Here is a 72089-nt window from a genome sequence, read left to right on the forward strand (position 1 = left end):
GATATGATACCTACACTGCACTCTAAGCGTAGATGGCTGGATAGATGACATAAGCAAGTGTGTTGGAGGAAAACAGAGTCCTCGACACGGTACGCATAGCCGGTAAGCCGCCATTAAGCGGCCGCGGGTAACGGCTTGAAGCCAACAGGGAAATTCTTGTTACTAGGTACTAGGCGGCAGCTGTTCCTTCATGGTGAAACCAACTCTATTAGCTAAGTGTTTAAAAATCTAAAATCCTTCAATAAATCTGGTTTATAACGTTTCCTGCTTTATGCAAAATTACTGTTTCTTCGTGTTTTCTTAGGGAGTGTTCAGTATTTAACAAACTCTCTGCGTAGGGGGAATTATATGTTATTGCCTCCTTTGATCAATGAGTGCTTTTTATACACATATTTCAATGCCAGTGTGTCCTATACGATATCTCGGAGCATGTGCACTAGATTTTTCTTTAAACTATTATGGATGAAGAATGTGACCTTATAGGCATATTTTTTACTTAAGAGGGATTAATCCTGTATGACACATTATCTGAAACAGGTATTTAAATAAATGTTTCGCTTTCCCCATTTTCATGACTTTTAGTTTTGCTTGGCGATGAAAAATTTGTGGCTGTTTTACCACTTAGCACCTGGCCGACCTTACCTGCCTCATACCAGTTATTACTCCAGTCGTTTTAATCAGGTTAATTTATTTCCATAGACACTGAGGGGATACTGGCATAATCAAAGCGCTTTACACCGAGACGACAAAAGTCATAGGACAGCGATATGCACATATACAGATGGCGGCAGTGTCGCGTACACAAGGCATAAAATGGCGGAGTGTTTGCGGCAGAGCTCTTATAGGTACTCAGGTGAAAAGGTTTCACACATGATTATGACCGCACGATGGGAATTAACAGACTTTTGACACGGAGCTAGATGCACAGGACATTCCATTTTGGAAATCGTTAGACAGTAGGCATAAGTTCGGTCACTCAGGCGCAGCATATGGCCGAGCAACAGTAGCAGCAGCGAAGTAACCGATTTAGTGATATTTTATGAGTTCCTAACCAGGAGCGAATTACACAGTTTCATCTGTATGCTTTCTCTGTGTTAATTTGTTATTTACTAGACATTGTTTATTCGTTTTCATTTGCGTCGGAAAGTACCCTTTTTGTGACAATATACAGGTTCCTAACAAGAATGGAATTATTTCGTCACACCTGTGTGATTTGGTATTTTAGATTTTGAATCCCTGCGTGCTAGTCTAATTCAACTGCGTTGTCGTCAGTGTCTACAGCAGAGTTCTGCAGGGCTTGTCGATAGAAGTTTGTTTGTTTGTGTAATATTCTACCGTCTTTAATGTGCACAGTGACCTTCTGTTTGCGTATGCGAGATGGGTTGGTGACACTTCGCTCTAAGGATCAGGCTGTATCTGCTTTGGTTACACAGCTTGAGGCTACAGTGGAAGGGCATCGCTGTTGTGGACCGACCATAGGCATCCAACGGACGTCCAGCACGACCCACGAGTCCGCCAGTCAGTCCGCACCAGTGGCCAGTTCAGTTACTGCTCACACTGACGTTGACCTCTCACCATTGGTCGAATGGCAGGTCGCCTTGGGGAGTGGCAGACTGCGAAGGACTTCCTAGACGGCCGAATGGAAGCCTCCTCGGATAGACTGACGAACAGGTTCCAGGTGCTGTCTGTGACTTATAATGTCCCTCAACCAGATGCTGTCACCTGTCCTGTTTCAGACAAAACCTCGCAGCATGCAAGATCCGAGCAATCACAGAAGGTGGGGTTACTGGTTGACGGGCGCGCTATGGGGCTCCCAAAAAGGGAAGGAAAACCAGTTTCAAATCCGTGTGCGTACTGTGTGGAGTCATTCCAGAAATGATCCTCCAGGATGCCATGAAGAGTGCAGGATGCAGCCGACTGCCGGAGGTGGCTCACGTCGGTACCAGTGGTGTGTGTCGCTTTCGACCGGAACAGATTCTCTTTGATTTCGAGCGGCTATCAGAAGCCGTAAAGGCTGCCAGTCGTGCTTTCGAGACTAAAGCAGAGCTCACCATTTGCAGCATAGTTGACAGGAACGATTGCCGACCTTTGCCAGAGAGCGGAGTAGAGGGTCTGAATCTGAGGCTCAGACGGTTTTGCGACCGTGTAGGGTGCAGATTCCTCGACTTGAGCCTCATGGTGGTGCAGTTTCAGGTTCTGCTAAATAGGGCAGGAGATCATTTCACTTAGGAAGTGGCTACTTCTGTACTGGGGGCAGTGTGGTGCGGATTGTGCGTTTTTTAGATTAGAGGGTCGCTGAGAAACACAGGAAGGGCTTCAGTATCAAAGGATGGAGGTCGAACACAGGAAGCACGTCGATCTAGGAAGAGTCGGCATAACGGCTGTAAATTTTAGCCGTATCAGGGAAGTACCAGAGCTCCAAGCGCTAACAGAAAGCACTGATGCTCAAATCGATATCGGCAGTGCAAGCTGGCTAAAGACGGAGATAAATTCAGCCGAAATTTATAAGAAGGACCGAACGGTCTTCAGAAAGGATAGGCTAAATATAATTGGCGGTGGCGTGTTTGTTGCTGTTAGAAGTAGTTTAACCTGTAACAAAATTGAAGTAGATACTTTCTGTGAGTTATAATGGGTGGAAGTCATTCTTGGCAACCGGAATAAATGAAAAACTGGATAGTTTTACCGATCTAGAAACTCAGGCGATAGAGTTGCTAAAGGTTCAAAGAAATCGTGAACCTAATTTCAAATACTTACCCAGCTCATAATCGTGTTATTGCAGTTCGTGGTGACTTCAATTTAATCTCAATATTTTGACGAAAATGCATGTTTAAATCAGGAGGTACGCAGAAAACGTCATACGACATTGTGCTAAAAGCAATTTTTGAATATTATTTCGAGCTATTAGTTCATAAGCCCACTCGAAGAGTAAACGATTGTGAAAAAGCATACATACAGTAAGTAGCGTTTGAAGACTTTATTCCTTCTTCTCTTAAAGAAATTTCCGGAGAACAGGATAAGGATAGTATACTAAAAAATATTAAGTAGATTTGGCATTACAAGACCAATTCAACAATCAGACTTCACTAGTTAGTATGTGACATTATTCTCTTTTGACATCCACATCCACACAGTGACAATTAACTCTTATCTATACTCAAAGATTTAGTAAAGAAATTAATTTGGCACACACACTTAGGTTGTGCACATTATGGTTCACAAAAGTGTTTGCTCATTCTCAGACAGAATAGTTACTTTGCATGTATGGAAAAATGTATATGCCATGTACGAGTAACATGCAAACTTTGTCAGCTAGTGAAATCATTGACGATTTTTTATCTCATATCATTATATCCCAATATAACAATTAAATAACGTCATATAGCCGCTGTGGATATCTATGGATCAATTCCCAGAAGCAAAAGAAGATTTTCTTACATTTTCGTTCCAGTAGAACTAATTTCTAAATTTGTAATTTTTGCACTGTTACGTAAAGCTACAGCCAAAACTGTTTCGACAGCTTTTAGAAAACATTTCTTACCGATTATTGGTCTTGAACAAAAAGTTATTTCTGATAATGGACCACAGTTCAGATCAGCTGTATGGGCACATACTCTGAAAGCTAGGAAAGTTACACCTATATAAACATTTAGTTACCACGCTTCTTCAAACCCATCTGTACGCGTTGTGAAAGAAATTGGTGAGCTTTGGCTTCTACACTGACATAAGAAATACACTGATTGGGATAAACGTATGTACCGTTTCGAGAAATTATTAAATCCATTCTAAATGATTCTACACTGTGGTCTCCATACATGACACTAAAGAATGTTGAACCACCAAACAAAATTAAGGAATTAGTAGCATCAAGTCATTGGCATTGCAATCAACAATATTAAGCGCTCAGCAGAACGAAGAAAGAAACCACAGAAACAGGTAAGTCATCTCTGCGAATTTAAAATCGGTCAAGAAGACATCTTTCCAACAAATGCAAAAAATGGGTGCAACAAGCTGTAGTTGTTGAGGAGTAGTCCGTACAGATTATGACATATCACGCATCCAAATGTTCATCTAGAAACTTAGTGTACGGAAAAGTCATAAGGAGACCATTATATTAGTAATGTAAAACATTTTACTGCATGAAACCATTTTCTTCCTCGTTGAGATGATACTTGATAGTAGACTGTCACCATGTGACAATAATTCCTTTTGAATTTTTCTCTAGTTTTAGCACTTTTATTATTTATCCTGTAACTTAGAAACATTTTATGCACTACTATGTATTTACAAATAGCCACCGGTTAAGTAGAGACAAGATAAATGTGTACCATATATTGTCATTACTACACTCCTGGAAATGGAAAAAAGAACACATTGACACCGGTGTGTCAGACCCACCATACTTGCTCCGGACACTGCGAGAGGGCTGTACAAGCAATGATCACACGCGCGGCACAGCGGACACACCAGGAACCGCGGTGTTGGCCGTCGAATGGCGCTAGCTGCGCAGCATTTGTGCACCGCCGCCGTCAGTGTCAGCCAGTTTGCCGTGGCATACGGAGCTCCATCGCAGTCTTTAACACTGGTAGCATGCCGCGACAGCGTGGACGTGAACCGTATGTGCAGTTGACGGACTTTGAGCGAGGGCGTATAGTGGACATGCGGGAGGCCGGGTGGACGTACCGCCGAATTGCTCAACACGTGGGGCGTGAGGTCTCCACAGTACATCGATGTTGTCGCCAGTGGTCGGCGGAAGGTGCACGTGCCCGTCGACCTGGGACCGGACCGCAGCGACGCACGGATGCATGCCAAGACCGTAGGATCCTACGCAGTGCCGTAGGGGACCGCACCGCCACTTCCCAGCAAATTAGGGACACTGTTGCTCCTGGGGTATCGGCGAGGACCATTCGCAACCGTCTCCATGAAGCTGGGCTACGGTCCCGCACACCGTTAGGCCGTCTTCCGCTCACGCCCCAACATCGTGCAGCCCGCCTCCAGTGGTGTCGCGACAGGCGTGAATGGAGGGACGAATGGAGACGTGTCGTCTTCAGCGATGAGAGTCGCTTTTGCCTTGGTGCCAATGATGGTCGTATGCGTGTTTGGCGCCGTGCAGGTGAGCGCCACAATCAGGACTGCATACGACCGAGGCACACAGGGCCAACACCCGGCATCATGGTGTGGGGAGCGATCTCCTACACTGGCCGTACACCACTGGTGATCGTCGAGGGGACACTGAATAGTGCACGGTACATCCAAACCGTCATCGAACCCATCGTTCTACCATTCCTAGACCGTCAAGGGAACTTGCTGTTCCAACAGGACAATGCACGTCCGCATGTATCCCGTGCCACCCAACGTGCTCTAGAAGGTGTAAGTCAACTACCCTGGCCAGCAAGATCTCCGGATCTGTCCCCCATTGAGCATGTTTGGGACTGGATGAAGCGTCGTCTCACGCGGTCTGCACGTCCAGCACGAACGCTGGTCCAACTGAGGCGCCAGGTGGAAACGGCATGGCAAGCCGTTCCACAGGACTACATCCAGCATCTCTACGATCGTCTCCATGGGAGAATAGCAGCCTGCATTGCTGCGAAAGGTGGATATACACTGTACTAGTGCCGACATTGTGCATGCTCTGTTGCCTGTGTCTATGTGCCTGTGGTTCTGTCAGTGTGATCATGTGATGTATCTGACCCCAGGAATGTGTCAATAAAGTTCCCCCTTCCTGGGACAATGAATTCACGGTGTTCTTATTTCAATTTCCAGGAGTGTATTTACTCATCATGCTCATTCACTGTTTCAGAACAATTGCTTACTGTGTAAAGTAAAATAAGAAGAAGTAAACGTATATACACCTTGAAACATCGAGGATATGCAACATGTTAATGGAAAATGAAAGAAACAAGTGCAACAAAGGTACCAACAATTTTTTTCTTGGATGTTTTACAGGAAACAACAAAGTAGAAACTTAAGGGTAACATGCATAAACTACAAATTCATTTATATGGTATCACTAATCAGTTCTTTTTCAGCATGCTAAATGAGTATTATACCAATACCAAGAGTGACATGTACCAACGATTTTTCTGTGTATGCTAGAAATAAGTTTCAGTCTGATTACGGTAATATTTTATGAAGTGACAATAATGAAGACACAATGATGTTCTACTAGTGATAATAATAATCATATGTGAATGATGAGCTAAGAGAAGTGATGACACAGAGGTCGCACTGTTATAATGAAAAATGGTTTACGATCATGTGAAGTTAATAAAAACGCAATAATGGAATTTTTTAACTATTTTAGAAGAACATGATATTACATGGTACACACATATATTACTCCTTGTATTAAAAAGAAAAGATTTGCCTCTGAATGATGGAGTACTCATGCATGTTCCGCTTGATTCATTGCATTTTTCTGAACTAATGATGCTTTTAGATGATATGTACATTGACATTTAGCACCTACTGATATTACTTCTGTTTGATTAGCTATTCCATTATCAATTCCAGCATAACAATTTCCTGACGCTTTACAGATACAACGAGCCATTTCACTTTACCCTGGTTTTTCTTTTGTAGGCTTTGCAATCTAAGCTTAACTATATGCTTCTAGTTGTTACGTCATTCTGATTTCTTTAACATTTTGATGTGTATGTTTAGAATAGTCTTGTGATCGCACATTTTTATCTTGCTTTATTTTAACTGATCAATTTGGCGACTATGGACGATAATTATTTTCTTTTGCAGCAAAAGTGCACTTCCTTTTGCCTTATTAGAAACTTTTCCCAGTAGTTATGCTTACATCTGCTACTATTATTTCACTTCTCTGAACGAGATATATTACTTAAGTATAGTCAGTATTTGCAACGAATACCATTTTAAAATCTCATGTTCTTTTTGAGATTCTGCTATACTGATTTTGCTTATGAGCTCTGAGAACATATAGACTGATTAATTATGAACTATGTATTTTGTCATTCATTACTGTCAATCTTGATGTACTGGTACCATTTGCTAAAATTATTGCCTGTATATATTAAGTTTTCAAGTCTACTTATTGGCTCAGCCACTGAGCCACTGTCATTCTACATGTACCCACTGCTGTTCTGCAGACAGTCACTACCGCTAACTGTATTTATCACTAGTTTACTACTATAATTGGTCAACTATGAGGCTAAAACATGCTGTATGTACGATATTGTTGGATAATGATGTATGGACAAAATTTCTCACTTATATATTGATAGCGCAGTCATAAATAATGCAGTTTTTACCTGCATAAGTTTACAATTTTGTATTAATATCCACTATTGTAATACTTTGCTATCTTCAAGGCATTTACTGCCTCTTTAGGTCCCAATTTCTCTTTATGCTATTGTCCTTCTCTACCTTATCCACTGAGATGGTCATGAAACATAGAGCTGTATGCTTGTCTGCAGTAATATAAATATATAAAACACTACAAATGAGACGGCTGCCATGACATCATTCATTACGCTCACGACTGTTCTTGGCAGATAATTGGCTGAGTTGTCACTGGGTACCATACCGACCGCTGCAACCATTGACTCTGCTAAGTGCCAAATCTCACTACATTGACATACCTAGTGATGTTCAAAAAAATATTCAAGATAACATGACTTAAAAATATAGTCCTCAGATGAAGAAATGTGAACCAATGTCTAAGGATCCTCGACTTGCAGGCCATCCAGACCATAACTTTACCTCAACTATGACTTTATCCCTGTCTTTTTCACTCTTTATATTTTATACTCATGACATAGCTGCACTATGCTTTGTGTAATTTTTGTCATACGTCACGTTTGATCACACAACTAAACAATTCGTAGTCACTGGGAATCCCCTGAAGAGGTTCAATGAACAGTTTTCTTCGATTATCCTTCAGCTTACTTTTGAGGTTTTTAGGCGCCATTTTAACACAAAATTCTCGCATTGCAAATCGTCAGTCAAAATTTGATTTAAGGTGAAAGTGTTCAACAGTTCACCCATGATTCTTACTGTTAAACGTAGGTCTTATCTCACAAGGTCGCAGGGCGACTCCGATACGGGTATATAAGCACTGAAATAGGGCCCGGTGATTACTTTCGAACGGAAACTTTTTGATGCTGCTAAACATTGACGCTACATTTTAGCAGTTGTTTTCCTTTCGCGTAGTGTTGTTTGGATTCTAGTTTCACATTGACCTTGACAGTGACGGAGATCTTTGCTTCTACATTATATAGGAAACAATCGGATAATATACATCTAAATGAATCGAAACTGTGACGTAACCAGAACCTCCAGCGGTCTACTGATCATTATTAAGCCACTGATTTTCCATGGCATCCATCCGTCAATATAGTCAGTACACATTGCAGCCTTAAAAAGAAAGAAACTAATAGGTTGAAATTCGTTGCTTTAGTTGGAATAATGAAATTGCATGTCGACTATAGGTAGAAATTCGTTGCTTTAGTTGGAATAATGAAATTGCATGTCGACTATTTTGTAAATAGTCACTATGTTTAGGGCACACGCACACGTTACTTCCGAACTTGAGAGTAAGGATGGGAGAAATGGCATGTTTCATGTGAACGCTTAATGTTGCTGGTATTCGTTTCCGTAACAGAAAAGTTAATCTCCAGTGTGTATTGCGGAGAGATGTGGGTTCTCACTGAGGCGTGGCCTGGTGATTAAAAACGGAACGCCATCGTTTCTCTTACCAGCGATCAGACCGCTGTCCATCATCGAGATTAGAACCAGACAATCTCCGGTCTGGCTGACACGTGCCACGTCGAGAAGGGGTCATGAAAGAGAGCTCGCTCGTAGGTCACGTAGAGAAAAGGAATTATTGTAAAGAGACTGCGCTGAATGCATGTGATAATACTTATAACGGCAATGGATTCAACTGCATAGCATCGATTCTTGTCGGTTTTGTGGGTAATTTTAATGAATTACTTTAGTTAAATTATGCTAATAATAATTTAGTAAATAATAATTATAATAATAACGACAAAAATAAAATAGAAAGAATGATTTGAAACCGGATTTGCAGATCAATTTCTTTAATTGGAATAAAAATAATAATACCAACACTAATGGACTATTACTAATGATAATAGCAGTAATTGTAATAATTATAATAATAACACTGCTAGAAAAAACAAACCTAATCACAAGTGAGTGTCAAAAGTGAAATGATATGACATAAAGAATGAAATACAAATAAATTCAGGAACATTGCTCCAGCTGGGACATTGGGAACCAAGAGAGTTTGTGTGTGACAGGACGGCATTTAGTTGTAATTGGGTGGATGGTGAGTTCATAAACAAAGAGACTTCTTTGTTTTGAAGGAAACGTTGTTAGCTATCTTCTTAAGGTATAGCTGGGCTTCTAATACGTTAATGTGGAGAGTACCGTCATCGGGTTCCCTGGTACCTCAAAGATTTTAGTAGGAGAGACAGGATTTTGTTCTGATGGCAATGTGTGTTTGTGCTCTGCTGTTCAGATTAATGCAAAGGTCAACGAGATAGAATAGAATGTATACGTTGATTATATGGTAAAGTAGTCAGTGTATGGACATCAAAGGATACCTATTCATAAGTTTGTGAAATACAATCATAAAGGCAGTCTTTATCAGTTTCAAGCGGTATGAGTTTTCCCCAAATGTCTTTTAAGGTAATGTCGATGTAATTAACGGGAAGTAAGATTCTGTTTCGGAAGGCAGGACAATGCCTTTTATAATCTTGTAGGGCATCGAGGGATGCTTATGTCTGGTTTTCTATCGTAGCTTTATGCTCAGACCACTTCATATTTCATATATATACACATAAATAACTTTTCTCCTAGGCTCTTTGCCAAGGAACGAGAGGTGCCTGAGATTTGAACTGTAAGTTCTGAATGGATTGAGCGTTCTGCTTTCTACACAGCAATTAACACAAATCAGCTTTGTCATTCCCAATCTGTTTATAATCCTATAATCACCACCGAGAAAGAAAAACTTGTATTACCCTCTTACAGAACTAAAAATGATCGGAACTCTACAAATTTCAGAGTTATGATTCTAGATGGACAAACCATGAAACACGTAAGTTTGAAATACGATTGAAATTACGTAAACATTACATAGGAGTAGACTGATAAAAGTTCGGGAGTGTATCATAAAAGAGATAATTAATAAATAAGTAAAGATTATTGTGAGCATCTGGCTCTTCGAATAGCAGAAAAGAATCATGGTTAATTTGTGAGTCATTTTCTTTCACCACCTAACATCTGGGTTAGTAATCATGAATGCAGAAATAGTTAGGTTTGAATGTGCAAACGGGCACTATAAAACTTTAAAATGTCGCCTAATATTCACGAAAAACACAATAGTATGAGCAATTCGTTCTTTACAAATAACATTGGAAATAAAACTACCTGAGTTACACAATACCGAGTTATACATACACAATAACACCACGTAACTTTTCTTACTATTCCTTATTTGCAGCCGGAAGAGCAACTTTACTTTGAGAATTAGCACTGGCAGTCGTAAGATATTTACCGTTTCACTAACCGGAGCCCCATCGTTCGTTACTTTCAATGCATTTTAAGAAACAATGTAAACAAAAACAAATTCTAAATAAGAATTTAAACTACAAATTTTTTTCTTGTATTTCCCGGCAGCTTTATTTCTTAGCAACGTTATTCATAAATATCTCAGGGGTTTCAGAAAATAGCGCAGAACAACAAGACGCACAGGAAACTGTCACGTATTAGTGAATAGAACATCTCTCCAACTCTCCACGCGTGTCAGAACATGCAGACCAAAGATCTGTTCGTGCTGTCGCGTAAACTTTGTAAGCACCTGTAGGTAGGCAACCCGAAGTACAGATTTCCAAAGCGGGATGCTACCTCGTCTCTCTGGTCAATCTGTGCCAATGACTTTAATGAACTGCATGCAAGTACTGACGTTTGCCACGTCAGAAATGGTGCCCTCAAATGTGGGTAAAATCTTCCAAATATACTCCATCCAGTTATATATCTCTATTTTCTCTATGTCTTATAATTTTCGCACAGTCGTCTTCTGACACCCCGGATGTACTTATGAAAACCTCTGTACAATTCTTCGCCGTGCGGGATTGGCCGAGCGGTCTGAGGCGCTGCAGTCATGGACTTTGCGGCTGGTTCCGGCGGAGGTTCGAGTCCTCCCTCGGGCATGGGTGTGTGTGTTTGTCCTTAGGATAATTTAGGTTAAGTAGTGTGTAAGCTTAGGAAGTGATGACCTTAGCAGTTAAATCCCATAAGATTTCACATACATTTGAAAATTTTTTTTGTACGATTCTTCCTTATGTTTTCCTTTACTTTATGCCTGCAGTGTAAACTGACTATACTGACACGCGTATGCAATAGGAAATCAATGACTTAATATTGTTCAGGCCCCCTCCCCTCCCGTGAACAATGGACTTTGGCACTGATGGGGAGGCTTGCGTGCCTCAGCGTGCCTCAGTGATAGCCGTACCGTTGTTGCAACCAATATGGAGGGCTATCTGCTGAGAGGCCAGACAAACGTGTGGTTCCTTAAGAGGAACAGCAGCCTTTTCAGTAGATTCAGGGGCAACAGTCTGGATTATTGAGTCACCTGGACTTGTAATCCCGCCAAAACGACATTGCTCTGCTAGTACTGCGAACGGCTCAAAGCAAGGGGAAACTACAGTCATAGTTTCTCCCGAGGGCATGCAGCTGTACTGCATGGTTAAATAATGAAGGCGTCCTCTTGGGTAAAATATTCCAGGGATAAAATAGTCCATTCGGATCTCTGGGTGGGGACTACACAAGAGAACGTCGTTATCAGGAGAAACAAAAGTAGTGTTTTACGGATGGGACCCTGGAATGTCAGATCCCTTAATCGGACAGGTAAGTTGGAAAATTTAAAAAGGGACTCGGAAAGGTTGAACTTAGATATAGTGTGAGTTATTGAAGTTCGATGGCACGGGGGGGCAGGATTTCTGCTCAGGTGAATACAGGGTTAAAAATACAATATCAAATAGTAGTAACTCAGGAATAGGTTTACTAATGGATAAAAAAGTAGGAATACGACTAAGCTTCTATGGTCAGCGTAGTGAACGCATTACTGTAGGCAAGATAGATACGAAGCCCACACCCATCACAGTACTGCAAGTTTATATGCCAACTAGCTCCGCAGATGATGAAGAGTGAAGAAATGTATGACGAGGTAAAATAAATTATACGAATAGTTAAGGGAGACGAAAATTTAATAGTCATGGAGTACTGGAAGATAATAGGAAAATGGAGAGAAGAAAAAGTAGAAGGTGAACACGAACTGAGGGGGGGTGGTGGGTGGGAGGGGGTAAGGAATGAAAGAGGAATGAGCCTGGTAGAATTTGCGCAGAGCACAACTTATTCATAGGTAACACTTGGTTTAAGACTCGTAAAAGAAGGTTGTATACGTGAAAGAGACCTGGAGACATTGGAACGTTCAGATTGATTAAATAACAGTATGATGGAGAGTTAGAAACCAGGTTTTAAATTGTAAGACATTTCCAAGGGCAGATGTAGACTCTGACCGTAATTTATTGGTTATGAGCAGTAGATTGAAGCTAAAGAAACTGCAAAAAGGTCGGAATTTAAGGAGATGGGACATGGATAAACTGAAAGAGCCAGGGGTTGCAGAGAGTTTCAGAGACATCATTATGGAACGATTAATTAGAATAGGGGGAAGGAATACAGCAGAAGGAAAATGAATAGGTTTGAATGATGAAATAATGAAGACATCAGAGGATCAAGAAGATAAAAAGACGAGAGCTAGTAGAAATCTTTGGATAACACAGAAATACTGATGAAAGGAAGAAAATATAAAAATGCAGTTAATGAAGCAAGCGAAAAGGAATATAAACGTCTCAAAAATGAGTTCGACAGGGAGAGTAAAATGGCTAAGTGGGAATGACTAGAAGACAAATGCAAGGATGTAGAGGCATATATCACTGGGGTAAGAAATATGATAATGATGTTTGGTTTGTGGGGCGCTCAACTGCACGGTTATCAGCGCCCGTACAAATTCCCAACCATTGCTCAGTCCAATATCGCCACTTTCATGAATGATGATGAAATGATGAGGACAACATAAACACCCAGTCATCTCGAGGCATGTGAAGGTAAGATACGTGCCACCTACAAGAAAATTAAAGAGATCTTTGGAGAAAATAAGAGCTTAGATAGGAAACCAGTCCTAAACAAAATAGGGAAAGCAGAAAGGTGGAAGGAGTATATGGAGGGTCTATACAAGGGCGATGTACTTGAGGGCAATATTATGGAAATGCAAGAGGACGTAGATGAAGATGAAATGGGAGTTATGATACTGCGTGAAGAGTTGGACAGAGCACTGAAAAACCTGAATCAAGACAAAGCCCCAGGGGTAGACAACTGTCATTTGGAACTACTGATTGCCTTGTGAGAGCCAGCCATGACAAAACAAAACTCTTCCATCTGGTGAGCAAGATGTACGAAACAGGCGAAATACCCTCAGACTTCAAGAATAATATAATAATTCCATTTCCAAAGAAAGCATGTGCTGACAGGTGTGAAAGTTATCGAGCTATCTGTTTAATAAGTCACGGTTGCAAATTAATAGCACGAATTGAAAAACTGGGAGAAGTCCACCTATTGTAGGATCAGTTTGGATTCCGGAGAAATGTAGGAACACGTGAAGCAATACTGGCCCTACAACTTTTCGTAGGAGATAGGTTACAGAAAGGAAAACCTACGTTTACAGGATTTGTAGACATAGAGAAAGCTTTTGACAATGCTGATTGAAATACTCTCTTTCAAGTTGTAAAGATGGCAGGGGTAAAATACAGGGAGTGAAAGGCTATTAACAATTTGTACAGAAACCGGAAGGCACTTATATGAGTCGAGGGGCTCGATATGAAAGCGACGTTTGAGAAGAAGGTGAGACAGGGTTGTAGCTTATCCCCGATGTTATTCAGTCTGTGCACTGAACAATCAGTAAAGGAAGCAAAAGAAAAATTTGGCTGAGGAATTAAAATCCAAGAAGAAAAAATGAAAACTCTGAGGTTTTCCGTTGAAATTGTAATTCTTTAAGAGACAGCAAAGGACTTGGAAGAGCAGTTGTACGGAATGTACAGTGTCTTGAAAGGAAGATACAAGATGAAAATCAACAAAAGCAAAAGACGATAAAGGAAGGCAGTCGAATTAAATCAGGTGATGCTGTGGGAACTAGATTAGGTAGTAATTGAGTTTTACCATTTGGGCAGCAAAATGACTGATGACGGTCGAAGCAGAGAGTATATAAAATGTAGACTGACAATGGGAAGAAAATCGTTTCTGAAGAAGAGAGATTTGTTAACATCGAGTATAGATTTAAGTGTTATGAAGTCTTTCCTGAACGTATTTGTGTGGAGAGTAGCCTTGTATGGGAGTGAAACATGGACGATAAAAAGTTTAGACAAGAAGAGAGAAGAAGCTCTTGAAATATGGTGCTACAGAAGAATGTTGAAAATTAGATGGGTAGATCACGTAACTAATGTGGAGGTACTGAATAAATTTGTGGCACAACCTGACTAGTAGAAGGGATCGGTATTTATTAGTACACATTCTGAGACATCAAGGCGTCATCAGTTTAGTACTTTAGTACTGGATGGAAGCGCGGGCGTGGGGGAGGGGGGGGGGTAAAAGTTAAAATCATAGAGAGAGGCAGGGAGGCCAAGAGACGAATACAGTTCGCAGATGAAAAAGGTATCAGTTGTGGTAGTTACTTGGATATGAAGAGGCTGGCACAGGACAGAGTAGCATGAAGAGCTGCATCAAACCAGTCTTCGGACTGAAGGCGACAACACAACAACAATATTGCTCAGTAATCCACCGGAATGTACCAGCACCGTCACAGTTTCCACTCACCCCTTCCCTAAAGTGGGTATCATTTTCTTGTACTCAGTTGTGAACATTTTGACTCTCGTATGTAATTCAGCTACATGACAGATGATCCAAACTGCGCTGTCGAGGCCGGCCGCGGTGGTCTCGCGGTTCTAGGCGCGCAGTCCGGAACCGTGCGACTGCTACGGTCGCAGGTTCGAATCCTGCCTCGGGAATGGATGTGTGTGATTTCCTTAGGTTAGTTAGGTTTAAGTAGTTCTAAGTTCTAGGGGACTGATGACCACAGCAGTTGAGTCCCATAGTGCTCAGAGCCATTTGAACCATTTTGCGCTGTCGAACTTGATTAGCACTTAAATGGGTAATCACTGGAATCTGCCGAGCGCTGTTGGCAACCAGGGTGCACTCATCCCTTGTAGCACCAGTTGATTAGGATCTATTTGACTGATAGGTAACGACTCCGGTCATGAAAACTGACAGCGGCCTGGGGAGTGGTGTGCTGAACCCATATTCATTCAGATCCGCATCCAGTGACGCCTATCGGATGAGGACGACACTGTGGTCTGTCGGTAATGTTGGGCCTTCCGAGACCTGTTGTGACGGAGATTAGTTTCTTTTTTTAGCGTGGAATAACATGAACCCACTCAATGATCAGTCATTCTGTATAGCTAAGTGCAATTTTGTGCTGATACCAGTGCAGCATCAATACAGTTCGCAGGGAAAGCATGATGTAGGTGAGAAGTCGGCAAATCGAGCCGTAGCCCTTGGGTGAAAGAATCAGTCAGTGAGAAGCAGTGACAAACTGAAGATAAGACTGTATAGGGCATCTAGAGAGAGAGTTTGGGGCGACCTCTTCCGTAATGGCTATGCCGTGATCTAAGATGCGGGGTAACAGAAAATCATCGTGATGACAATTATAAAATGAAGAGGACAGAAAGTAATTAAGTTCCACGTTTCTAAGCTATGGAATACTTGAATGTAGTAATCAATAAAGAGGGACGATTACTATTCTTAGCGTCCCGTCGACGATGAAGTCATTACCGACGGAGCACGAGCTCGCATTGAAGAAAGAATACAAGAGGAAATTTCAAAGGAGCGTGTTGAATCTATGCGACCCCTGACGAAAGTGTCTATCATAGCTACGGCCGCACTACTGAACGATTAGTAACCAGAAGAATTCAGTAATGAACTCGAATTCTCAGCGTTATATAATACGAACTAACTATTTCTGTAAATTGAAACTTTCGTTTCCCTCCTTGCTTTAATTTTATATTAATAAGTGAGTGACAATAATGTTCTCGGAGTGTGTCGTTATCAGCGTGGTAATAATTCAAGGAAGCATGACTTCGTACTTATAATCTTCTCTAAAATATGGTTGGTAACCTTTCCGAAGAGTTGAAGCTGGGTATCATTTGAGAGGTTGATTGTAAGGTCGCTGTACCAGCTTTGTAGTGACTCTGTAGTGTTAGTAACGGTTTGAAATAACCGCTATGAAAAAGTTTCCCAATTACACTAAATGACTTGTTGGTAATAATTTAGGACACATAATTCATTAATGAATAAAGAATCTGCTTGATTTTTCTGATCATATTTGGTTGTTGTCTCTAAAATATTACGCCTAAGCAATTGCCTGATAACGTACTGCGTGCTGTTAGTTGTCTAGTACCCAAATTACAAACTTTTATCCGTCCAATGCACAGAGACCACCAGCGAAAGTAATTTATCTTATGGCATTGAGTCGTGCGTCAGCTCTTATTGACACCTGATGAGAGCGCTCAAAGACTGTTGCTGCAACGCGGCGCGGTGGTCTCCGCCGCGGCCCGATAGGCGGCGCGCGAAGCGGAAAAATGAGAATTTAGCGCCACACGACGGAGGGACAGTTAGGTCTTGCTCGCCGGGTCTTGCGATATAGCTTTTGCTTCATACGTCACCTGGTGTGGAAGAGAGCAATGCCACGCATTACCTGGACAGAATGTACCGGCTGTTTATCAACGTGTGATGATCCGCGAGGAGCGGTGTTATCGAGCATTCTCATGTGACAACACGTTGCTTCGCTTTCGTTGGATGTTTATGCCACGCTTTATTTGTTAATTTGACCCAACGTGTCCTTCAGAAGAGGACCCGTTTTGGCGATATCAGAAGTATTTATGCTGAACATTGTTCTAAGTGGTTTTTCTTGTATTGAAAGCAGTGTGCATCCTCGTTTGCTTCCAGAAGTCTATCAACGTAAAGTACAAGCTAGTAAGACATTTCACATAAACTGTCAATATCTGTGCATTCGGATTATTAAGCCCATTGTACTACCAAGCACAGATTTTTTTGTGAATGTGTCATCAGTCTTCTGACTGGTTTAATGCGGCCCGCCACGTATTGTTCCTCTCTTGTGTCACCCTTTTCATCTCAGAGTATCAATTACTACATACATCCTGAATTATTAGCTGAATGTACTCCAATCCCTGTCTTCCTCCACGGGTTTTACCCTCTACAACTGTCTCCAGTACCATGGAAGTTGAATAGTGATGTCTTAAAACATGTCCTATCGTCCTGTCCCTTCTTCTTTTCAGTGTTTTCCAAATATTTCTTTCCTCGTCGATTCTACGGAGAACCTCCTGACTCCATACATTGTCAGTCCACCTAATTTTCAACATTCTTCTGTAACACTACATGTCGGATGCTTTGGTTTCCTTCTGCTGCCGTTTTCTGGCTGTCCATGTTTCAGTACAATACAATTCTTTGATCCAAACGTACATTTCCGGAAATTTCTTCCACAACTGAAGGACTATATTTGACACTAGTAGACTTCTCTTGACAAGGAATGCCCTTTTTTCCAGTGCTAATCCTCCTTTTTATATCATCTTGCTCTGGCCGTCCATGGTTATTTTGCAGCCTAATAGCAGAATTCCTTAACCTCAACTCCTTCGTGATCCCTAGTTCTCATATCAAGTTTCCCGCTCTTCGCATTTCAGCTATGCTCATTTCTTTCATCTTTCTTCGACTTACTGTCTGTGCCCATTACACTGTTCATTCCATTCCATAGATTCTGTAATTCTTCTTCATTATGAGGACAACAATGTCATAAAGGAACCTTATCATTGACATCTCTTCACTCTGAATTTTAATCCCTATCTTGAACCTATATTTCTTTTCCGTAATTCCTTCTTCGATGTATACAGTGAACATGAGGCAAAAAGCACCACATCTCTCTCTTAAACCCTTTACAATCCGAGAACTTCGTTCTTGATCTTCTAGCCTTTACCTTTCGGTTCTTCCACATATTTCATATTGCCCGTCCTCTTGACCCATTCTTTGCAGAATCTCTAACATCTTGCACTATTTTACATTTTCGAACGCTTTTTTCTTTGTAGTTAAATGCTATGAATGTGTCATTATTTTTATTCGTTCTTGCTCCATTATCAACCGTAACATTAGAAGTCCACCTCTGGTGCCTTTATCTTTCCTATAGCCAAACTTACCGTCAACTATCAGAGTCTCAATCTTCTTTTCCGTTCTTCCGCACTTTATTCTTGTCAGCATCTTGGATGCATGAGCTGTTAAGCTGATTGTGCGATAAGTCTCGCTCTTGTCAGCTCTTGCAGTCTTCGGAATTGTGTGGATGATATTTTTCCGAAAGTCAGATGGTATGTCGCCAGTTTCATACATTCTACACACCAACATGAATAGCCTTTTTTTGCCACTTCCTCAAATGATTTTATAAATTCTGATACAATGTTATCTATCCTTTCGCCTTATTTGATTTTAAGTCGTCCAAAGCTCTTTTAAATTCAGGTCCTAATACATAGTCTCCTATCTCTTCTTGTCGGCTTCTTCCTTCCATCTCGTCACCAGACAAGTCTTACCCTTCATAGGGGCCTTCAGTGTACTGTTTCCACCTATCCGCTATCTCTCCTGCATATAACAGTGGAATTACCATCGCACTCTTAATGTTACCGCTCTTGCTTTTAATTTCTCCAATGGCTGGTTTAATTTTTCTGTTTGCTGAGACAGTCCGTCCGACAATCATTTCTTTTTCGATTTATTCACATCTTTCACGTAGCCCTTTGGCCGTAGCTTCCCTGCACTTCCTGTTCATTTCATTTCTAAATAGCTTGTTTGTCAGATTTTTTCGATTTATTCACATCTTTCACGTAGCCCTTGGGCCTTAGCTTCCCTGCACTTCCCGTTCATTCAATTTCTAAATAACTTGTATTTCTGTGTTCCTGAATTTCCCTGAACATATCTGTACTTCCTTCTTTCGTCAATCAACTGAAGTATTTCTTCTGTTACCCATGGTTTTTCGCAGTTACCTTTTTTGTACGTACGCGTCTCTTTCCCACTTCGGTGATTCCCATTTTTAGAAATTCCCATTCCAGTTGAACTTCCAACTGAGCTTTTTCTGTATCGCGGTATCTATAGCCTGAGAGAAGTTCAAGAGCATATCTTCATTCCTAGTACTTCTGTATCCCTCTTCTTTCCAAATTATTTCTTCCTCACTGGTCTCTTAAACTTCAGCTTACTAGTCACCCTTACTAAATCGTTATCTGAGTCTGCATCTGTTCTGGTACACCTTGCCGTACAACATCTGATTTCGGAATCTCCGACTTACTATGATGTAACTGGAGTCTTCCCGTGTCTCCCGGCCTTTTCCAAGTATATCTCCTCATCTTGTAATTCTTCAATTGTGTATTCGCTAGTACTAGCTGAAATTTACTGTGGAACTCATTTAGTCTTTCTCACCTCTCATTCCAAGTATCAAGTCTATATTCTCCAGTTACCCTTTCTTCTATTCCTTCCCCTAAAACAGCATTCCAGTCTCCCATGACAGACTTTCATCTCTCTTTATGTACTAAATTACCCGTTCAGTATCCTCAATAGAGGTGAATACACTAAGCAGACCCAGAAGGATGTAGGTTGCAATAGCTACTCGGAAATGAAGAGGCTTGCACAGCTTGGAGAGCTTTATCAAATCAGTCTTTGGAGTGAATATCACAACAACAACGACACAGAAATTAGAGTATAGCTGTTTTCATCACACCTCTTTTAAAGACGTATTTGGCTTTTGAATATTCATTCTGTTCTACGTACTACGCCCTTCCATGTTTTCTAGTCCATTATCAGCATTACCTCCCATTTCTTTAGTTAAACCCTTTCACTGGAAGTAATAAACAAATGACTGTACCCCTCTCTTTCTTGGTCTTCCCCTTGCATCTTTTACCTTAGATAGTTCCCCTGTAACCATGCAAATCACGTAGCCACAAAGTGTAACATTGTTTCACACTACTGGATCAACTAGATTCGAACACAGTTTCCAGTACTGATGTTATAAATTATTACAAAATATCAAGTTTACCACTTTCACGTTCATTACATTAGTTTAGGACATTACGAAACAATTAGGTCTAGCTGCCTGATTCACAGGTAAATACAAAACCCTGCTACATTCGTTGTACTTTGCCGATGAATGTGGAAGAACTGCTAGCACACTCCCTCGTAGCTCTTGTAACTGGGGATGCAGCTATGCTGCGAATAGTTCAGCAAGCATGACACAGTAAGTAGCTAAAGATGTGGAGATACAGGTAAATCGCTTTGACAATCCGCTGTGAGGATCACGTATGTATTGTGAAAGACATGTTGAGACTAATAATTCATAAAATTACAACTAACCGTTCTTACTGAATGTGCTTTCAACATATTTACATTGCTATGTTTTGTAGTTATTTCCACCCTATGATGGATAATTTATTTTTAAATGATTATTACCTTTCATGAATATATCTGTCTTATTTTACAAGTTACTATCACACTCGCTCTTTTTTGTTTTAAAAGAAATTAAGTTTAGTTGTGGGATATGTATCGTTAAAGAAACGGTGTATATTGCAGCGTTACTGGGTAGATCAAAATTAGAGAATAAAGAAATAAAATTACACATGCACCTGGTTTCCAACTCAAGAAAGTCCAGTACTCTAATGAAAATTCTTCCCACTGTACTATCTTAACAGCACAGCTATAGTGTAATGAATCAAGACATTTGTTCTATATAAGATACCAGATTGCCTCCTTTAACGTCCGTTTTCTGAACATGCACAGGTCGAAATTTTGTCGCAGGCATTTTTCTGCTGTTAGTAAGCAAGGAATAACGCTATGAGATCAGTGTGTATATACACTCTGCATATACGCAAAGCCAGTTAACACCTCATCATCGTCTACTTACTCAGTCTATTACTATGTAGAGACCAGACTGCAAGACGAAGACTGAAATTCTGTGCACGAAAATTGTTTTAAACAGAACGCACGTAAGTTCCTCACTTCGGATATTGCGTGCGTACAGATATTGCAAATGTAGAAGCATGTGTGTCCACTACAACAACTTCAAGTCACTATAAAGTGGTATGACCTTGGACCCTTATATAAAGCCTTGAAATTCAATAGAAGTTGTGCAACAGAAATGGCTTACATCCTAGGATTCTAATAAAGTTAGCTGGGGCAACGGTGTGTTCCGTATGTTCAGGCAGCATCTGTGGTTTTTCGAAAAGGTCAGAGAAACCATGCGTAGTAGCACAGATCCAAATTGCCTTTTTTCTGATGGAATTGTGCTCGCTGCTGATGGTGTTTACGGGAACAGACTAACTTTCATACAGAATCTTTCATGGTTTCCACCTCCTGTGATGTCCTCACTTCAGCTCAACCCATGACTTCACAAGAATAATGCAGGTGAAAGTTATGACGGTGAGGTTTGTCTCGTGTTTCTTGATTACATCTTAAACTATTGCAAACTCTACTTTCGTAAACAAAATACGCTAATCTTAATAAAAGTCAACACTCTCAAGCAACAGTCTCAAGCAACAGATAAAGACGAAACAGGGTCAGAAAACTATGGTCAGAATGCTTTCAACAAGTATTTCAGTGTCTTGCATGGACTACTCTTGCTGCATACTCCTTAGGAAAATGCACTTAGATATGTTTCTGATTATGTAGCTGGAGCAGACGACGCTCTGTTGTGTTCTGAACGTGCCTAATGGGAAATAGGACGGATAATTCGACTGATTATTGTTGTATTTTGCTTTGTATAATATGACAATGTAGAAGGATATTACTGTACAGCTCCTTCACATTAAAAGAATGGAGGGAGAATAAGATCGACGATGTTCTTGACATACCTCGCACTGTTCCGTACAGAGAAGTACGGTCATTGTAGGCAATAGGTGCACACATCGTGATGGATTCGGCTTCTTTTCGTTAGCTGCTTCTCTCTTCGTCATTTTCACATTCGTAGATGTACACTATTAACCACAATATGTTGTCTTCTGTTTTCATTCTTTATATTGATCAAAAATGGCTCTGAGCACTATGCGACCCAACTTCTGAGGTCATCAGTCGCCTAGAACTTAGAACTAATTAAACCTAACTAACCTAAGGACATCACACACATCCATGCCCGAGGCAGGATTCGAACCTGCGACCGTAGCGGTCGCTCGGTGCCAGACTGTAGCGCCCAGAATCGCACGGCCACTCCGGCCGGCTTTTATATTGATCAAACCGCTCGAGTAATTGCCTATGTAGAGTCAGAAACTTGGCGCCCTATAACCAGGAAAACAGAAGGACGACAGAGCTGAAACCTGAACACACGATACAGATACTGTGTCATCATGAGCCGCCAGAAAGAGATTACTGGAAGCTATACTGAGAATTTGAGTTACTATGCGCTTTTACGGCTGAAACCCAACCACAGACATCAAAAACTGCATGGTGTCGAACCAGAGTCAACAAGGACATTGAGTGTCCTCTTACGTATTCAGCGAAGGGCTTCTCTTCGGTCTCTCCGACAGCCAGATCGACAAGAATGACTCCATGTCACAGTAAGCAGCGATTTTCGAGACCCGCAGCTCTCCGACTCCTGGCATTTTGGTGTAAGAAGCTACATGATACGGCAAAAGAAATGATTTCTTCATTTTCGAAGGGAGGCCCCTCTGTGTCCGTATCCTGCGTGTCAAGAGCTCCAAATGGCAGCGGGATAATGCAAGACTCACACTGTAGTCCACACTACAAACGACTTGAGGAATTTTCGGATCCCTAACAGACTTCACAGACCTCTCTAGTCCCCGTGGTTTGTCACCCACAGAACACGATTGGGATGCTATGATAAGACGTATACTTTCATATCACTTTCCAGACAGCTATTTCATGGACTAGTGCAGCGTATGTTTCATATATGGCAAGATTTTTCACAAGTTCACAATCGAAGCCTGTTTGTTTCCATGTCACAAGAAATACGACGGCGGATAGCATTACGTACTGATATTGATGACAGACTTCACTTCCTAGTGGAATGAAAACTTAATTACCTAACGCCCATTATCTAGCGAACATCTCCCTAATGTTTCTTACATATCAAACTGGTTCTTCATCTACGTCAACTTTCCGAAAGTCGCCATATGGCCTGTGACGGAGGATACTTCTGTTACAGCTGTCTGCTTGCTACTCCCCTACTCCATTTGAAAATGGCAAGTCGGATGAATGATTGTCGGTAAACCTCAGAAACAGCTTTAATTTCTCGGGCCGTCCCTTTGTCATTTCGCGAGTCGTATTTCTGAGGAAGTAATATGTTGCAGGCCTCTTCCCAGAAAGTACTCTTTAGGAACTTCAATAACAAACCTCACCATGATGCATTCAGCCTCTCTTGCGGTTTGCAGAGAACCGCCACGGCGCTCTCTCACCGCCTAACGTATCTAATGATCTATGGAGTAAATGTGCAGACCTCCGTCAAATCTTGTCTATCTCTTCTATTAACAAAACTCATAATGGTCCGAGACTGATGAACTCAAAAACAAATGTTTTATAAGCTACTTCTTTCCTTAAAATGTCTTCTGTGATCCTCAACTTGGCCTCCGCTTTCCCTCCACTTTAGATCGCTGTGAATAGTTACTCCTTTTACGATAGGTACTGTTTCCAGTGATTTTTCGCCTAGTTTAATCATACAGTAGTGCGGCTATTTATGCGCTATACTTTACATTTATTTACTTACAAGGTCAACTGCCAATCCGTTCACCAATCATCAATCCTGTGCAAGTCTTCTTGCAGTTCACTACACTCTCCTTGTGTCGCCATCTCCTTTATCGCATCGTCTGTTAATAGAGTGTTGTCCACTTAACCCACTATATCATTTACGCTGATGAGCCAATATATTATGACCACTTGCTTAATACCTAGTTTGTCCGTCTTTGGAACGAAAAACATTACTGATTCTACGTATCGTGGGTCTAACAGTTTGTTGGTAGGTTTCTGGAGGTATGTGGCACTAGATGTCTACCCACAGGTCATCTAATTGGCGTAAATAATGAGCAGCTGATTTGCCTGCACGGTGATGGCATCCGATAGCGACCCAGGTGCGTTGCATAGGATTTACATCAGGCAAATTTGGTCGCCGAAATATCAACGTGAGTTCGCTATAATGCTCCTAAAACCACTGTTGCACGGTCCTGTCTCCGAGACACTGACACTTTACTGCTGAAAGATGACATCGCCGTAGGGAAAGACATACAGATGGTTCGCAGCTGTCAGCGCACTTCAACTATTACCACAAGTGCCATGCAAGCATAGGAGAATGTCTTCTATAGCATAATGCTCTTCCCGCATGCCTGCGTCCGTGGCACGCTGCACGTTTCGAGCCGCCGCTCATCTCTGTGACGGCGTTTGTGGAGTCGACCGTCGACCTAGTGTAGTAAAACTGTGATTCACCCGAAGAGCCGACACGTTTCCATTGATCGACGGTCGAATCCCGATGGTCTCGTGCCCACTGTAATCGTAATTGACGATGTCGTTGGATCAACATGTGGGTTGTCTGGTGCGTAGCTTCATGTTCAACCATGCACGATGAACGGTGTGATCCGAACCACTTGTGGGTGGACCAGCTTTGTGCTCTTTTGGAAGAGATGCCACAGATCATCATCTATCCTACTTTACAGAGCAGACAAGCCTCCGAACCCCAGGTTCTGTGAAGTGTTATGGCCACCCAACCATTTTGCGCCTAATGGTAGTTTCAATGATTTTCTACCTCCTTCCGTAGGTGCAGACGAGAGTGGAAAGTGAACATTCCACCAGCTTCGCAGTTCTAGAGATACTCATTCACAGCCTCTGAGTGATAATAATGTGCCCTTTGTGAAAGACGCTTATCTCGATGGATTTCCACATTTATAGCCCATAGCTTCGCTAGGGTGATCCCCCCGTCCGTATGTGCTCCGCTTACATACTTTTGTAACTGCGTCACGTGCCCACAACGCCACCAGGCGGCATCCAATGTTGCGATGGGTAGTGGTCATAATGTTTTGGCTTATTAGTGTATATGGATTGTAAACAGCAACGTTCCCATCACATTTCCTTTGGGTACTGAAACTGTCTTTGCTGCTGTCGATTTCGTTTCATTAGCAACGACATGTTGAATTTTATACGGAAGAAGGTCCTGTATCCAGTCACTAATCTGATCTGATGATCGGTAAGCTCGTTTGCTTTTTCCATTGAACAACAGTGTGAAACTGTATAAAATGTTTCCTGAAGTCAAGGAATCCTGAAGTAATGGGACATCACACTAGATGCTGATATCTACGGCGCTCTGGATTTCATGAAGAAACTGAGTGATCCCAGTTTCTCAAGATCTCAGTTTACCAAGTCCTTGCGGATTTTTAGAGATGAAAGTTTTTGTCTGTATAGCTCTGTTGCACTGTAGTGTAGGTGCTCAACGACGAGATTATCAACGATGCCTTTCTTCAAAAGCATCATGGTACATTAGCATAGAATATTTTGTATAATTCTATAACCGAATGACCACAGCGAAATAGACTAGGTCCGTAGTTATGTTCATCTGTCCTACACTTCTGTAAAATGGCAGTGAAGTCCACATTTTTCCAGTGCTAGGTACCCAGTGTTGTTGCGGCGACCCGCTATAAGCTACTGCTGAAGGAAAGCAAATTCTTCATAGTGTAGCAGTTTTCTTTTCCGTGATTGTATTTACACTACTAATGTCATATTCGTTACTATATCAGTTCATATACATTGCGGACGTGAACAAGCCATTAAAGAGGTTTTATGTAGCAGATAAGCAACATTTCCATGACTTCTTACTAAAGTGTTTTGTAAACGTTTGGACAAATGGCATTTTTTTTACCGTCTGTAATTTATTGTTCTCTGGACGGAGTTGGTGCATTCGTGCATTACTTTCAATCTCGAGCTAGTCTTTTCGATCATCTTTTTATTTTCCTCTTTTCTACTTTGATACAAATGTTAAATGCATACGATGCTGCAAACTCTTCCATGTAAGTCTCGCTAAGTTTTATGTCTATATTTACGTCTTTGGAGCTCATTGGTGAAGACATTTTGGTCACTTTCACCTTTCTACTTCTCTGCCAGTCTTCAGGAATTGCATATAATATTTTCTAGAACGCTTTCTTTCACTTATTCTACTATAGCATTTTGCCAAATTTTGATGTTTGTGTTCTGTGCACCACTACTCATCATCATTTCACTGTTGAATTTCGTAAGCACGGTGTAAACAAAATTAAATCAAAAATCAGTTATTCTACGAGTGCTTTGGGTTACCAACCTACAATAGGAGACAGTTGAGTACACATTTAAAATCCGTCTGGTTTTTTCTGTGCATCGGTGGGAGACCCTAGTGGTTTGATCAGTGAGCCTGTCGTTGAGCCCCCAGCCTACCATGTTGACAGAGCAGGCCACGCGACCGCAGGAACGGATATGCTGCGCCTTCTTCTCCCGAGTTCGTCGGATAAAAGATGTGAGCCGGAGGAAGATACATTGAATTCTGCAGGAGAGATTCACTTAGGCTCGGCCGGGAGACGCCGTGAAGGGAGACGGGCGAAGAATGCAGGCAGGCGGCCGATAAAAGCCGGGATCGGCGAGCCTCTCCGCGCCGAAGCCGAGGCTGCATCTGGGTTCTGGGCTGGCGAGGCGGCCGAACTCCGCGGCGCGCCTGCTGCATATGCAACACGCGCCGCGTCCGCCGTCGTACGACTGCCGAACTGCAGGCTGCCTCAGCCACCTGTAGCCCTCTGTACGGCCTGACTTCGTGAATTTTTTAGAGCGGCTTTGCTATAAGACCCACAGAGGTTGAGACACAGCCTCACCACGGTGAAACTGACAGCAACTCAACCGTGCAAATTAAATAAAAAAACCATTAATTTTTGTTTTATTTCCAGCCATTTACATTTACTTTCCACCTGGTGACTAAGCCGGGTCTTGTTTCTACAGTTTTAAATTAAACATGTACTGAAATGTAGTTTATGTTGCTTATTAGTGATTTAACAACGTTGTGGTTTTACATACTTGAAAGCTTATAACCAACTATGAAATAGAAATGTTTAAAAAAGATTTGTATCGCGCCGTCACTGATGCTGTCCACGAAGGAGGACCCCAGACACACACCGAATCTTTTCAAGGCCAGTCATTATTTGATCTAAGACTTCTCGTCATCACTCAGCAATACTTCCTGTGTCTCGCCTCAGATGACACGGTCCTACAAAAATGGTTCAAATTGCTCTGAACACTATGGGACTTAACATCTGAGGTCATCAATGCCCTAGAACTTAGAAATACTTAAACCTAACTAAGGACATCACACACATCCGTGACCGAGGCAGGATTCGAACCTGCGACCGTAGCAATCGCGCGGTTCCGGACTGAAGCGCCTAGAACCGCTTGGCCGCCACGGCCGGCCACGGTCCTACATCTAGGTCCTATTTTATGATTTACTCGGCAGTGTGCAATGTCCAAAGTTTCTGTATTTGTCTTAAAATCTATTGTTGTTGCCGTATCTACAGCTTGTGTCGAGAGGGTTGGGTTGTTTGGGAGAGGAGACCGAACAGTGAGGTCATCGGTCTCATCGGATTAGGGAACAGCGGGGAAGGAAGTGGGCCGTGCCCTTTCAAAGGAACCATCCCAGCATTTGCCTAGAGTGATTTAGGGATTCCACAGAAAACTTAAATCAGGACGCGGGGTTGAACCGTCGTCCTCCCGAATGCGAATCGTTTTTCGTGACAGGTAGTTAGTTAGTTACTTACTTTCATGTTCCGTGATCATTTGCACGTTAAACGTTTACAGATGTGAAACGAGTCATTTTATATCCACATCACAAATTAATTTTAAATGTGGCTACATGCTGAACATTAATAACTGTTGCTCTTTTTCATTAAGCAGATGTAAAGTACTTCTACGAAATAGGAACTGTCAAGAAGAGACTTTTTGAGTTTGTCCTCAAATTTTATTTAGCTACCTGTCAGACACATTATATCACTGGGTAAGCGATCAAAAATTTTGGTTGCACCATTGTGCACCTCTGTTTCCGCTGAAGTCAACTCCAATTTCGAGTGATGAGAATGACCTCTGCCCATACCAACTCACAGGAATTATCTATTTCAATTTCGCATCAAGATCAACCACTTCTAACAGCACAAAACACACCACCGCCAACTAAGTTTAGCTTATCCTTTCCGTGCACCGTTAGGTCCTCAGCAAAAATTTTGGCTGAACTTATCTCCGGCTTTAGCCAGCTTACACTGCCTATAACAATTTGAGCATCAGTGCTTTCTAAAGTATTAGCGCTTGGAGCCCTGGTACTTTCCCAACATAGCTACGACAAATTACTACGTTATACTGTTGATTCCTCTATCTACGTTCTTCCTGTGTTCGACCTGCCCCTTTTGCGGTTCCCCGAGACCCGTTAATGTAACAAACCGACCGATCCACGCCACACAGCCCCTACTAACCGTGTAGCTACCTCATGCTTGTAGTCGATTCCTGGCCTATTCAGCGGAACCCAAAACCCAACCACCCTATGACGCAAGTCGAGGAATCAGCAACCTACACGGTAGCAAAACCGTCTGAGTCTGTGATTCGGATCCTCCACTTGGCTCTGTACCAGAGGTCCACAAACGGTCCTGCCGACTATGCTGCAAGTGGTGAGCTCTGGTTTCTTCTCGTAATAAGAATGGGGGACTTTACCACTTCTCGTAGCCGCTCGAAATCAGAAAGACTCTCTTCCTATCCAAAGCGATACTGCATCTGTCGAGAGTACTGCAGAGATCATTCGGAACTGTACGCCTGCAGCGACTTTCGGATAGCTGGACAACTACTTGCATTTATTGCTTATGATGATAACAAAATGGTAACAGTAATATGAATTTTGAACGTAGCATTTACAGTGAAAAGAACAGCACGACATAGCGCTTAATTTTCCAACGTTACAGGCTATGAAAAGAACAGTGTGAGATTGGCTGAACTTTTTTGCTAGCAGACCAGCAGTTCGTTTCGCAACAAGCGACTTATCGACAGGGCGGTTCGCTATCGACCGCGCGCTGCACGTGAAGCCTGTCAACGTGTCGTCAACCTGGGCCTCCGTGCGCATCGACCGACTGCACTGTAGCCATCAGCAGACAAGCAGTGAGAGGCTCCCGAACAGTACGATCTGTCACAAAGATACCACTCACTGAGGATAACATGTGCGGTATTTCTCTCAAATCTTGCGGTGTATCTGTGTACAAAAACGCTTGTCATTGCCATCAGTATAAATCTGACCAACTAAAAGCCATTGGCACCGTGAAATACAAAAACATATCTGTGTTTTATTTCAACCTTTCCCTGCATTATTCCATTAATTCGCTTAACCAAGATAAGGATGTCTCCTTTCTGTTACGCAGAGACGTATGCCACAGCTAATAAAACAACTAGAACAAAAGCTAAATTCACAAGAAGCAGGGCCTCGGTTGCTGTTCCACATGAGGCAGGAAAAAATTCTTGTTTTGATATACAACTGAAGTACTGGTTCTTTGGCAGTGCTATTCCATTCTTCTCTACCTTATAAATTTTGTTCAGCGACGAAGTTTACTACTTCCACGTAATCTAATTTAAGGCGACAATCTTTCCAAGAAACAGGGAATTGTGTGGCTATATTACCAAGCCTAGATATACGTTCACATATTTAAAAGCAGTACTGTGTTGCAAATGGAATGATTCGGTGATAAAAATATAACAGTGAAAGACCCCAAAATTAAACCAGCAATCTAGGAACGATATGTAACGCCTAAACGTCCTAACTCTCGCAGACGATATTACAATAACTTCATAAAATCTAGAAGAAACAGTTGCTCAAATAAATCTTCCATAAAAAACTGTCACTGGAACAGATCCCAGAATTCCAGCCCGAAAAAAATCATGGATACAAAAGGGGCCCTCAATAAACAAAAATAAATAGTTAGTAAACGTAAATACCTTGAAGAAACAACACAAAGTGAAGGACTACAAAAAATTGCGTTCTAAATACGTAATATATACGAACGAAAGACCAATTTATGCATCTCTTAGTTTGTTGGCTGAAATATTTGTCACTCTGAGGACGATGTCATAAATAGCATCTGAAGCTGTTCGTTAAGTAAAAGGAAATAAACAGCTAACGTCTTCGTAATAAATCAGTGCACTGTGGTAATGAGCTCTCAACTCACGACATTTATTCGCTGAGTAGATAATCGTACTCAGTAAATTCTTTCAATATATCGACCGGCATGATTTCTTTTTTCAAATTTTTTCTGTTGTGTGATGTAAAAGAAAACTGTTCTCTACGTCAATGCCAGACGTTGAAAGCGAATGATACAGGACGTACCAAATCTTCAAAATGATCAGACTACTAATAAATGTATTTGTGTGATTCAGAGTAATGTAACTTAGTTTTCCCATGGTCTCGTTTATTTATTTTCTTATGAAATGTAAAAAAGTCGTTGCAAAAGGACGACCGGCTTTACAGTTGATTTAACTATGAGCGGTTGGTGAAACATTGACAAAATTTTTTATCGCGCAGCTATTTACGTAGGTAACGATGACTTTAGATCATGTGAAGAACAAAATCATCTATTGCAATGTAGGGTAACTGGCAATGTAAAGCAAAGCAATTTCTTTACGTTAAGGAGTTTTAAAATTCACAAACGGACAGAAATATATTTCGAAAGATTGAACACAGGTTTTGACTGAAAAAGAAACTCTACCCTTAGACGACGAGACGACAACAACTATGAAGGCTACCTACCATCATCAAATAAGGCTGTTTGGCAATTTCCATGATGCAACTGACCCTATGTTATGTGACAGTTCGTGCGAACTATATTATCACGATATTTCACACATAGATCTTGTCTTACTGTACGATCAGAACTGAGTTTCATCAGAAAAAAGCTACCAAACCTGAAACAAATCCATAACTATACAAACTGATTCTGCGCTGTGATAACTCATTGAACCACTTGATAAACTGCATCAGTGGAGTTCATCACAGCTTTAACACATTTGTTTCGTATCGCCGGCCGCTGTGGCCTAGCAGTTATAGTCCCTTCAGTCCGGAACCACGCGACTGCTACAGTCGCACGTCCGAATCCTGCCTCGGGCATGGGTGTGTGTGATGTCCTTAGGTTAGTTAGGTTTAAGTAGTTCTAAGTTCTAGGGGACTGATGACCTTAGATGTTAAGGCCCATAGTGCTCAGAGCCATTTGAACCTGCCACCGCTACGGTCGCAGATTCGAATCCTGTCTCGGGCATTGATGTGTGTGATGTTCTTAGGTTAGTTAGGTTTAAGTAGTTCTAAGTTCTAGGAGACTGATGACCTCATCAGTTAAGTCCCATAGTTCTCAGTGCCATTTGAACCATTTGAACCAATTTTTGTTTTTTTTTCGTATCTTCATATTAATTTTACCAACCTTAGAAAGGGTAAGTTATGAACAGTAAAAAATTCTGTATTGTATAGATAATTTTTAGGTGCAACTGCATAAAAAGTTATTGTAGTAGACACTATTCCAAAAATTTGAGACTGCTCTTTTTTAAACATTAAAATTTAGTCAACTTTTCGATTCTCAAAATAACGGTTGCTTACATAGGAAATTACACCTGCAACATTTTATAGGAATAAGAGGAATACGTTAGAGGAGTATGTTTATTTCCGTGGCAGGTAATCATGTATCAACATACACGTATGTTACAGCATGCTGTTCTAAAGATGGTAAGGTTTTACCGTTCGTCTCTAACTTTACTGCTGCTCCCACATTAGCATTTTTCAAAAGATACTAATCTCTTCACTTTTTCTGTAACATTCAGATCCAGTTATTCGCCAGGAAGATGTTGGACAATAGCCGGTTGCGTGAAAAGGAGGTGCAAAATGGCGAATAGCAAAGTAAGTCCACCAATTGTCTGCGAGAATTGTATATTCATTTTTGCATAGACAAAAAGGTATGTTTTCTGTACGTCTGCAAAGAAAGAGAATCATACGGGTCGAAATTATGAAATTTGTCTTCTTTCTTGCCTCTTCCTGTTCTCTATAGGGTCGGCGTTCTTATACTGGGTTGAAGCTGTGACAGCTGGTGGCCGGGTGCCCTCCCTGATGACACCATCCCTCCCTGTCCCGGACGGAATCTGTGTACCCCATCTGCCTATTTCTAAAGCACGTCTGAACGTGTGAGAATGTATTCTAAATGTTTATGTAGCGTCTATCTGAGGCGGGACATGGGTACCAGCCCGGTATTTACCTATCTGGATGTGAGAAACCGCCTAAAAATCACATCCAGGTTGATCCATTCACCAGCCGTCGTCGTTAATCCGTGAGACGGACGCGATCCGGGTTAGTTTCCGACCCCGAATCTCGGAAGTAGCACGTTAACGTGCTCGACTATTTGAGCGGTTCAGAAGTATCATATTCTTATGTAATTATTCAAAAGCGAACATTTGATTCATCTATTTGTTTTCTGTGTAACTATCACCGTAGTCCCAATTCGGTTTTACAAAGAGTGCTCTGCTGAAATGGCCCCTTACTTAGCTTGCATTTATCACAAATCTCTCACTCAGCTCAAAATCCCGAGCGGCTGGATGAAGCGCAGGTAACTCCAGTATACAAGAAAGGTAAAGGAACAGGCCCGCAAAATTACAGACCAATTTCTGTAACATCGGTTTGCTGCAGAATTCTTGAACATACTCTCAGTTCGAATTTCCTAGAAGTCGAAAAGCTCGTGTCCACATATTATCTCGATTTTAGGAAGCATAAATGGTGCGAAACTCGACTTTCCCTTTTCTCTCATGATATCCTGCGAATTATGGATGAAGAAGAACAGGCAGATTCCATAATCCTGAATTTCCGAAAATCGTTTGATACGGTGCCCCACTGCAGACTGTTAACGAAGGTACGATCGTAGCGAATAGTCCCCAGACACGTGAGTAACCCAATAAGTTGTCCTCGACGCCCAGCGTTCATCAGAGACAAAAGCATCGTCAGGAGTGTCCCAGGGAAGTAGATGGGACCTCTATAATTCTTTGTATACTTAAGTGATCTGATGGAAAGAGTGAGCAGCAATCTACAGCTGTTTGCTGATGATGCTGTGTTGAGCGGAGAAGTTGTCGTCGTTGACTGTCTATAGGAGAATACAAGATGACTGAGACAAACTTTCCAGATGTTGTGATGAATAGCAGCTAGCTCTAAACGTAGAAAAGTGCTAGTTAACACAAATGAGTAGGAAAGATAGCCCTGGAACGTTAGTAGTGTGTTGCTTGACACAGGTCCATCGATTAAATATCTGGGCGAAACGTTGCAAGGGGTTGTGAAATGGAACGAGCACAGAAAGATTTTAGTAGGGAAGGCTAATGGCTGACATCGGTTTATTGAGAGATTTTAGGAAAATGTGGTTCATCTATAAAGGACAACGTGCATATAACACCAGTGTGACCCATTCTTGAGTCTGCTCGAGTGTTTTGGGTGTCCAGCAGCTCGGACTGAAGGAAGCCATCGAAGCAATTCAGAAGAAGGCGTTCAGATTTATTACTAATAGGTTCGAACAACACAGATGTTTCAGTAACTCAAATGGGAATCAATGCAGGGAAGACGACGTTATTTTCAAGGAACACTATTGAGAAAATTTAGAGAACCCGCAACTGAAGCCGACCACAGAACGATTCTACTGCCGGTAACGTATATTTTGCGTAAGGACCACTAAATTAAGATAAGAGAAATTAGGTTTCGTATCGAGACATATAGACAGTTGGTTTTCCCTCTTTATTTGCGAGTGGAACAGGAAAGGCAATGACTAGTATTAGTAAAGGTACCCTCCGCCATGCACCATAGAGGGTGTTGCGGAGTAGTTTTGTAAATGTAGATGTAGAGCGTAACTATTATATAGGATGATTCAGCTGTCCCTAATTGTGGGTGTCATGCAGTCCACAACGCCTTTAAATACCACATCCAAAAATTTTCATACTAATTTAATTTGTGGTAATGACTATGGGACCAAACTGCTGAGATCATAGGTCTCCAGGCTTACTCACTACTTAATCTAACTTAAACTAACTTACGCCAAGGACAACACACATATCTATGCCCGAGGGAGGACTGGAACCTCCAACGAGGAGAGCCACTCGAACCGTGACAAGACGCCCTAGACCGCACGGCTACCCCGCGCGGCAATTTTCATACTCTCTCGCTCGCTAAGCGCAAACTGTTAGTCGTACAGAAAAAAATAACAGGATCTTTTTTGCAGGAAATTGAATGTAGTTAAATTTTTTATTGGTATATCTTTTCGCGGGAAGCCATTGTTCTAGATTTATTCAAGACAAACGCGTTTGAAGGTCACTTTTTCCTTTGTTTTACTTGAGTAATTCTAAAACTAGGCACTCTAGTGGAAACGAGTCCCAGTAAAAAATTTAACTACAATAAATTTCGTACTAAAACCTAGTTCGTTTTTTATGTAGGGCTAATAGTTTGCGAGTAGCAAGCGAGAAAGTATGACAGTCTTGAATGTGGTATCTGAAGGCATTGCAATTGCTTAAATTCCAGAAGTAGGGCCAACTGAATCATCCTATGTAAACCTTACTTCATGGAAGATTAAAACTGCATCCAGCCGAGAGCAACGCCATATGTAATTTTCATCTTAATATGTTTATTATAACCCTTAAGTGACACATCACTCACAATTCTTTGTCTTTGTTTCTTAATAAGTCCACCTATGGAGGTTTAAAAGTAACGGAATGGGACAGAGGCAGGAGGCAGAGTACCGACTTGCAGACATATTTTTATGCTGGAACATCGCAGCAATGTTGCCGCTCATGCTTCTGGCTTCCAACACTCTCCCTGTGATGACGTGACGCGCTGGTGGCTGGTGTGCGTCCGTCAGCAGCAGGAGGTGTGCGCAGTGCGGGCCCGTGCTGTCTGTTACCGGAGATCTGATCCTGGGCCCCTCATTTCCCGGCAATTGAGCGTGTGGGCACCGGCTGGGCGCCATAATGGAGATCGCCGGAGGTCACCGCCGCCACTGAACTGCTGACGTCACGGCCCTGATTGCCACGCGGGCAGCCAGCGCGCAGCTCTGTGCTCTGGAAACACAGAGGGTGCGTGGGCTGCGTGGCGCGGGCGACTGGCACACAAACAGTCTGCGGCTGAGAGACCTGAGCCGTGCGTCGCACGTGGAACTCCTATTGTAGACAAATGCATAAAATTTGTGCCAGTACGGTAGTTTTACCCAAATAACACAGTATTCGTAGTTTATGCAGTTTACTGCTCACGATGTGTGTAGCCTAACATGTTTATCTGTACGTGTGAAAAGACAGTGTTGCGATTCAGATTTATTTTAAATGTATAGGCCCACATGCTTTGTTATTCCACCTCCGAATGCAAAATAATACAAAGCGTTAGATCTTATAATACGTACTGAATTTTTCATCTGTCCCGAGTATATTAAAATGTCCGTCAGTTTCCCTTCGAAGGCCAAGATAACACTGTGTAGCCCCAGCTACAAACAAAAATTTGACGATAGAGCTGTAATTCAGATTTCTGACAAGAATTCGTAGTTGCTAGCTATCGTAGATACATGTAAATCACCACAGTGATTTTGCTACCATAATTGCCCAAAAAGTGGAAGGAGACTTCTGATTACATGTCTAAAAGCGTAGCACTTCAACATTTTTCAGAGCGCGCAGCTCGTTAGTAGTCACATTAATTAGGCTTTATTTTTGGGGAAATCCTTTTTGTTACTAATTAATCCGTTTTGTTACTAAATCTGGTTGTCTTCTAGGGCATAGGTAGATTTTTCTAAATTATTTTCATATTTGGATTTTAAATTATTCTTCATTTGCATTAAGAATCTTTTGTTTGAAAAATAACATAAGTCATTTTATTTGTGGTTCTGTAACAGTAAAGTTTAACATTGTTAATTTTTGTATTTGAAGTGGAAATCCCTATTGCTCTAAAAGTAAACTATCACACCACATCATCGCATTTGTTTATTCCTCACTATGGAATATTATTCTCGTGGATGATGATTTAGAATTAATTTCGTATGTGTACACAATTGTCGAATGTCTCTCCGTGACTCGTTGCCTAAGAATATTCCAGAAAATCAGTTGAAATTGTAACGTCCTTTTTTCTCACATATGATTATAAATTTCATGGCAACAAGAAATGTAGGTATGACAATTTATTCTAGGACTATGAAACATTTTTAAACGTTAAATTAATGATTAAAACAAAAGGAAGTACTATTATTTAGCTGCAACAACACTTCGTATAGGTGTCAGAATTCAATGGCTTTCCTTTTCTGTACCTGAATATGTATGAAAACGTGAGAAACCATTACAAGACTTAGGCTTAACAGTATAAGGCATTCTACATGCCATGAATGTACTTTGAGGTACCTGTTAGCACCTGACTGTAGTCACAGAAGCAATGCAACTCATGGCATTGTTTACACAAACGCGTTGTAAGACACTTATTGCCGACACATGATTAACTTTATCGATTTTTATGAAACTGCAGTGCCCGTGTTGTTAAGTACGATGCAGGCACTACGGCGACTACAACCGTTGTGAAATACATGAAATATATTCGCAGTTGCGCATATAGGAAACGGTCGGCTGCATAATGGGATGACAATGCGGACCGGAACGTGAACCCGGATTTTATGCTTAATTGCTCGTGACACGGCAGTTTCTCTACTGCAGAAGATGAGTATCTTTTCTCTATTTGTTGGTAAATTGACATATTAAGAAAAAATACAGTTCTATTAAATAGTAAAAAGGTAAACAAAGTCAGTTTAATAATTCGTCAGCAGCTGCTGTTGTGGTCTGAAGTTTGAAGATGTCCAATCTTATCTATCCTGTACAAGCTTTTCCATCTCTGACTTACTATCTCTGCCTTATTACCGCAAACTATATCCTTTTGAATCAAGCATTGTCTCTCTCTAAAATTTTTAACCCCTCACTTTCATTCATTACCAAACTGAAGATTTCTTCATGTCTCACCTTGTTTCCCGTCAACCAGGTCCTTCTTATAATCAAACTGCGTCATAATTTCTTTCATTCTCGATTCAGTATCTCCTCATTAGTTGCCCGCATCTCGTGGTCGTGCGGTAGCGTTCTCGCTTCCCACGCCCGGGTTCCCGGGTTCGATTCCCGGCGGGGTCAGGGATTTTCTCTGCCTCGTGATGGCTGGGTGTTGTGTGCTGTCCTTAGGTTAGTTAGGTTTAAGTAGTTCTAAGTTCTAGGGGACTTATGACCACAGCAGTTGAGTCCCATAGTGCTCAGAGCCATTCTCCTCATTAGTTATTCGATCTACCAACAAAATCTTTAGTATTCGTCTGTAGCACCACATGCCAGGAGATTCTATTCCCTTGTATGTTGAACTGTTTATCATATAGACACATACACAGTTCACTTCATTATTTTCTTCCAATCTAACATACTCATCTCATATCACTCTCTTCAGTTTCCCAGTCTGTGACATTCCACATTTGCATTCATGAAACGTTAACCTTGATATTCGTCCTCCTAATAACGATTTCCCTAGCAGTACCCGCCCGGAGACCCCAACGGAGGACCAGATGTTCTTGTGAATAAACCGTACTTCAGGTGTTTACAATGTATACGAAAAGAGCAGAGGTACGATAAATACATATCTCTTACATATATTTATAGGAGAAGGAGACTAAGGCTCCTAAAGAACACACATGGTGCCGAAGAATCTTGTGGGTATGAGTTAACATTACTGATGCAAAACGAGGATTTTGGTGCACCACAAAACACTGACGTATCATTGTTGACAGCTACGATGTAATATTTTAAGAGAGGAAAATCTTTCACTCCATTCTAAATAGAAATCGTCATATGACTGAAAATGATAGAACTCAGTAGGCACATTAATTATAATTGGGCTTACTTTCCTGACAAGATCAGATGAGAAACGTCAGCGGCTATTTTCGATCCACTAAAAGGTTGGTAAGTATGAAATCTTAAAAGAGTTATCAAAATAATTTCTCCGATAGCACCAAATGAAAACAGAAACTTGGGATAAATTTTAACTTACACAAAGCACTATAGAGTTTTTATTATAAAAAGACTTATCTGGTTTTAGAAGTGGATATCTGTTACCTGCATAGACATTCAACCTTAGGATACTTTTTCCAATAACATTTAGTATCAAAATTTTCATTGCCCATTCAAAAATGTTCGATGCTACCACCACCGGACACAAGATAAACAACCCGACGATAGTTAAACACGTCCCATAGTTATGCGATCGTATCTAGCATTATGCGGCATCGCAGTTCACCCGCAGAAGCGGGTAGGGGAGACGCAGAGACGACGCCTTTAGCAAAGACCTATAACAAAGTCACATACTGTGAGATCTGGCGACTTCGGAGGCCAGTGGTGCAGTACGAGATCCGCACGCTGCACGATTCTCAATGAAAGTGAAGAAGAATTACAGGATGTGATTAATGGAATGAACAATATAAAGAGTACAGAATATAGACTGAGAGTAAAATGAAGAAAGCCGAAAGTAATGAGAAACAGTATAAATGAGAAAAGCAAGAAACTTAACATCAGGATTGGGGAGCACCAATTAGACAAAGCTAAGAACTTCTGCTACCTATGAAGTAAAACAACCAATGATGGACGAAGGAAGTAGAACATCAGAAGCATACTGGCACTGTCAGAACGGGCATTCCTAGGCAAGAAATGTCTTAATTTCAAGAAGAAATTTCTGACAATGCACGTTTGGGGCGTAGCATTGTATGGTAGTGAGATATGAATTGTGTGAAGCCGGAACAGAAGACAAACTAAGCATTTGAGATGTGGTGCTACAGAAGAATGTTGAAAATGAGGAGGCTTGGTAAGCTAAGAAATGAGGAGGTTCTCCGCAGAATCTGCAAGCGCTCGAGGGGGTAGAAAGTACATAGAAAGACGAAGAGTGGAATACATATTGGGTGTAGGCTGTAATTACTACTCTGAAGTGAAGAGGTTGTCACGTGAGACGGACTCCTAATTCGTGGCGGGCAGCATCAAACCAGTCTGTACTACTGAGAGACGATATTTTCAGCACGCTCCCACAGTTGGAAAAAAAATTGCTGTATTAATGCATCAAGGAGATCTCTACAGTCAACCACAGTTACGACTGGCGTCAAGAAAACCTTTTAATTGTTATGCGCAAAATATACTTCGATACAGATTTATACCTTCACCTATGTACGAGACATACTTTTTTGAAATGTGATGAATCTTTTTGAAACAGCTGTCTTCTACATATCTCAGTACTGCTAACTACATTGTCAAAGGCATTCAAGTCAACTACTTCTCAGGTGACACACAGATTGTATTGCCATCTCCTGCAGTAAGTTAAATATTATTTCCGACACGCAAGTGCGTGTTACTAAATAGTTTCTACCTGTTTTGGAGGCCTTGATGCGTTCCTGGGACTGTGGATTGTGTGAATTTATTAAAAGAATTTGTTGGTGTCGTTAGACGTTCGCACTCCGAATATCCAGGTGCGTAGCAAATTCCACGTAACTGTAATGCATACGCCCATTCACAAAGTGCTGTTTAATGCTACTGAGTTTCAAATGAATGGGTGAGTGTTGCACCTGTATCGGCTTTTGTGGAACTGCAACGCATAGCTCTTCCGTTTTCCTGGCTTCGTGCTTGTTTTGTGACAATCCTCAGTTTACTATCTACCACGCTTTCACATTAGCGTAACTTGTCTCAGGGAAACCCTACAACTTCGCTTTCTACACCGTTCGCACAAGTTATCACCAAGCTGAATTTCATGTGTTTCCGATGTTTTTCCACATCACATCTAGTTTTCATTTATCAGCACAATCACCGTGAGTTTGTTACAATTAGATTTTCTACACATTTCGGTTCCCAAATTATGTTATTGACTGAAACATAACGTTTACAATAAGTACCGAAACTAAAAGTTAGAAACTTGCATTGTACAACAACTTAAAGGCAATTATTCATTCCACTGTTGTTTTGTATAGATGCAGCTGTGTACTACAGTAAACGTAATCCCGAGGAAGATCAACCACAACGGAGGGGTATCTGTTGAGAGGCCAGACAAACATGGGGTTCCTGAAGAGGGGCAGCAGCCTTTTCAGGGGCAAGAGTCCGGATGATTGACTGACCTGGCCTTGTAACAACATTCAAAACGGCTTTGCCGCGCCGGTACTGCGATCGGCTGAAAGCAAGGAGGAACTACAGCCGTAATTTTCCCTGAGGACATGCAACTTTGGTGTATGGTTATATGGTGATGGCGTCCTCTAGGGTAAAACATTGCGGAGGTAAAATAGTCCACCATTCGGATCTCTGGGTGGAAACTGCTCAGGAGGACGTCGTAGTCCCCCATTCGGATCTCTGGGTGGGAACTGCTCAGGAGGACGTCGTTATCAGGAGAAACAAAACTGGCGTTCTCCGGATCGCAGCGTGGAATGTCAGCTGCCCTTTTTTGCACCCTTTCGATGTCCTCCGTCAATCCCACCTGGTAAGAATCCCACACCGCGCAGCAATATTCTAACAGAGGACGAACGAGTGTAGAGTAAGCTGTCTCTTTAGTGGACTTGTTGCATCTTCTAAGTGTCCTGCCTATGAAACGCAACCTTTGACTCGCCTTCCCCACAATATTATCTATGTGGTCTTTCCAACTGAAGTTGTTCGTAATTTTAACACCAAGGTACTTAGTTGAATTGACAGCCTTGACAATTGTACTATTTATCGAGTAATCGAATTCCAACGGATTTCTTTTGGAACTCATGTGGATCACCTCACACTTTTCGTTATTTAGCGTCAACTGCCACCTGCCACAGCATACAGCAATCTTTTCTAAATCGCTTTGGAACTGATACTGGTCTTCGGATGACCTTACTAGACGGTAAATTACAGCATCATCAGCGAACAACCTAAGAGAACTGCTCAGATTGTCACCCAGGTCATTTATATAGATCAGGAACAGCAGATGTCCCAGGCCGCTTCCCTGGGGAACACCTGATATCACTTCAGTCTGACTCGATGATTTGCCGTCTATTACTACGATTAGCATCAAACCAGTCTCTGGACTGAAGACCACAAGAACAATGAAAGTCTTAATGAAAGTATTTAGAGTAAAGCTATTAAAACAGTTCAAGCGAATTAATTTTCGCATCAGCTCAGATCACAGAAACTTGTGATCCATTTACGTTAATGTCATAGCTACTGTACCCAAACCACGAATTATGTTACATCAAGTGTCTAGGAGTCGTTTATAGTTACACTTTAGGGTTTAGAAATAAATATTCCAAATGCAAAAGAGGATTTAAAACAGCAAATTTTGTAGCTTATACAATGACACCGAAGGAATCTCTTCACCCAGTCCAGAAGTCCTAACTCCAGCCACTTTAAACGTGTATTGCAGTCGACGGCTGTACTGGATCTCAGTATTTCTCACAAGGGAACCTCGCCATCGCACCCCCCTCAGATTTAGTTATAAGTTGGCACAGTGGATAGGCTTTGAAAAACTGAACACAGATCAATCGAGAAAACAGGAAGAAGTTGTGTGGAACTATGAAAAAAATTAGTAAAATATACAAACTGAGTAGTCCATGCCAAGATAGGCAACATCTAGGAGACTTGAAGGCAAAGAGCGCCGTGGTCCCGTGGTTAGCAAGAGCAACTACGGAACGAGAGGTCCTGGGTTCAAGTCTTCCCTCGAGTGGAAATTTTAATTTTTTATTTTCAGTTTATGTGAAAAACTCTTATATTTTCATAACTTTTTTGGGAGTGATTATCACATCCACAAGAAAACCTAAATCGGGCAAGGTAGAAGAATCTTTTTACCCATTCGCTAAGTGTATAAGTTAGGTGGGTCGACAACATATTCCTGTAATGTGACGCACATGCCGTCACCAGTGTCGTATAGAATATATGAGACGTGTTTTCCTGTGGAGGAATCGGTTGACCTATGACTTTGCGATCATATGTTTTCGGTTCCCATTGGAGAGGCACGTCCTTTCGTCTACTAATCGCACGGTTTTGCGGTGCGGTCGCAAAACACAGACACTAAACTTATTGCAGTGAACAGAGACGTCAATAAACGAACGGACAGATCAAAACTTTGCGAAAATAAAGAAAGTAAAATTTTCAGTGGAGGGTAGACTTGAACCAAGGACCTGTTGTACCGCAGCTACTCATGCTAATCACGGGACCACGACGCTCCTGAGGTCACATTCTCCGTGATGTTGCCTATGTTGCACATGGACTACTCAATTTGTATATTTTACTAAGTTTTTCATAGTTCCACTTCTTCCTGTTTTCTCGATTGATCTGTGTTCAGTTTTTCAAGGCCTATCCACTGTGCCAACTTATAACTAAATCTGAGGGGGGTGCAATGGGGAGGTTCTCTTGTCAGCAGATATAGTACTAAACCAACTAGTGTAACTCAAATCAGTTACTAATTACTAAAAGAAACTCTAAATACAATATCAATTTTCATAGCATGTAACTTGATAAAGTAGATATGTGCAAGATTCACGATAGGTAGTCAGCAAATTCAGTGTGGTGTACAATAATCGCATGTTATTTCAGCGGTCTGCCAATTAGTAAACAAATTTAGTCGTGGACGTGGGACACCATAGCTTCTCTGTCCCACTTAAAATCAGTCTGATAAATTTCAAAACCACTTATGCACAGCCTAATTCAAATCAAATATTAACTTTCCACCGCTGACATATACTAATCAAGATAATAGAATTTCGTGCGACTCATCAGTTACTTTAGAGACACTGTGAACTTATAAGGTGTAACGGAGTTACACGTGTTATTTGTTAAACATAGACTGAAAAACATTAGGTCATGTGCATATGTAATTTTTTAATCTATGAAATGTTTAGTTGCCCGCCAAAATGTCATGGAACAATACGATTATGAGCATAATAGCGATGCTATAGTAACTTATAAAATATTATCAACGTCTTTCTGATGATATCTTTGTAGTTATAGTAATGCGAACACAAATTTGTGCTTTTTTTCAGAATTTGTTGCGTCCTCATCTATGAAGAACATCATGAGGAATTTTTGACTGAAACCATAGGGGAAAATCGTACAAGAATCAGACTGTGATGTGTTGCATTATTAAGATTTTGATTTAAAGTGTGACTATTTTTAATTTTTAAAGGAAGTAAACTTGAAAAATAATTAACGTTTGAAAATTAAATTTTGTCAGTATATTTTCGATGGGAAATAAAGACAAAATTACGTAAGTGAAAATTTATTGATGATGAGTATCAGAGAGTTTTCCTTTAATTTTTGTGATTAATGCTACTAAAGATAAATGCAATTTGATTAAATTAAGTGTGAAAGTGTTCTTAAGCTGCTTTAATTTCTGAGAAACATATTTACCGCCAAATACGTCCATTGAGAAATTACGATAAAACGGATTTTGTAATTGCCGAAATTTGTAACTTGACTCACCAGCAGTTTACTATTAGTAACAAATTACTTATTTAAATCATCACTTTCCCGAGTAAACAGGAAACTGAAAAAAGGAAAACGCAAACACATGCGAAGACTCTACGTAGTTGTTACGTGTTAATTATTGGCATATTTGCATGGACTATAATGAGAAATTTCGGGAAATTTTTGAACCTAACTTTCACTGAATGAATGGTATCTTGTGGTATTTTGTCTTTTTTATCATTATTTAGTGACTGTATGAATATTTGTTCAGTTTGGAATGGCTGATTGGAGAATCGCATAGATTGACTGAATTCGTTTACTACTTAATGCCCAGTATTGCGTTGCAGTACGAATAAATTATTTGCAAAGTACTACGTTCCAAAATGCGCAATATCCTGTGTTTCTAGCATACAAACAGCAAAGTAAATGAGACTGTGAATGAGTCAAAAGATTTTTCTTACGTGATCACGATTTCTATTAGACTTCAGATGCAGCCACGTAGAGGTGCCTTTACTTAAACACCAAAATGGCAGCTTACGTTCGCAAACACACATTAAGATTAAGCGTTTCCATCACAGCTCAGATATTTTTAATTCCACCATTCGTCAAAAATTTTCTCATTAACCTCGGTCTAAATTAAACGTCAGAAACACATCTAGCAGCGCCGCTCGCCAAACGAAGTTACCTGCACGAAACAGTGTTACATCGACACACGAAGCAGCAGCCGCTGTTGGTAGGATTTGTTCCAGAGCACCCAAAAGCAATCAAAATTCTGCTGTACTGCAGAACTGTCAGGTGGATATTTCCATCTCCTAAAACAACTACACTCTTTGGCGAAATTTATCTTCTCGGAAACTAAAACTACGGACTTGAAATCTTACGGAAAATAAATTCTTTAAAACAAAAAAATGTTTTTGTCGTCTAAAAACCTAAAACTCATCTTCTCAACTAAAATTCTTCTTTAAAAATAATGGCCTCCTTAAAATGTAATCAGAAATTATACCTTATTCTGGTGTCAAAGCTATGCGTCGCTAATTCTGGCATTTGTTTCTGCACTTGTCTCCCACGTGTCACTTCAACGCCCAGTGCAACAAAAAAAGCTGCTCTAGTGTTGCTACGTTGGGTTACTGATCATCTCAATGTAGCATGTGAAGTGCTCTAGCCAGTGTTGTGTCTCGATTTGAGGAAAGCTTCTAGTCTGACCGCAGGTTGTTCGTGATTCCAATTTTGTGTGTGTGCGTGTGTGTGTGGTGTAGGTGTGTGTGTGTGTGTGTGTGTGTGTGTGTGTGTGTGTGTGTTTTGCTGGTTTGGAGCCTGTTGAAGTGAGTAGGCTGAGAGCCATGTGGCTGGCAAGTTGTGACTTTGGGGGGACTCCGGTTGTCTGGCGGAGGTCTCGAGGAAGGGTGTAAGGTACATCGCTCGGCCGGCCCACTTACGAATTCGTAGCGGCAGGCAGCGCGAACACGCAACCTGGTCGTCAAGTTACCGGCTTACTCTGCAAAACTTCAAGTTTACAGCACCTCGACGATCGCCTCGCAATAACGCTTTGGCTTGAATCTTGCAAGTCGCGGCTCCGTGTCACTTAAGTGGAGTCGAAGTGTTTTCTTATTTCATGTACTTAATATTGTAAGGCGATGCCTGTGTTTTATGGAATTGGACCTGTTATATTAAAGCACCTACCAGTGTTTGGGCGCAACACCATCGGTCAGTGTTCTTAATTGTAATCTGTGTTCTGGGCCATATCTGGTGCAAGTGTAAGAGTGTCCCCTGCGATAGGTTTCGTGAAGGCAAGAAGCTGTGGCTGGATCTGTGTGGGCGCCAAGGTGTTACATGTGTACGTTCGTGTTATTGTAGCAGCAGACGCTGATATGATCACCCGTGAAAATCAGTAATTTTAAGGAGTGTTAAGTTCAACCGTATAGATACCCGGTTTGCCGTCATGTTTTTCTAGCGGCCTGGCCATTCTTGCGTGAAGCTTCATTTACGCAGATTAATACCCTCTTTCCATGCGTTGGCGGGGCAGCTCTGGCGGCAAACGACGTGTTGCTATTCCCTGGACCCGGAGCAGAGGCGTGTTTGTTGGCGTAGTGGCACTCCTGTCGTCGCAGGGCGTCCGGGTTGACGGGCAGTGTCACCTTTTATGAAGGAACCAGTTGTTAGACCTGTTTGGTGAACAGAAAGAGCTCAGGAGGTTGAGCTGTGTCGGCTCGTTCTTTGTTTCACGTCCTTGCGTACTGGCGCGGTCCACCTGTCCAGTCGAAAGGTGGCGCCTTGATGGCCCCTTAGTAGAACGTGTTGCAGCTCCTTAGGAAGCATGTTGACGACATTGGCAGTCAATCGGTCGAAGTCAGGGGAGAGAGATAGTGGCACGTGTGACGTACGGAGGGCTATGCATCGACGTTACTGGCTTACATTGGTGTTAGCGGCCGGTCGCCACTAAAGTCGTGTTAGTCGGCAATACTTGGGCCTGTGTTTCTGCCTCACTTTTCAAGACATGAATTTACCTTTCGATGCCTGTGTCTGACATTTAGTGTCACAATTGTATGTTTAAAATATCCTTTGATTACAATTTGATCATTGTCTGTTTATTCGTCAGCTAGGCCTGAAATTAATTGGCAAGTATTTTAGGCCACCACGTGTCTTAATGACCAGAAGTCGAAATTGAGTCTGATACGTAATGAAATTTTTTGCTTACCTGTCTGACTATAATACTACTGCAGCTGTGGTAACCAAACGCTACCGGCCATTGAATCTTGGTTCTTTGCGTAATTGAGTTGCTTTAAGCTGGTTAGATTCACCATATCAGGAAAATTAATATTTGTTTCAAATATAATTACGACTGTAGTTGAGTGCTAGTACTCAAGATTCGCCTGTTACCCTCTAAGCCAGTTAATTTGAGGGTCGTGTGTGATTATTACATTACATTGTTAAATTTTATTGTAAGATTAACCGGCTAATCATTAATAACTCTTGGTAAAATTCTGGTTCTTACACGCAAAGTTTGGGTGGGACTTGGTGCCACGCTCACTTTGAGCTTTGGTCTTGGTCTGAGCATTTTCATATGTTCCATGATTATTGTGTATGATTTACATGTCTGCTTGGTTCCTCTCTGCCTTTCGAGCCGTTTGTAGAGTTTAAGGCTCTGCTCCGGGGTCTTATTTGTTACCCACCTTTCCACCGGGTGCAGCCTGTCTGCTTCGGCTGTGTACGTGCAAGCGGGCGGCGCGCTTCTTCCCATCTCACCGTAGCCTCTGATACGTTATGGCCTCCTGGTTTCCCACGGCATCTATTGTAAGTTGAGTGTCTATTTCATAGCAACCGTGCGTTAATTTACCCAGATTTGCCAGTTACCTTTTTCATGTTATTCAGACCTAGCTTGCCGCACCTGCCCCTTCCATCATTTCCCTATCTGAAATTTAGTTTTTTAATGTAACAGTTCCAATGTTGTTATAATGCTCAGTTTTCAAATAGTATTTTATCTTTCCACCCCAGTAGCTTGAGTATGTAAAGGAGCCTTCCTTGATTCATTAAATGTTCTCAAATTAGTGATTCACTTCGGCCAGGGTTGTAAGAAATTTATCTTTTTTACTTATTAAATTAAACCTATTGTGCGTTGTTTACCTGTTAATCTGAATTGAGCAGTTTACTTTTTTAAATGTATGTCTGAGCAGGCCTAATGCTCTATATTTATGGTGGTAAGATTCAGTGGGAATATGTTCCGTCAGGCAGATTAATTATAAGATTTTTAGTGCAATAAAATATTGTTGGACTTTTGTGAAGTAACAAATGACTTGTGATAAATGGCCTGCACCTTCCCATACCGGTTTAGTTGTTCCTTTATCCTGAGGCGTCCACTGACATTTCAGAGGTTAAAACCTACTTGTCAAGTCCGAGGTTCTTCCTCGTTAATCGTCTGTAACTATCTTTCTAAAGCTGGCATTCTTCCACTTCTCAATTAAATTTAAAGCCTCTTACTTATCAGTATAAACTGCCAAACCATTCCTTGAGCCACAGTCATTAGCTACTACACTTGCTGTGACATTTGGCTGCTCGTTCCTTGTTAGCTGTGATAGCCATCCGCTGTAGCTCTCGACTTACTTCGAATTTTGGGCAATTGTATATTTATTAAGGGCTGTTGTTAATGTTTGGTTGCAATTTACAGGTAGGCATTTATGTTTAAATTTTATACCTTCCTAGTTGGTCTGTTTGAAGAACTGTGCATTTTATTGCTTAAGGGATTTTCCTGTTAAGGGTTATGCATTGCTAAGCGGCCTTCCAACAACCGCAATCAGTGATGTGTCTTGCGGTCATTCCATTATTTCGATTAATGTTGATCGATTGTGTAACGGTTACCTAAGGTTGCAATTTGTTAGTACATTTAACAGCTGTAATTATAATTCATTTAGTTGATAAAAATTGTTAAATCTGCTTGCATCCACGCTGAGTTGATACAGCTTTCCTTGTTTATGGGAACTCTGTACTTCCGATTTTAATGTCCTGCTCTTAATGGTACAGTTGTTAGTTGTTTTTTAAACTTATTTGAGCCTGTTCAAATTTTGATCAGAGTTCTGAGATCTTTAATAAGTTTAAAATTGTAATGTTAATCTTGTCATTAAATAATAGTGTATTTCACGAAACGACAAATAGCAAAATATATGGGTCCACTTTCCACGTTTTTTTCCTTGAGGCTATCCCAACCACAGTTCTGAGGTACCACTGTTCTTTGAAACCAAGTATGCAAGCGTCGACCTACCTTGTACTAGAGAATACCGGAATTTCTAGACAAACCCGGAACTTTGAATCTGAGGCTTGTTTGTTCGCTGATATCATACATGGTGCCATACAGTGTCCCGAAAAGGGACTAGAAACTACATTTTGTGTTCTTATGATATGCTGTCATGTGCCTGTAAAAGTTTGCCCACGGATTTATCATGCTTTTCATTTTCTAAAATGGCTGACTGTCTCCTTGGCGCAGCAAACAGACGTATTTTGTTAATCAGTGGTTGTATGACATAAATTCGGTCTTAAGGGCTTCCTGTCGTGGCGGTAACTTATGAGCCAGTTACAGTTGCCGGATACTTGTGCAACCAGATTCCTACCAAGTAAAGCTTACATATTAAGGTGTGAACTTCAGTTCGTTAATTCATATTCGGTGCTGGCTGCTCACCGTGCAAGACACGGTTGAAATCACAGTTGCGTTTCTGTAAAACTATCTTATCGTTACTTCCAGATTGTATTTCCATGCCATGCACCAGAGCCAAGTGCTATAAGTGCTTATGGCAGGCCTTCTCTATACAGTATTGCCATGGCTGCTTCAGTATCGACATTTATAATTGTTTCACATCCCACGATATATTTGCTGATACTGGCTGATATTGAAAGCGCAATCCTCTGCAAAGTCACTAATCCAGGTTAGTTGCACGATCATATTTGTGATGTTACTCTTGGGTGTTGGCCAGTACTTTATTGGGCCTTTGCTAGTGTATGGGTTTTCTGCATGTCGATTTACATTTACGCTTGTGTGTCCTCTGCCTAAATTATGTACTTAGGTACTTTCCTGTTCGACCCTCCAGGTTAACCGAGAGCGCTAAGCGCTGCTTCCTGGACTCGGGTAGGCACACAGGCCCCAGATCGAATCCGCTCGGCGGATTAACGACGAAAGCCGGTGTGCCGGCTAGCCTTGATGTGGTTTTTAGGCGATTTTCCACATCCCATTAGGTGAATACTGGGCTCTTCGCCGCGTCCCGCCTCAGTTACACGACTCGCACTATTTCATGGCTTGCACAAGACGCAGTAAACTGAGGTACACTAATTCCGTCCCACAGGGTGCGGGGTGGCGACATGAAGGGCATCGAGCGACCCTCTATCACTAACATCGCCAAATCCATAGTAACAAGGCGGACCCCGCGTTGCAGCGGGACAAAGACCCTAAGAAAATGATGATAAAAATGAGGTATTTTGCTGTTCGCTTTTATTTATATGATTGAGCTTTAGACAGCCTCGTTACAGCTGCTAGTGATGCGTAACTTCAGTGTCCTTATGGATCTTGAGGGTCAAATTAGTGCGTCCGACCCTTACTGAGGTTTCCGGGAAAGTCGACACTGACTGTAAGAGACTAGGTGCATGGTAGGGACCGTCCTTTAAATAGGTGTTAGTGAACTGCAGCAGCGTGTTCGACATGTTTGCATGTCGCTTTACATCTCCGCCCAAACCATTTACCTCCTGGTTGTGTGGGAGGGCTTAACACTACGTCTTTTTAGCACATAGAAGATACTTGCTCTCTCCATTCCATTCTATTTCGTCAAATTTTTAACCGTTATTGCTGACTATTTATGATAAATCTATTACATGCAGGTGTCCCCTTGTCCTCTGGCGTTCTCTTGCACATAATACATCTACAGTCATACTCTCCAAACCGCTGTGAAGTGCGTAACAGAAGGCACTTGCACCGTACCAAACTTTACGGTTTATTCCAATTCCAGACACATATGGAACGCGGTAGGAGTGTTTTTCTCACCTCTGTGAATGCTATAATTCGTATACTCTTGTCCTCGTGGTCTCTATGGGAGCGATAGTTAGTTTGCTGAAATATGTCGGTAGATTCATAAATTAATATTGATCGTGGGAAGTTCGTTAAGTAAGCTTCGGCTGAATAACTGGCGTCTATCTTCATGATTGTGGTAATTCAGATTCTCAACAGTCCTGCGACACTTTCCTGCACGTTAAATAAATCTATGACGATTCGTGATGTTCTTAGTTGAATTGGTCAACATCTCCAGTTAATCCTATTTCTTATGGTTTTCAAACACTTCAGCAATATTTAGAGCTGCAATACCCAAGTTTTAGCACCCAATCACGTATTACTCTGATCTTGTGCCCATGTATGTTTAAACTGTGTTGAATATGTTTTTGGGAGTCCGTACAAACGATATTATTATCCAACCTGATGAACGTGACATTTTTCCGTTTTTAGGGTTCCGTTCCTCAGTAGATAAAAACGGAACCCTTGGAGTATCACTGTTGAAAACCCTTTTTTTCTCAGGAAGGGGTAGCCGTATCAAGTTTAAATTTATTGCATACCAAAGTCTACGGTCTCTTGGCGGTATAAATAACTTAAGCTTCTAAGTCAATGTAATGAAAAAATACGGCCAGTTACATTACATATTCCGATACTCACAAACTCATTCATTAAAACCTGTAAGCTACTTCCTGTTGACAAAGAAACATGAATTCTGGCAAGAAGCAAGATTTAACAGTACACGTAAAGAAAAAAAAATCCGGTAAGTGTTAATTTGTAATCACATCATACGAAAAAAAAAATCATTTGTTATCGGACTTCAGACTTAAAATTAAAACGTTCTCAAAAGTCTTGGAATTCCTGGGACCGATACCTTGCCAGTATCAGTGTCGATAACAGGAAAAAATAGTCGAGATTGTAGTTTCCCAAGGAGGATGAACTTTATGTATAAAAAAACTTTGTGCGGAACCCACGAAGCGAGAGACCTATTCACTGCTAATTTATTCTTGGAAAATTCGCAATATGGATCCGTAGAGTCACAAAAGAAGGCATTCAGAAAAGAAGTTCGTATAGTTGGACGTTGTGCAACCTGAGACCTGCGTGGGTGACTGCAGTATATTACGTGGCAAATCGAATGGAAGACCTGGCCTGGGTGGCAGCTTTAACGCTCGAGAAACGGGAAGGGTAGGTCGCCCAGTCACTCCACTGTTCTCACAAGCGGAGCACTCACTGGCGCTGAGAGTCTTCACGTCGACGTCCTGCTTAGCACTGAAGATTGAACACTGAGCGGTACTTTCTTTGAAAAGCTTCTCGTACTTTTTCTGTGACGCTTATGCGCAGCCTGATGAACATGAACAAAGTTCGTTTGAATAAACTGCTGACAGCCATAATTTTGTGCTTCATTTTTTCTCTCTAGTTTAATGTGCCTTCATTGTCAAACAAAATCGCCTCGTTCGAGCTCGTGAAGGCTTTTTTATTCCAGTTCCTTTTAAATCCACATCAGAATTTCCTTGTTAGTCTTGAACTCTAATTCTGTCCTACAAAAACTGTGAAGTTTCTGTAAAGTCGGTACGTTTGTAATGTTCGTAATATCACAAATTGTTGACTTACAACACAGTTATCAAAGGGCTCTGAACACTATGGGACTTAACATCTGTGGTCATCAGTCCCCTAGAACTTAGAACTACTTAAACTTAACTAACCTAAGGACACCACATACATCCATGCCCGAGGCAGGATTCGAACCTGTGACCGTAGCGGTCACGCGGTTCCAGACTGAAGCGCCTAGAACCGCACGGCCACCTCGGCCGGCCAACACAGTTATCAATATCATTAATGGTGTTCTTATTTTGTATACTCTGCTGCTCCTCTTTCTGGCAGATAATTAATCCCACTTCGCTGGGCATCGTTTCCCTCATTTCGTAGTTTCTGCACCATCGACTATCTTCAGTATTTTGCATTGACTGACTGTTCCGTCAGTTCTTTGTAGAATATCTTACACATTGTTAGTGAAAACACATACAACGATGATGTAATTTTCTACAATATTTATTTCAAAAACCGATGTTCGGCTGATAAGTCATGACGTACGAAGAGAAGAATGTCTTGCAGTGAAATTTTGCTGGATCAAAGATTTTAAACTACTGCATATACAGAGTATCTCCATTTTCGGAGATGAAAAATGTTAATGTTGGATTTAGAAATAAAACAAGAGGGGTTATTCCAGTGTAAATTCGATATAAGATTATGTAAATAATATAAAATATTTGATACATTATCACGTCATAAATCGCCCATTCCTAAATGACTAATTCGTTATCCTCCAATGAAATTCTTTCGTTAACGCACTCTTCCATCTATTCTTGGTAAAACATAATTGTTCTTTTGACTTGGATGGTTATAAAATTAGAACACTTCAGTTCTAGGAACTGAAAAACGTGAAGGCGAGGCTGTAGTAAAAATTCGCGGTGTTCTGTGAAATTACTTACTGTAGGCAGCGAAAACTTATTTTCGCGTTAGGAGTGCACTCATGACCAAATACCAGTTCCAGAACACTTGTTGAACAGGAAAACGTTGTCGAATTCTGTTTAAACAAAATGCGAAGTTCTGGATGAAAGACTGTCAAAGCTTATAGACAAAGAAGTAAGTGACAATCCGACAATCGTAAACGCGTGAAAAGGAAGGATGGAATGTATATTCGCAATATTATTCAAGCTCGTTTGAAAAGTATGCCGAAACTGCCAAAATCCGCGATGGAAATGCAGATTACCTTATTACAGACGGTGACAACTACATTTGTCCTTCATAATGATATGGAAAACGCTCAGGCTGTTTCTTCAATTGACTCTAATCAATATTACCTACCTCAGCAGGAAACTGTACTGAAGGACTGTACTTGCCAATAGTCCACGAACATTTTCTCAGTTACTTACTATCCACAGTTAAGCTGGAGGTTCTTAGATACTAATAGGTTCAACCATATAAAAGATACGAAGAAAGATACATTTGAAAGTTGCAGAATGTGTTCTAAATGAATGTAGGAAGGAGCAATTGTGTTAAACCAAAAACGGTGGTAAATGATTTTGAACAGTCCATCATGAGAGTATCAAGGTTGCCTTCTCTTCAGTGAAGATTACCGATTTTCGGTTTCACCTGGCTCAAGTTCGGTAAGAAAAATTGTTATTTTAAAGATAAAGTGTTACTTTTGAACGGTAAACAGCCATAATTAGTGTAGAATATAACTGACTTCTTAAAAACACAGTGCATTGCAGTTATTCCTAAAATTAAGCTTTTCCTAAATTAGCTATAAATCATACACGCTACCTAGGGTTGCGTACATTGCTCAAGTTGCGGAACGTAAAAAATTTTTCCTTTTGAAATTTGCAGAAACACATCTTTCTGTATATTTCAGATGGCAGAAACTCAACACTTGGTTTGGCTTCGATGTACAAAGGCGAGAACAATGAAAAAGGCCGCTGCATTATATCTTCGGGTTTAGTCACTTAAATCCTCACGATGTTCAAAATGGTTCAAATGGCTCTGAGCACTATGGGACTTAACTGCTAAGGTCATCAGTCCCCTAGAACTTAGAACTACTTAAACCTAACTAACCTAAGGACATCACACACATCCATGCCCGAGGTAGGATTCGAACCTGCGACCGTAGCGGACGCGCGGTTCCAGACTGTAGCGCCTAGAACCGCACGGTTACCTCGGCCGGCCTCACAATGTTCCTGTCGTATTTGATGACCTAGTCAGCAAACAGCTACAAGACCAAGAACTCACCAAGTTGTCCTATTATGTAACTGAAAATTACATGTACGACGAAGGTGCGCTATTCAATCTTCACGTTTGGGCAGCAACCTCGTGGAGACTAATGCTTGTGAAAGATTACATTCATGTTTTAATGCTTTGTGTGAATCTCCTCCCCCATAAATCAAGTTAATGAAAAGTCAGCATGAACAAACTGATGCCTACATCAGAATTAACTCTGCTGAAAATAGCCTCATCAGAATCGACTCAAAAACCAGTGAGAGAGAAGCTTTCCCCAACATAAATTACATTTACTCAGGAACGATGAAACTGCAAATCAGAATTTGTAAAGCGCGTTTCATACTAAGCAGCCCTGAGCAGAAAATAAGATAAAATGGAAGCATTTGTATGTTGTGGCGGAGCGGTTCTAGACGCTTCAGTCCGGAACCGCGCTGCTGCTACGGTCGCAGGTTCGAATCGTGCCTCGCGCATGGATGTGTGTGATGCCCTTAGGTTAGTTAGGTTTAAGTAGTTCTAAGTCTAGGGGGCTGATGACCTCAGATGTTAAGTCTCATAGTGCTCAGAGTCATTTGAACCATTTGAAGCAATTGTATCCAAAAAAATTCTTATATATGAGACTTGTAATAAAATCTTTGTGTTTATGTATAATTTTATTTTTTTATATCTTGTTCATGAGTCCAGTAATTATAATATTCTGTAAGTTCGTAAATAGTGGCGGAGGTTGCGCACATGGTCCTGGCACACTTGAAAGAGTTTACGGCGTTTGTGCACTCAGTCTGCCACTAGCACGGAGAAGTAGCCGAGATCATGTGTGACGCTCAGGAGGCCCTTTGGTAAGAGTTGCCGAATTAGTGTTTCACTTTTCCACTTGAAGGTAGAAGTTGCCGAGTTCTGGCAACCGGGGAAGAACAGCCTTGAAGTGGAGGAGAGAGAACAGCTTCAGTAGGTGATACGAACCACTACTTGAGTGCTTTGACAGTTAAGCTGCATTATAGTGGCCTTGTGTTTGAGGCAGTGCGGAAAGTTACGGATGAATGTGCACTAAGACTGACTACTTGGGAACAACTTCATGAACGGGAGCTTCTGAGTGCTGAGTAACTGTTTTTCTGTGTTTATGGCACCCAGGGCATACAACACGGTGTGTTGTGTGAAAGAGTAGGTCTGATTTGTCAGCACACACCGCGGGTGTCGTTAATCATATTATACAGAGGTTTATTCTTTGTCACTGCGACGATACAGTCATTGAGATGGTTCTGTATTAATTTGTTGCGTGTAAACCATTGACTCATTCATGTGCACTATGATATGTTTTAAATTGACAAAGATGCCAATGAACTGTCATGCATGTGACTGGGTAACTATAATGAGCTAACAAGTCATGGACTGCCTCCTAATATCGTGTCAATTCTTCTGTCCGGCGTGGTGCAGCAATTCAACGTGGCATGGACTCGAGTCGTTGGAAGTCCCAATCCGGAAATAATGAACCGTACAGCTTCTACAGCTGTCCGTAACTGCGAAGTTGTTACTGTTGCAAGTTTCTGTTCAATAACTGACCTCCCGATTATGCCCCATAAATATTCGATGGGACTTACGTCGGGTGATCTGGGTGGCTAAATCATTCGCTCGAACTGTCCAGAATATTCTTCAAACCAATCGAAAATAACTGTGGCACCGTGACATTTTGCAGTGTCAACCACAAAAATCCAATCCTTGTTTGGGAACATGAAATACTTGCACGCCTACAAATGGTCTCCAACTAGCCGAACAAAAATATTTCCAGTCAGTGATCGGTTCAGATGGACAAGAAAAAACACTTAATTTCATATAAATATGGAGCCTCAACCAGCTTTCACATTGCCCTGTTGACAACTTCGTTTCATGCTTCGTGGGGTCAGCGTCACACTCGAAACTTACCATCAGCTCTTATCAACTTAAATCGGGACTCGACTGAACAGGGCGGTTTTCCAGTTGTCTAGGGAGCATTAGCGGCCGAAAACGTTGGCATAAGAAGTCACCCTCATTCTGTCAACGGCCTTGTCAAAGAGGGCAGTGGAAAGGGCAGAGGTTCAGGACACTTTCTTGTCCTTGGGCTGGGATACTGCCCCTAGAGGCGGAATAATCAGCAGTGATCAACGGCATGAGGATGCAGAAGTCAATGGAAGCCACTGCATTAAAGACACATTCTCATGACATGTGGCCCGTAAATTAAAAAGTGTCACGATGATCTCTTCACTGACAAAAGATACCGCAATAGGGGATTGCCAAGGGGAGGGGACCATGAGAAAAACCAACAAAAGGATAACGTTCTAAGAGCCGGGCGTGTAATCTCAGAAGCTTGAACGTGATAGGGAAGCCAGAAAATCTGAAAAGAGAAACGCAAAAGCTCTATCTAGATATAGTAGGGGTCAGTGAAGTGGAAAGAAAAGGATTTCAGGTGGGATGAGTACAGGGTTATATCAACAGCAGCAGAAAATGATATACCGAGAGTAGGATTTGCTATGAATAGGAAGGTAGGGCAGAGAAAGTTACAGTGAATAGTTCAGTGGTAGGGTTGTTCTTACCACAATCCACAGCAAACCAAAATCGACAACGATAGTTCATGCCAACGTTGCAAGATGAAGATGAAGGGATAAAGCATATGAGGATATTGAAATAGTAGTACAGTATGTAAGAAGAGATGAAAATCTAATAGTCACGGAGGGCTGGAATGCAGTTATATGGGAAGGAGCAGAAGAAAAGGTTACAGGAGAATACAGGCTTGGGACAAGGAATGAGAGAGGAGAATGACTATTTGAGTTCTGCAATAAATTTCTGCTAGTAATATCGAATACTCTGTTCAAGAATAACAAGAGGACGTGGTATACTTGGAGAAACCCAGGTGAGACAGGAAGATTTCAGTTATAATACAACACGCTGAGACAGAGATTCCAAAATCGGATACTGGATTGTAAGGCATACCAGGAGCAGATATAGACTCAGATCACAATGCGTTAGTGATGAAGAGTAGGCTGAAGTTTGAGATTAGTGAGGAAGAATCAATACGCAATGAAGTGGTATACGGAAGTACTAAGCAATGACGAGATATGCTTAAAGTTCTATAAGGCTATACATGCGGCTATAGGGAATAGCTCAGTAGGCAGTACAGGTCAAGAGGAATGGGCTTCTCTAAAAAGGGCAGTCACAAAAGAAAAACATAGGTACAAAGAAGGTAATAGTGAAGAAAGCATGGGTAACAAAAGAAATACTTAAGCCGATACAGGAAAGAAGTACACAAATGTTGAGGAAAATTCAAGAATACAGAAATAATAGTCCCTGAAGAATTAAATAAATAGGAAGTGAAGGAAAGCTAAGGAGAAATGGCTGCATCAAAAATGTGAAGAAGTCGAAAAAGAAATGACTGTCGAAGGACTGCCTCAACATATAAGAAAGCCAAAACAACCTTAGGTGAAATTAAAAGCAAGGGTGATAGCAGTAAGAGTCTAACGGGAATTCCACTGCCAATTGCAGATGAGATAGCGGATAGGCGGAAAGAATACATTGAAAGCATCTATGAGGGGGAAGATTTGTCTGATGTGATGGAAGAAGAAACGGGAGTCGATTTAGACGAGATAGAGGATCCAGTATTAGAATCAGAATTTAAAAGAGTTTTGGAGGACATAGGGCAGAAGGGGCAGATAGCATTTCATCAGATTTTCTAAAAGCTTTGGGGGAAATGGCAAAATGACTATCCACTTCGGTGTGTAGAATGTAGGAGTCTGGCAAGAGCTGCCAAGTGCGAGAATTATCACACAATCAGTTGAACAGCTCATGCATCGAAGATGCTGACAAGAATAAAATACAGAAGAACAGAAAAGAAAATTTAGAATGTGTTACGTGACTATCAGTTTACATTTAGAAAGGTAATGGCATCAGAAAGGCAATTCTTAGTTGCGGCTGATAATGATAGCAAGACTAAAGAAAAATCAAACCACGTACATATGATCTGTCGAACTGTAAAAAGCGTTCGAAAGTGTAAAAAGTTGTAAGGTGTTCGAAATTCTGAGAAAAATTTGGGTAAGGTATAGGGAAAGACAGGTAATATACAATATTAACAAGAGCCAAGAGGGAATAATCAGAGTGGACGACCAAGAACGAAGTGTTCGGATTAGAAAGTGTGTAAGACAGGTATGTAGTCTTTCGCCCCTACTGTTCAATCTGTACACAAAGAAACAATGATGGAAATAAAAGAAAGGTTCAGGAGTGGAATTAAAATTCCAGGTAAAAAGGTATCATTGATACGATTCGCAGATGCCTTTGCTATCCTGAGTGAAAATGAAGAGGAATTACATGATTTGCTAAACAGAATGTGTGCCGTGCGCCCGCGTTTAATTTCACGTAATTCTCGCGCATTTAGCATTCCTCTGGCGGAAAGAGCGCATTGAGCGTTGCTGTCGCCGGTAGAGGGCAGGTCCGAGGAGAAGGTAGTGAAGGGCGTCAGGGACCTGGAGAGGAGAGGATAGTCTGACACGGATGGCGAAGAGAGTAAGTGCGGCGGCGTGTTGTTGTGGCCAAGCGTCTGCCGTGGCCCGCTGGGAAGAGTGGTTGGTGCCTTTGCTTACTGCAGGTTTGGCATGGCCGAGTGTTGGTCGCAGCTGTGAACATGGCTCGTTGTAGGCTACTTCGGCAGGACGCACAGCATTCGGCGTGTCCTTTCCCTTGGAAGTTGCAAGCAGTTTGTGTCCATTGTGGTGCCGGGCTGGAGTCCGATCTTACCATTGCAAGTACTGGATGCGGTGGCGCCTGTTGGATGATACCCGTCGGTTTCTGGCTACGAGTAATCTTCGTTACATCCTCCTCTCGGCGCTATCTAAGCTGGATTTTACGAGAAATAACGGTGAGCACCCTATTGATGTGCACGTCACTTGGTGTCGCGAGGTGGCTATTTTGACTCCGTATCCTGGTTGCCCGTTGTTTTATATATATATATATATGTATATATATATATATATATATATATATATATATATATGTGTGTGTGTGTGTGTGTGTGTGTGTGTGTGTGTGTGTGTGTGTGTGTGTTATTTATGAAGGTTTTGCCTTGTACTTCTTGAGTTCAGCTCTGTCAGTGTGTGTGGGCTTGTGGAGGTCACTATGATTTGAGAATCTAGGGGTATAGAATGCTGATGTATTTCTTCTGATTTACGAATTGTACTTTACAGTCAGTGAAAATTGTTGAATCCATCTACCTTATTTCTAAGGCATGTCTATAGTTACCTGTTGGCTAGTGTCACGAACTCGAGCTGTTGACTAAATTGTTTGCATTTACATAAAAGGTGAAGAAGAATTTCTGTATTTGTGGTAAGTTAAGTTTTACTAAATAATTAAAGAGTTGTCTCTGTGTTACGGGGAATATGACTGTATCGCTTGTTAACTGTGATCCTGTTAAAGATACCTGAGTACCATAACTCAAATTTTTAATGAAGGTTTCTAGTACTGCTGCAGCGGCAACCGCCGTCCTGTGTTGGCAGAGAAGGAGCGATTATTGCTACTGGCGTCGCATCTGCCGCCGCCTCTATCGTCATAACTTGGAACCACTTTTGTCAGTCATTTTGATTACTTCGAAGGCAATGGGGTTTTGATAATTACTGACAATAGTCGATGGTTGATATCTGTGACATAATCATTTGACCATATGTTTTGCTGTTTATAATGTAAATGTACTTTTTTTACTTCGTTTAATATTCTTTACAAAAAGGAAGTGATTTTATACTGTTGCCCTTTTGAGGTGCTAACCATCAGTTGGTTATTGAAATTTAGTTTTTTCAGTTAATGTTATTCTTGGATGTTTGCCTTAAAAATATATTTATTAATGTTTTTAGAAATGTTAATAAATTCATTATGAGTCAGTGCCTTTCCACTCAACAACAGCTCGCTAACGCTATTTCAGAATGGATAGTCTAATGAGTACACAATGATGATTCAAGAAAGACGAAAGTGATGAGAAGTAGCGGAAATGAGAACAGTGAGAAACTTAACATCAGATTGCTGGTCACGAAGTAGTTGAAGTTAAGGATTTCTACTACCTAACCAATGACGGACGGAGCAAGGAGGACATCAGAAGGAGACTAGCAATGGCAAAAAGGCCATTCCTGGCCAATAGAAGTCTACTAGTATCAAATATAGGCCTTTAATTTGAGGAATAAATTTCTGAGAAAACACGTTCAGAGCCCAGCATTCCACGATAGTGAAACATAGGGTGTGGAAAAAGCGGAACAGAAGAGAATCGAAGCATTTGAGGTGTGATGCTACAGGCGAATATTGAAAATTAGGTGGACTGATAAGATAAGAAATGAAGAGTTTCTGCCCAGAATCTAAGAGAATAGGAATCTGTGGAAAACACTGACAAGAATAAGGTAGAGGATGGTAGAACATTTGTGAAGACATCAGAGAATGACTTCCGTTGTACTAGAGCTGTAGAGGGAAAAAACTGTAGAGGAAAACAGAGCTTGGAATACATACAGCAAATAACTGACGATGTAGGTTGTAAGTGCTAATCTGAGATGAAGAGATTGGCGCAGGTGTGGAATTCGTGGCGGGCCGCATCCAACCAGTCAGAGGACTGATGACTCAAAAGAAAAGAAAGAAAAAAAAAAGAAAAGGGTCCAACCGATATGGTCAGAAGGCCAGCAAACGAACTTGCGTCGCTCGTCTGCTGCCATTAACTCCAAATTTTGTAGCACTGTCGTAACGGATACGTTCGTCGTGCGCCCCGTATTTTCTGCGGTTATTTAATGCAGTGTTGCTTGTCTCTTAGCACTGACAACGCTACACAAACGCCGCTGCACTCGATCTTGAACTGAAGGTCGTCGGCCACTGTGTTGCCCATTGTGAGGAGCAATACCTGAAGTTAGGTTCTCTTCGCTCTGTATCTAGGGCTATTGAATTCCATAACGATTTCCGAAATGGAATGTCCCATGCGTCTAGCTGCCACTACCGATCCACGTTCGAAGTCTTAGGTCCCGTCGTCGGTCACAACCATGTCGCAAACCTTTCCACATGAATCACCTGAGTATAAATGACAGCTTCCCTAATGCGCTGTCCCTTCATAACTCGTGTACGCGATACTACCGTCATCTGTGTATGTGTGTATCACTATCCCATGACTTCCACCACCTCAATGCATTTCTTTAGGTAGAAGTAAGGGTAGTTCGCAAGTATTGTTGCTAGACAATATCCTAATGGTTGGTGTTGATAGTTACAGTAGAACAAGGTGTTTCGGCGTTATATCTTGAATCATGAAGAAGTAAGTTTTTAGTTATCTTTTATAATGACACTGTGCTCAATGTTTGAAATTCTTATATTGTTGCCTAAACGTCCACTGCAGGACCAGACTGAAATTATTCTTTTCCTTAATCTGTTTTTGTTGGTTTTTCTAGTCCTTCTGAAATCTTTTGGGATACAGTTAATTGTATTGTTTTACTGTAAATGGTTTGTGTTCTGTTACTTAAATTGTTTTGATAAATCATATTTCCTTAAATTGAGTCGCTCGTTTGCAGAACCCCTAGCCGACACCCCTCTCCACCTAATCCCAAGCTACAAGATTTGACCCATGAAAAAACAATGCAATCTTCTTACAGTTCATGAAGTATGAGGTCTGCGCAAATATTTATAGTGCAACGGAAAATAGGTTTTCAATATATATTACACTGCAACCAAGGTTTTCAATCGTAAATGCCTCTCTCCTTGTGGTAGACACACATACTAATACGATGTAGCTGGGCCCAGTATGTCCTAAAGCCTAATTACGAAAAAATGGTTCGTAGTAAGGTAAAGTTTCGAGCACTTCGTTGCTGCAGTACGTGTCCGTAAATCCTATGCAGCTCGTGCTTACATTTTCAAAGTCATGTGTACTGTTGGTACTTTGTGTGAGGAAAACCAACTGCACCGTACTAGTTGGTTTATAGCAACAAAATAACGCGAGGCTAATCATCGAATAAATCAGCTTGCTTTTACCTGTCAACCGGTGGGCAAGCACACAACGACTCAATAAATTTATTCGCTCGTCTGCTAACATAGGGATTTGGTTGTGCGCAGTTTATTGTGCCCATAAGAAACTAATAATAACAGCAATAATAAGTCAGCCTAAAGAACAGTTAATGAACAGACTGAAAAGCACATACAATTAAGAAGTATTAAATAAATTAATAAATAAATAAAGTGGGCCTACTCCGTTTGGACAAAGATGTATCCAGACACCAGAATTAAGTTCAATGTCAGTTTACGTCAACAAACAAATTATGCGGAATGGCGGCCTTACAGATGCATTATACAAAATGATTAAGTATGATTTGAAAAAGTAATAAAACTGCAGCTAGCAGAGCACACACAGGCAACGTTTAATTTGTGGTAGGCCATTGTCCAGCGCACTGATTCGTCAATCTAAGCAAATTCCTCTGATCTAAACAATTCAGTGAAGTCCGGTTAATAGCTTATTCTCAAAATAAAGTTCGACATAACTGTTAATTTTCACACAGTGAAAACGCATTTCCAGCAGACCTGCTAACTGTTGCACTGAAATGACTGAGTTCAAACTATCTACAAACGATATTGTCACTAGCTCTTTCCCTGACCAAGGGCAGCGACAAAACACGTAGAAACCTGCTCTTCTCGCTCCTTCCTCGATTCTGTCACATGACTACCACGGCGCTCATTTCAGCCCGTAACTTACAGACCAGCATTTGAAACTATTTACGAATTTCAAATGTATTTCACATTAAGCAAACTAGATATATCCTTCCAGTTCAATTGATTTCATTATTGCACAAATTAATTGTATACATAGCTGAAATTGTCTTTTAGATAACTATTTCCATATTAATAGTCAGAACTACAAGAACATGGGCCAGTTCACATCTTGGTTCTTCATGCTCCCTGCATTACTATTTAAGTCAAATGACGCTGTTACAAAATCTTATTACCAACTTTTGTTACTAATGTACATAACAATAAGATAATATTATGAACAATTCGGGCAGACTAACCCTTTTGTGTAACTGTGGATAAAACTTCCCTGTAGCACATAACCTAGGGAACACCATATTCTCGCTTACAATGAATTCCATTTTTGCTTAACATCGTCTCATAGGCTCATCCATAAGCTGACTTCATTCTCTTTCAGATAGCGTGTCATTTGTTAGCAAAATGAGTATGTGTAATTGTGAAATCTCTTCTTGTATGTAGTTTACATATAAACGTTAATATCATTGCTAGTATTGGTATTGCATGGCTGAAAAGAATTTTATTGGCGTTATCACTTTATTAATTCAACTATGTAACCAGAATTACTGTGGCTACTCTGGAACTAAATTTACTTTTTTTGATTAATATTCTAAGCATTCGTGTACGGACCATGACTTCCCCTCGTTATGCTGGTGTTGCTTGTGAGCGGGTAGGCAGACGGGGCACCTAATGACTGGGAATTCCAGGCATGGTGCACTAATAACTGCTGCTACCATAGCCCTCGGTACAGCTCGATAAAGCGCTCCAGTTACCATACCTTGTTTTATGGAAATACGGTGTACAAAATAGGCATGTACAATGCCCACTGACGGCAGTTTAGTACATTGTTATTTCTGCTGAGGACAACTCTTTCTAAATTTTCCGTACTCGCACATAGCACTTACATGAACAAAACATAAATGAGCACATGTGCCTATGAGCTAAAATACAGAAGTACTAAAAAATGACTTACATAGGGAAATAATTTTCGTGAGACTTATCTTAACCTCAGTTAATATTAAGCAAGCAGGCACAAAAATTCATGAAAGGCATATACAGTGGTCCTCTGATGGATCATTTGGATGTACAATGCATTTCATTGCAGCAGAAAAATAACCACGGGTACATCACAATTCCGGTATTACTATTCAGAGAAAACTGATGTGATAGGTGAACTGTATTTTCAGATGAATAACTGAAAAAGAAATATTAGATGACTTGATCTGCCCAAAGAACTTTCACTTCGTGGATATACCGTTGGAAAGCATTTCCCGTGAAAGTACCTGGAAATAATGTAACACGATTTTTCAATGCACTGCAAGCGAGTAACGATCTCACAGATAACCCTCAGCACTGCAGCTTAGTAATTCCTATCGTAAGTAACTCACAGGATAGAGATTTGATCTTTACAAATCATCAGCAGGCAGTACGATGTAAGAAATGTCCGACGCAGACTAAGTGAAGCAGAAGAGAAGAATCCAAAATCTGCCAGACCACACTCCACAGTGAACTTGCTACTCCATACCAAACAACCAGATTGGCTGATAAAACTCTGCCTTCAAATTACTGTATGAAGACATGCTTTTCTCTACTCAACCACAGGTACTTCTCTAGAAGATGAAAACACGGGCTGTAAAGTTTTTGAGCCGCTCAAGTCATTAGCAATTTGGACATTCATATACAACATGAGATAAATTTATAAGAGACGATTTTTAAATTTGTATAACCTAGTTGCGGTAATACCTGTACGTCACACTGACATCATTTCCAAGCTAAGAAAATGTGACCAAGTAGCGCAACGGATACAAATTTTCAGAATAGCAGAGGGATTCTACAGCGTTGTGGCAGTGCCAACATTGCTTTAAGGAAATAAGTACTGGACGTTAACGAAACAATAGTGTAAAAAAGCACAGAAATAAGGTTTCTTACGATGGGCTATACATTAATGGGTAGGGAGAGAGATGACGAGATAATAAGGAAACTAAAGTTTTGACTTAATACGAAATAACAAAATACAGAAGAAAATAAAAGAACAAGTGTTAAAAATAAATGCAGCTTGAATTTCAAAAGCGTCGCTAATCAGCAAACATGGAAAGAGAACTTTGAATGACTGAGGAAGAGATCTCTCGACAAATAACTTTGAGGATGGAGCAATTCGAGACTCAAAACTTCCTGGCAGATTAAAACTGGGTGCCAGACCGAGGCTCACACTCGGAACCATTGCCTCTCGCGGGCAAGTGCTCTACTGACGGAACTTCCCAGGCATGACTCACAAAACGTCCTCACAGCTTCACTTCCGCCATTGTCTCGTCTCCTACCTTCCAAACTTCACAAAACTTCTCCTGCGATGATTGAAAGACTAACACTCCTAGAACTAAAGATACTGGGGAGACATGGCTTAGCCAAAGCCAAGGGAACATTCTGTAAATCAAGATTCGTTTAGTCCTTCGTACAGCTTGTAATGTTAAAGAAAACCAGTTTCATCTTCAGAGCGGCATAAAGCCTGTTTACAGCTTATAATCACACACAATGAAGAACATATTTATTTTTATCTTTAACGAATTTGCGCCCTGCCTGTATGTTTTACTATCTTGTCCAAATATTTTCATTCACGACAATGAATACTTTTCCTTAACTCTAGTTCCTGTGATATACACTCAGTGGAAGTATTTCATATTAACAGATGAAGAGAAAAAGATACATTTTAAGTACATATGCTAACGACATTGAAAGAGTACTTGATTTTTTAAATGGTAGTTACATTTTAAGAGTTCAAAATTGTTGGAAGAATACCTCGCAGACGGCTGGGTCCTAGGAGAAACATGTGGTGGTTGCATGAGATCGTTGTCTTTTAGCTTGCCTCTTCTAACGGAGTTCCGGAGCATCCCTACACAAAGACCAACAGTAATCCGCAAGCATTGCTTCATTTCAGAGGCCCGGACATCTTTGTTGCGTAACATATATGTCCTGATTGAATCTTTCTCCATGTTCATCACTAACAGCCCTACAGCTAGGGGGGAAAAGTCTAGGTTAGAGTGGGGAAAATGGAATTTAAGGGATGTGTTGCATCCAAGGTTAAGGTATTTTTGCAGGAGCATTCACCAACTGAGTGTAGTTATCTCTTTAATGCCCAAAAATCCACGCCTTGCAGGCTTTCGAAGCTTCATTTTCCTTCCCCTCCTAAACTTGTCAAATGCAGGACCCTTTACGTGTCCTCCAATTCGTGGCCCGATAAAAATACCTTCCCTAACTTTTGCATCACTTAATTTAGGAAATTTCTCTCTAACGTACTTAAAGGTCCGTCCTTCTTGGTTCATAGCTTTGACAATGTTTTTCATCAAACCCAGATTGATTTGCAGGGGTGAAAGAACATCTTTTGTGTCCATGACATTTTTCTGACTAGGATTAAGATTTCTTGCAGGCCATTCTGCTTTAATGCAATGCGATTTACTATCCCTACTGCCCCACACACACACACACGAAGCGGCAATGTTTTGTGTACCCCGGGTGCATTCCTAAGAGTACAGCAATGATTTTTAGATCATCACAGATTTCGCATCTCTTTTCATGTTATTTGGTTAAGCCCAAGAGGCTGTCATATTTGCATTTGTCTCCTTCATGCGAACTGCATGACCAACAGGAATAGATGGAAGACGGTTGGCATTGTGAAGTAACACGGCTTTCATACTAAACTTGGAGGAGACTAAACAGCATCCATTCAACTGGGTCAGGTTGGAATTCAGAGATTTCATCAAGCCATTAGTGTCGCAGCAAACACAAGATTATTTTTCTTCTCCAAAAAGAGAAGAAGTTCCATCAGACATTCTCTGTACTGTGAGACTGCGACATCACTTTCGAGAAGGTTCCATTGCTGTAGTCGAGACCCAAGAATTTCTGCCTTCTCCTTTGACAAGTCAAGGTCTCTAATGAGATCACTCAATTCCACTTGACTTGATATGTGCGGTTTATCTTTTCCCTCAAAATCAGGGTCACGGGATGTGGAAGTCTTGTTTGGTTCTTCTTCTTCTTCTTCAAAACACAATTTTCGTGTGGAGTAGGAATTTGTAAACAATCTGAATGCGGAGTAGGTCGATTAGCAGATCGAATATTCGGATAATGAACTGTTCTTTTCGTCATAGACAATCCTGCTTTTATATGTGAAGTCAAGCAGAAACAGCAGTCGTCTGTGTGTTTTCTAGACTCCTGCCAAACCAAAGGCAAAGCAAAAGCCATAGATCCTTTATTTTTCAGCTATTCTCGCACTGTAACTGAACATGCATTGCAATACATATGTGGAGCCCAAGAGTTATCCTAGTCCCCCACTTTCACACAGAAATAATGCCGACAGGCAGTTTTCACAACATGTGGCCTCAGACTGCTTTTCTGTGAGGAAAATGTTATTTCACAACAAATTTAAGAAAAATTATTCCCTTTATTTACACTTATTCATGGCAGTTTTACGAATTTTTCACTACAAAAGCCCTCTCAAACCAGAAGTACTGCTTTAATTCCAGCAGAAAATGTATGACACCCAGTCACAGCAACAGTATCTGTGCTTACGACTTACAAAACAGCTTAAGAGCATTCGTGTTTTGTTACTGGACAGGTGTGCCAACTCCGAAAACAAAATTTCCCCCAAACTGAAAATTTCAACTACAAAATGAAATGCCACTTTATCTCCAAAGCAATAGTTTATCTGCCATTTTTATGGTGATTTTTTAATTCAGCAGATGTAAATACATGAGAATTAACTATTTTTGAGACCAAAATATTTTCATTGTTAGCCAGTATTGTGGATCAACATGTGGCGTTCTTTGAGTAAATCTTGTTGAGTAAATCTTCCTTTCATTCGGTCACGTTACCAGAGATATGTTTACTCCCTGCGCGTTTCTATTGTACAAATTACGGAATTTTTGCACTTTTATTTTTGAAGTAGTTTTGTTTTTTAGTACATCAGTAATCTTGCTTGTGATGAATTTCTTCTTGTATCTCATTATGTGGCTATACAAACCATCTTTTGTACAAAGTAGCGCCAGTTCTTCAAAAGCATTCTTTCTTTCTGCAGGAAAGGTTACAGTGTCTACGGAACTGTTTCAGTTTCTGACTCCCATCAGCTCTCCTTTCTTTTAGACGCCTCACTGCTTTATATATATTTTTTATAGAAATATAACAACTAAAAGTTAAAAAATGAGAACCTGTTAGAATAGGACATGTACCAGGCATAACGGTAAATTTCTAATACGTATTAATCACAAAGTATTGATGTGTTTTAAAGTTCTTAATGGAGGAGGACACGTAGCATAGTTCTTCATGACAAAGCGAAAACGGAAAATCTCCTCCACTTCAGTGTTCTTGTCAAGCAGAATAAAGCTACTGTACTGAAGAGCAGACGTCACCTGCGGATTAAATTACCTCGGACTCGGCGAGATAAGCCTCTGTGCTCGCTACGACCGCAATTTCAGCGGCAAAGCGCTGGAAGACGTGTCGGCGCAGGTGCGAGTCGGCGTCCCGCCTCCCACCCCTTCACGCCCCTGCACGCCCCTAATTGACTTACACGGCTGTGACGCAATAAGGGAGGCTGGGCCGTGCCGCCGGGAGCGCCGGACTGTTTACTCCTGCGGGGGACATGGCGGCCGTTGCTGTAGCTGCTGCTGAATGAGAAAGCAGTCCCGGATGCTCACTTCGTCGTGCGTCACAAGTGGCCTACATGGTCCGGCTTTGCTGGGAATACTCGGCAATACCGGACACGAATGTCTTCCTCCGAAAGGTACAGCTTACTCTCTGCTGTGCGATGGACCTGTTTCCTCAGATAAATACGAACACAGCACTTTCTGAAGACCACGAGAGAAAATGATTAACTGTCTCGGAACAGTCGCAGGCACCAGGGGTTAAAGACAAAGGTTCCAGTTTAAGTCCATAACACAACGGAATAGTTAATTTTGCTCAAGAAGGAAAACATTTTCCAATTTGTTGAGTAGAGGCTGCATATATCCGTGGCAAAGATGTTTCCTTTTTCCATTACTCGAAGAAGCAAAGTGTGATCCCGGCCGCTACAGGTACTAACTGTCGTCTTATACAGGATATTCTCCCGTTCAAACCCAAAGTTTTACGCATTATTTTGTGTTATTACAGAAGATAAATAAAACAGTCGTCGCAGACAGGTACGGCTGCCTCAGTAATATTAAGATGACTAATGCTCATAAGAATACGACTACAGACTGGCGAGAGAAGGTGACTAAACTTCTCTCGAACGTTATAAAATAGTAAGAGACGCTGATTTGTTAAATACAAAGCAAGAAGGCAACCAAAAAGTGAGTAGAATTTTAATTTTTAAAGGTGTTCTGTATTTATGATTGTCTTCAACATGCTACGAGGCAACAGTTTCTCTGATATGAGAAGTAGTGCTACTAACAAGAGCTTCGTGATTTGAGAATATTTCGACTATCGATAACGATCAGCTGCGCGGAGTGGCCCCGCGGTTTGAGGCGACATATTCCATATTGACACAAACACCAGATAATTATTACTAACCAGTACCCTGGGAGATCCAAATAGAGAAAAATTGTTTGTCAAATGCCGAATGCTGTCTCTAGTAGTTTCCCCAGTGCTGAGCATTAACAAAATAAAGGCGTCCACAGGTAGCAAAATATTCCTGTAGCCCTCCTGGATGCGAGGCAACGGTCCCTCTTATCAATGAACAGCTGGTCCATGGGCTGTTCTGCAGAGGTGGACTGGACAAGCTCCCTACAACAGTTAGGATTGGGTCTCGCGATTTTACAAAACTGGCGCTTGATCACCAACGTCGTGACAGCCTTACTTGAACGCTATCTAACGCCACTTTGAGCTTATGAATGTTCTATACACTCCCGTGTGTCTCGCTGCAACAGACTCATGGTAGTACTTGAACCTGTCTCCTATTTTAACGTTCCAGACCACCGTGTACGATAACAGAACAATCCCTTCTGCATCTCGTAGCCCGGTAGTGCCTCTCCTGCTGTCATCTTCTGCTTAATTGCCCCTAAGTCAGTCTCGGTCATGTTGTTCTTGCAAGTCGCTGGGCAGAAAGGGTATTTTAGTTAGCGCCACAAATAAACCACACATCTCCCCTGAATCGGAGACGTGACCAGGTTCTTCCCTTTCCTATTCATACAGGGCATCGGCGACGACATTTTCATAACCCCAGATGCATCTGATGGAGAAGCGGAATGGCGAGATTTGTACCATGAAGTAGGCGATCCACTTGGCCCTGCAAGGACGTGCTACCACTCAACTAAGAGCGTGATTATACGTTTCAAGTGTAAACTGTCATTGCTCCACTTATTATTTAAATTTCTCAAACATGAAAATCACAGGGATACCCTCCAGCTCCTACATCGAATACCTAGCCTCTGCTGGGGACAGGACCTCGATGCTTACACCATGGGCGATGATCACCGTTCCACTCCTGCCGCAGTACGGAAGGTATCAGAACTGGAAGCTTTATTTTGGATAATAAATGGCTACTCAAAGTTCAAGCTCAATGCATTACTCAGTGGCGTCATTAAGCCCTCAAAAGCTTCTTGTCGACTGTCAGTCCATTTAAATGGCTCGCCCTTCTCGCACAGCTACTTTGAGAGAGCAGCAATTTCCGTAAACTTGAGGAAAAATTTCCTCAAGAGGTTGCACATGTCAGCAAAGTATGCTATGGTCTTCTTGGTCTTGGGTGGTTAGAAGCTATGGATAGTGTGGGTGTGTTTGAGATCAATGTCAGGTACAGAAACTAGGTGACCAAAAATAGAAATTTCCTGTTTAGCCAATTGACCATATAGAACTTCCAGTTAAGTCCAGCCGCCCATTACCTGGCCAAGACTTGTCACAGCTGTTAAAGACGTTCCGAGAACGGCCTACTATAGACGACCTTAGTAGTCGTAAAAGCATATCACACTTCTGCATCAAGTAAAATCGCACGTCCCGCGAACACAGTGTCTGTTCTTCCAGCCACTAGTCACGTCGGGCCGTTGAGATCCGCATGACGTTGAGTAAGACCCTCCTCACACCATTGATTCCATATTCTCAAGAGAGTCGTGGGATCCCAACCTACGGGAGCAGCGATAAGGCGGAATCGTAAACCGTGCTATTGGTGTACCACGATCCTATCGCTACTGAATTCAACCTGCTGGTACACATTTTTCATTCGTACATGAAGCATAGCACGATCTTCTCACAGTTCACAAAAAACAAGTGAAACTGTTTCTGAGTAATAGACTCTCTGCGTAATGTTTCCTAATGTACAGAATGTAAATGACGTTGCTTCCAATTATTTTGAGCATTTGCGCTAAAATACCAACCACTTGCATATGAAAGTATGAAGTATACTTCACGTAATTGGGACGTAGGGCGCTTGCCGCCTTCCTCGTCTTCAAAATTTAATGGCTAGCCCTGTACAAATGTCCAATTTAAAATGTGAACTGCAGAGAGTGGTTTGTGATTTTTACGTATGTTGTAGGTATCTTATGTACGTGCCACATTTAAATTGTATATACAGGGTGATTCACTTCTGTTGCTGACTGAATGGATTTTTTTCATTCGGTTGTTCCCATCACCATGATATGGCTCAAAACATATTCGCAGGCAAATTGGCACGGATATGAGATACATTTACAACCAAACCTCAATCTCGATTTACTTCTTTAGAAGAAAAAAAACTTTTTCATTCGCCCTTCGACATTACACCGAAGCCAAAGTTTGGCATCATCGAACGTAAGTAACAGATGAATACTCACTGCCCAGTGGATAATCTAAACGAATATTAATTTCATTAACAACGTCCTATTTGTGAAAATTGTGTTTTTGGCTATCGCTGTAAGTACATATCGCATGAACATTAACGTGAAACAGTAAATGAGGGTAGCCGTTTCCAATTTGATTCCGAAATTTGGGAATTTCTGGAATGAATAATAAGCTAACCTATCCACAATTTTCGTTACTGATAACTCTGTTCAACAAGGCGTTTTTAAATTTAGAACATGGCTTCCGTTTATCATTATGCTATTAAACTATCCTAGCTGCTACAGCTGCACACTTCATCTGCCTTACAAAGATACATGTTTTGATTTCGGGCAAGACAGAAAAACGACGCACCATGAAGGAATTATCCGAATGGGACGGAAATCGGTAGTTGCGATGTACGTATACAGGCCAATAAATGATTATAATCCCCGAAAAATTGGAGGATTTACTCAAGAAACAGAGACTCACAAATTGAGCAAGTCAACAACTTGCTGGTCTACATCTGGCCCTTATTCAAGCAGTTATTCTGCTTGGCATTGGTTCATAGAGTTGTTGCACTTTCTCCTGGGGGGATACTGCGCCAAATTCTGTGCAGCTGGCACGTTAGATC

Source organism: Schistocerca nitens, chromosome 5 (assembly GCF_023898315.1).
Source record: "Schistocerca nitens isolate TAMUIC-IGC-003100 chromosome 5, iqSchNite1.1, whole genome shotgun sequence".
Taxonomy (NCBI): Eukaryota; Metazoa; Arthropoda; class Insecta; order Orthoptera; family Acrididae; genus Schistocerca; species Schistocerca nitens.